This window comes from Dermacentor albipictus, chromosome 6 (assembly GCF_038994185.2).
Source record: "Dermacentor albipictus isolate Rhodes 1998 colony chromosome 6, USDA_Dalb.pri_finalv2, whole genome shotgun sequence".
Lineage (NCBI taxonomy): Eukaryota > Metazoa > Arthropoda > Arachnida > Ixodida > Ixodidae > Dermacentor > Dermacentor albipictus.
In genome coordinates, this window is record NC_091826.1 from 16,922,483 (window position 1) to 16,994,355 (window position 71,873).

Here is a 71,873-nt window from a genome sequence, read left to right on the forward strand (position 1 = left end):
GGGATCGAGTGTTGCTATACGGTCATTTGTTGATTCACAGGCTTTCGTCTCGGGTAGCGGCGATGTGCCATCCAGCAATTCTAGCGGAGGTCAGTAGATTGGGAGAGGTTTTTTTTGCACTTGATCGTTGCACTGCTCTCTGCGCATGTGCCACATTGTAATAAAGACGGAAGCGTCAGGTCTGTGGTGGAAGGGAGGAGAGCGGTTAGACAGCGTTTCGTGTCCCGTCAGCCTAACCTAACCTATCCCGACACCCGGTGAGATGCGTACTAAAGCAAATAATAAAAAGCAAATAAACACACACACACAAAATCCGACAGCAGGAATACAGCCCGGTCCTCCTGGGTGACTGCTATACATATCCTAACCACTAGACCATGCTGGAGACAAGTTCTACCATTTCGCAGACCCCTCAAATAGGATAACAGCGCCTGAATACAACGCAGTGCATGCGCAGAGAGCAGTTGGGGCAAGACCAAGTACAAGAAACCCTCCCCAATGGATTAGGCCCCTAGATCGCAATCACAGGCTGACATCTTGCCCTCTGTGCAGTATTCTGAAGATGCTAAAACAAAAAAGTGAAGGCACCTCAGTAGAAAACGTTTAAAAAAATGTTTTATTAGCAATAGTAAGCTGACCCGGGTAGTTGGAGAAGTACGGGAGAGGTCTTTGCCCTGCAGTGGGCGTAACCAGGCTGATGATGAGTAAGCTGCAAAAGCGAAGTATTGTTCAAATTTAACCATATTTTCGAAATCTGAATTCGTAGCCAAGGCATCATGCAACTTTGAGTGTTGCCAACGATCAACAGATGATAACTCGATCCAGATCGTTGGACCATGTCATAGAGTTTCCTACAATGACGGTGTAGCAGCTACCATTGTTGATGGCGATGAAGACATCCGATCCGGTCAGCCCCGATCGAGATCAGAAGCGTATATGTCTCCCGTGCCACCTGTCTCAGAAAGCGCATAACATTAGCGAGTCTTCTCTCTTGGAGGCCAGTTCAATTTATACACTTCTCATCTCCCACCGTGATAGAGTTTCATGCAATAAATATGGTGACTCTGACGAAAAGTTATTGTTGTCAGCTGGACTATTTGCTTTCCAACAACCGACAAGCCGCGACATGGCACTTTTCAACATGCACATGTCACGCGGAGCTGGTACGGCACATTTAAGGTGGTGCAGTTGCCAGTCTTTCACTTTGGTGTCACCTCTGGCATGCGAGGAGTCTGCGCACAGTAGCAGAGACTGCAGACATGCGTAGGTTGACCAAGTATGCGACCATGACACATCTACTTATGCTTGTGGAATGAATGCACACTCATGAGCGAATAGACTTGCCTACGATTGCAGGAGACAAATCAACCAATCGAGCACAATGTAACATTTCTATTTTGTGTGAGCAAGGTAGGCATGCATAGCGCAGCAAACAGGATGCCAAAACAGGGTGAGGCAGCAATACAGGCAGTGTAAAAAAATTTATTTTCTCCGCTTATAAAAACTCGTCTTGCACAATCTGAAATAGAACCAGAGTCTAGAGTGGAGCAAGCTCACAAGTCAGGCGTGCAAGATTCCCTCTTGGAGCAATAAATACAATCCCGCACCAGTACGAGATTTTTGACTGGTCATCTGAGCGAGACAGTCTTTTTTTTTTTTTATTTCCCCATGACCAGAAAAAGGGCACCGCAGAGTCATGAACTATTTTTTTCTCTGCAATGTGCCATCTTGAGCAGACCGCAGTCTATGCACTGCGAGACAGTGGTGTACACTGACTTGCATATTTCAGCAAACAGCTTTAAGAAACTGCTTTTATGTTTGTCAACTTCTCTCTCAGCACCCAAATCTTGCATCAAGATTGCACTTTGATGTTCACTTGTATACAAGGCACGTTCCATAATGTAACAGTTACACTCGGATGCAATGCATCAGTGATCCGTGAGGCGCTCTGCCCCACGTCATCAACAGAATAATAAGGGCAGAATAAAATTGAGCGCAAAGAACCCTCACATTAAACGGTTCCAGGTTTGTTATAAATTAAAGCCGCTGCTGCCTGCTAATTGAGCATACGATTGCCATATGCGTCCGAGAATCGCAATGAATATTGTGCAAACATTATTTTCATATCATAATACTGACCCTTTGCCAAAGACACACTGCTGCTGTTGGCCCCGCTGTTCGACAGATGAAAGAAAAGGGAATAAAATTAAAAGATGTTATTACAAACCATGACCATTTTCACAGTACTGCCCACTGCATAAGTTGTTTTGTGGATGGACAGCTTCAATTTGCTGGGTCAAAGACCAGTTTCCCAGAAGGAAATGGGTTTCTTCATTTCTACTATCGAATGATCCAAGCTGGTACCACTACTAAATATGCGACTGCACAAGAAGGACTTCAAAATGCACTTTCAATGCAAGGTCTGAATGGTAATGAGCAACTGGCAAGCACAATAAAATTCCTTAATGCTATCGGCCAAAAGCTACGGGCTATATTGTAATGTCAAGTGTTATATGGAGGCTCTTTTATTTCAAGGCTACTGTACAGCACAGAGAGCAACACAAATGCACACCGAGATCTCAACAGTATTTTTTTATAAGGTATGCTGGGCCCAAGCGTCAAATTTTTTTGCCCCCATCTAGCGTACCTCAATCCACAAGTGGACAGTGCTCAAATATGAACATGACATATACAATTTCTCATGGCAGCTTTGTACACGAATCTCCATTAGTAAATATGAAAAGGAAATCCAAATTTGCAACTAAAGTTGACAATTGTTCTTGTGTCTGCTAGTAATGAAAAAAAGTTAATTCCGTGAGCACATTTATTTACCAGAATAGCTCCACAAAAAATAGCAAGCGAGGTTCTGTCTCCTGAAACTGACAGTCCCACTCTATGAACACAGATTAGGTGTTCCTATTCATATTGACACAAAGTGCACACTTACTTGCAGCACATTTTAAGAACACTGTAGCACTGGGAAAAAAATATGTCTAAGTATTTAAAAATATAAATCTAATCGCAGCTTGATAGTATGCGAAGGTCCAAGGAGATACCCACTGCAGTTGCCTGCAAATTACCACCGGTGTGAAAAGATTATGGGTCACGGAATCCGAGAGAGTTCAAGATATCGAAACCCTTGTCACGAAGCCTGATAGTGCAATTTCGTGCCCGAAAAACAGAGTACACGATTCTCTAGCATCATAGTGCTGTACAGCTTCACTTCTGCAGGCACAAACACATTGCTAGAAAACTTAGTTTCTTTTATGGGGAACCCACACTTCTCGAACTTTTGACACTCGCTATACCTCTCAGTTCCAGGCTGTACCCCAGAAGGCAACTGCAACAAAACTTTTGCTTTGCTTAGATTGGTTGTGAATGAGTAGTACATACTATTGGAGCAGTCCTGCCTAAGCTACAGGGCTGGTAATTGTGCAATTTTCCCATTAGCAGGCTTTCAATAGCACCTAAGCAGGCATGTGCACGGCAAATAGTATCATGCCAACCCGAGATCAACAATCAAGATTTTCAGTGCACCACAGGTGCATCTTAATCTCAGAGCCCGCACTACTTGTCGATGTTCTGTGTTCTGCATTACTTATGGCGTATAATGTCAGCTTCTTTTTTTCAGTTTCGGTGTCAGAAATGTATGTTTGCTGGCTTTTGATGAAGCATCCACTCATAGTTCAAATAAGTTATTGCATGGACGCTGCTTTATATCTACATTATCTGAAAATATGCTTTTTATACATGGTTCAGAATTTCACTACAATTAGCCTTGAAACTGTGAGGAAACTCGCATCACTTTTTTATGTGGCTGCGGCTCCCCCATTCCAACCACTTCTGCGACAACTCATGCAATGCGCTTTTCGTGGCCAAGAGTTCAAGCATGGCCCTCTGTCCTGCATTGCCTGCACTCTCCAGGGCCAAACTACATGGTGCTCCACAAACACCAAGCAAGCCAAGCCGAGGGGCAGTCCCAACACAGCTACAAAGTAAGGCTCACAACGCTTTAAATCCGAGTGGAACACGGTAAGAGAAAGCATGTCAATGGAAGAAGCAAGTAGGTAGGTAGGGGGGGAAGGGGGGGATGGAGATGGTTCAAGTCCAAATGGTTCCAATGAGCAGCGCCATAAACGCGACGGTTGCATGGGGAAATATCGACAGACAGAGTACGCAGGCAGTGCGAGAAAAGCAGCTCCTGCTGCTTTAGCAATGTGAACACAGAAATATTGCCTGCCAAAGGCAGAGCCGGGCACATATTTCCCAAAGCCACCAGACCTTTGGCAGTGGTAGTCAGCCCATTGACGGAATAAAGGAATGACATGATCACACAACAGGGGTGACAAATACTTCCAGCTCGAGGAAAAACTGCTGCTGTCATTTCTAAGCCATCGTGGAAAAGATGGGACGCACATGGTCTTTATTGACACCTGTCAACTTCCCTGCCCAAACACACTCACTTTTACGACTTGAAGCTTGTTTCTTTCCGTGCATCTTGTAACTTTGTCATTTTTCAAGTTACTCGTGCAGAGTTGCACAGAACATTCTGCACATTTCATTTTTATACACTTTCCACAGAATAGATATAGTGGTGCTGCCACCAGCAGCAACAATACGTAAGCTGCCTTTACACGTGTGACTTCACAGCCCTTCACAGGTTGTCCAATATTTCTAGAGACAAATTTTACTACCAAAGTGTAATAACATGTTAGTGACATGCTGAACAGTGGTTTTATTGCCACGAAGGGTATGTATATAGACAAGCCAGTGACTGCACTTCCCATCATTTTCGTGATGGCTGGAGAAGCCCACAAGGACACTAGCGCCGCACTTCTTCCTAGCGCAAGTTTCAGAAACCCTGTGCATTGTAGTGCTACTAATTACAGTTAGAATACTGTGGCTGTCTTTTTTTCTTCTTTTTACTGCTCAGGTTTCTTCGGCTGATCGCGACAGGGAATTAAAACTGTGGCAGCAACACTTGGCTGAAGAATATTACAGCGTGCCACTCGGGGAAAATAAAAACTGGATGTGTCATGTGCTAAGAGAACAGTCCATTAAAGGCCAACTGCAACAAAATTTCACTTTGGCTATACTGGATATAAATGAGTAGTACATACTGTTTAAGCAATTTTGACAAAGGTGCAGGGCTGGTAATTGACAAATTCTAAATTGCACCTAAGCAGATGATGTGTGCATCTGGTGTTCAGCCTATATGATACAAATCCCAGACCGGGACCGCCAGAATTTTCAATGCGCCAAGGCACTGCCCAATATAAAAGTCATGCCAAGGAGCTACGCTGATGCTCAACATTCAGCTCATGATGCTCAAGTTCAGCTCATTTCTGAGTGAAAGCGGCAACATTGTTTTCTAGAATGAAGCTGTATATGGCTAGTTTCTAGTGGATCGATGTCCGTAGACCAAAAACGATGGTCCGATCCTGAAGGTGGTGCAATATCGGGCCAATCCGCTGCGAACGTGAAGCAGGCTTCAAGCACCCCGCCAACTTGCAGAAGTAAGTTTAATATCTTGGGTCCGAATACAACCTGAATCAGATATTAAGCTGATAAGAACAGGTACTAGACTTCGACCCATTTTGGCCACGTCTACATTCGCACCGCCCTCTCCTTTCCTTCTGCTCTCCGGTGGTGGCAGTCCCATCGAAACGTAAATGCCCGCCTAGTTTCCTCCAGCTCCTCAGGGCAGCAGTCCCATCATCCACATGAATGTACATAAAATCATGGTAAAAGAGTCTGTACCAATCTTCCAAATTCTGTGTCGCCTTTGTGTCGTATGCTAAAAAGCTTTGCAGGTCATCCACCTTCACAGAGTGGAATGGCTCGCGATGCTTTTTTTTAAAACTTCAGTATCAGAAACATGTATTTTTGCAAGCTTTTTGTGATGCAACTATGACATTTCAAGTGTATAAATTTGCATGGTGGATAGCCTCCCTATCTTAGCCTAAGCTCTTTATGCAGTTAGAAATTTTGTTGAAGTTGGCCTTTAAACATAAAAGTCCTCAATACGAACTCCGTTCTTTTCACATTATGGCAAATGTAAATAACAATGTGTGCAATTATGTTCCATAAATATCTGCATCAACAGAGCCCAAAGGTTGCACAGCATAGTCAACCTGCATCACTTTGCAGACAAGTTGTCAATAAAACTAAAACAATGCTCATGGATGCACTACCTCCAAAGATTTTGTTCGCTGACTGACATGTCATCTATACAAAGAAAACTGATGCAAGAAAAATGAGATGCACAAGCTGATTTCCTAAGTCAGCCTCACTGAAAGATCTATTACGTCACAACACAGCCCACACTTGTGTAACTTATAACTTTACAATTTAGCTCATCCCACAAAGAACCCATTTTTCGTTCGCAGACCTCGGCAACAATTTCTATTCAGCATCAGGCATGTATGACAGAGGCTGTAGGGGAAAAGAACACAAGAAACAGTTTGGAGAAATGTACAGAGTAGCAAAGTCTGCAAACTTGGTGCTACGACCAGGAGTCGTGATGTTTGTCCCTTCTGTCAAGGCAATCCTGGCATTCACACTTTCCTCCTCAACCCAGACAGTATGAGGCAGGGCCGACTTGGGATCAGCTGGAAAACACCATGGATTCGCTCACACTAGCCGCACACATAGAGAAAAAGCAGCACCAGTTGGTTGGGGAAGCTGTCAGATACATGGAACAGAGCCTGGCCACGCGCACACACCACCAATGTTGGTTTGAACTTGGAACACTTTTTCAGAAGGTCTTTTTCAATGGCTTGCGTTGGCAGCACAACTACATGAGCACTCCTTCTATGACCAGTGTTGTCTACACCACACTCCATGGCTGTCACAGAACTGCTCAGAATTGCTCTGATGCAGGTTTAGTGCTTGCACAGGGAAGTTGGATGCTACGCCCACACTGCAGCAGGACAGCGCAAATTAAGAACTGCAGCTACTAACTAGGACAACCAGTGCACCTGAAATTTGACAGGCAAGGCAGATGTCCTTGCAAGTTGACGTGCGAATGTGGCTGGCAATGGACGTGCTCCAACGGTGCAGCACTGTACACTGATCCGGCTGGAGAGGATCTGACACGGAATGCTTGACTTCACTCTCAAGAGCCTTGGAAACCAGGAAAGCAGCGTCTGTGGCACCAAAACTGAGGACTGACGAGTGGGCAGGAGAACACAATAGTGGTGCAAAGGTGGCTGGCAAGTTCAAACCATTACGTCAGCTGCACCTGTGAAAAAAAAAAAAAGAATATAATGATGCTTTCAATGTTCGCAAAGACCTTTCAGTACAACAAGCTTACTCACAGTGAGTAACCTTGTAATGCTTGCATTGCTTCATAATGCTTATAGAATGCTTCATTAGAGCTTACAACCAACTTGTAACCGACATGAAAACATTTGAATTGAATTGAAATTTGGGGTTTTATATGCCAAGACCACAAATTATGAGGCATACCATGGCGGGGGACTCGGCATTAATTTTGGCAACCGGGAGTTCTTTAATGCACACCTAAATATAGATACGCGAGCATATTTACATTTTGCCCCTATCGAAAGAATTGAACCCGTGACCTCGAGTTCAGCATTGCAGTGCCATAGCCACTGCACTACCATGGCATGCAAAATGAAAACACATTCATTACACGCTGATAGCTATATTTGAGACTCACTTTGTCGTATCTGTGTTCGTTATATAAAGAGCCGAAAGTTGAAAAGTGAGTGGTGTTTACTGAAGACACGTTGCAGCAACTTTCCTGCTACACTACTGAGGCTCAGTGGTCATGACATTTCACAGCTGAGCAGCGTGATCATGTGATCAAGTCCTGGCCGCAGCAGTCGTATTCCAAAGGGTTAGGCTACAAACCCACTCTCATGTAGTGCACACTGAAGAATGCTGGGTGGCAATATAACTTATTCGGAGTTCTACACTGTGCTGTTCTTCACAGCCGAGTGCCATGGCTTTAGGAAGAAAAAATGCTACTAGTCACAGTCAAACCACATTATAACAAAACAACTTGTAATCAGCTAATGGATAGAACAAAGTAAAGGAATCCCCTTGAAGTTCCCATAGAAATTCACATACATTTTCATTTACAAAGCAGCAAGAATTTTATACAAATGAGTACAATGAATTCTAAGTTAAAAATGAAGATTTACGAATAATTTAACCATGGTTATGCCAAAATTCGGCAGTGTACGACAGTGCTTGCAATTCTGCAATACAGCCTCTGAGACATGCCTCCCCAAAAAATGCTTTAAAGGTCAACAGCAATTAAACTTTATTTTGCTTGTAAATGTGATTTTAATTAGCAGCCCTTAAAGGGGCACTAAAGAGCATCACCAATGCAGTTTAGATTTAGTATTATTGAAGAACTCTACTTTCGTTGTTTCCACAGTAACAGGCTGATTGCCATATTTACACAACTTCACCGCTCCCCCAAATCTAATGTGTACTCAATTCTTGCGGGTTTAAAAGCAAGAAAATAAATATGCGCCGGAATGCGATACACCTGAATGTAAAATGCATCCAACTTATACGAAAAAAATATGGCAAGTCACCACGTTCGCGATCAGAAAAAAAAATGAGATGTGCACTTAACTTTCACTGAAGAAGAAATTTTGTTTTTAAATAAGCTTTCCTAATGAACGTAGCACGTCGTCATTGCCACTTGTGCTTCATTGGCCACAGATACCAAGCACAGAAGGCAGTATTCTTGAGCTATCACTTTTAAAGATACTACTATTACTTTTACAATATTTCATATGACTCTGTGTCGGAGTAGTTGAAATGTATGGCACTTGACATTGCTGGAACTATGGGCAGATAGCAAGCTTGACATTGCACCAGAACTGCTGGTGGCAATGTATGCCCTCGTATCCGGCGCAGAGCCGCTTGAAATCTCATGAAAGGGATATCTTTGAAAGTGATAGTAGTCGAGCACTAAGTGAACCCACAGAAATCCAAGAAATAATGCTCTGCTGCCGTCTCGTTATGATGATGACAGTGCCTCTAACAGCTTTGACGGACATTGCCAACGCCACGAACGCAGTTTTGGTTGCATATCCAATTATAGTGTGCAAACAATTTTCAGACCCACTTTGTCAGAAACGTAATATTCATGGAAATATAACAGAAAATGAAAGTCAAAGTTCAATTTTCCCAGCCTTAAGGCTGTACATTGGTGTAAAATCACAGATTCCAAAGTACTCGAGACATTAAGACTAGTTGGTAACAAGTATTATTAAACATGGTACAGTATTATGGTGCAATTTTAGACAGGACATGGGGATACAAAGAACATCAAACGTGCCCTGCGTATCTTGCTGTGTACGTCTAAAACTGAACTGTATTACCATGTCCTCATGCTAACATCCTCATGATGTTGAAGTTAAATAAAGAATTGAATTGAATGTTTCATAACTTCAAAGGATTTTGTGCATTTGGGCCATTGTGGTTCAGCGAAAGTTACAGAAACTTCCGAAGTTCAGTCTGGCTCTTTTATATAATAAAGCCCTATTGCAAACAAAGGAACTAATAATAAAGAATATTGGTAGCTGCAGTGCTGTACTTCTTTATGCAGAAATAAAAGCACCAAACGCCAGCATGATAAAGGGAAAAGTAGCGTTGGAGATTCGTTACTAGTCATGCAGCATGCAAAGCACTCCTGTTGGCTGACACAAGTTTGAATCGCTGACGCACTTGTTTCAAACACATTTTGGCAGCAGCAAGCTACGCACTTTGCGTGTTCCAAGGCCGAGATTTCAAGATTTGCCTTGTTGTCTCGTGATAAGGGAATCTGTTTTCTTTGCAGCAGCAAAGCTACGTCGTATTTCGACGAGTACAAAGGTAGAAAAAAGCTTTCAATTGTCATTGGGCACCAAAGATAACGAAAGGTGTAAAATGCAGAAAAGAAAAAGAATGGAAAAGAATGCCATGGAAAAGAATGCTATTGACCTTGCTGACGCAGCAAGACCGGGTCGCATGTGATCGCTGGCTACTGGTAACGTTGCAAGGTGTCTGAAAATTGCTGACAAGTTTGCAAAAGGTTTACTTTTTTTCTTGCGAGGTGCGACAGTGGAGGCGCGGGGTTGAAGATGGGGGGTGGAGGAGTGGGGTTGGAGGTGGTCTTGCTCCACCGGGGAGATTAGGCAGTGGTTAGATTGTTCGCATCATCTGCCACAGCTCAAAAAGCGGCTCACAACATTAGCAATTTAGCATGTTGTAAGCCATTGGACTTGGGCCGGGACGTTTGAAAATTCGTATCATCCCAAAATTTGTATCAGGCGGAACCGTATCGCAGATATCATACTGTATGTATTTCTTGTTGAGATATTTAAGCTGATTTTGCTATAGTGCATCACAATTTATATTCCATCTTTTCATTTTGTGACACAAATATATACTATGCTGCTGCTACTGCTCGAGTGAACAAAATATTGTGGACAGGGACCTAGTCAGTTACAGACAAGCACTTTCAGTCCATGGTTTTCTGTGGGTTTTTTTTCCTTTGTTGTATATTAGTGTTTTCCAAATTGGTATAAAACAGATATTTGTAATGAAAAGGGCTAATGAAACAGAAATAAACTTCATGACGTCACAGTGAGCTGGTGTGGGAACTTGCAGGCCACCCTTGTTTCATTATTAAGGTCTTTTCTGGCCTTCCAGGCCTCCTCTCACAACCACAGTAGCTTTTTCGGTATTGTACAAGTGTAACTTACTTACACAGCTAAACTTGCTTTTCTCTTTAATGTCCCAGCAAGCCACACAGCTGTGTGCATTTCACTGACCTAAGGCCTAACGTGCTTCTGCGTGTCCATCCGAGTGTGCCCCATCAGTTGATGAAGAGGCGTCGGACAGCCGCTTAGGCTGGAATTCAGTGATGATGACCGTGACATTGTTGACTGTGACGGCACGCTGTTGGCCTGAAGACCGGTCCACGTTCTTGAGGCGGGGCCTGGTGTTGCCACGGGAGCTCTCGCTGGAGCCCCCACCGGGGCCCCCACTTCCTCGCCGGCTGCTCGAGCCCCTGCGGCCGCTGCTCGGGCCGAGTTGCTGAGCCACCAGCTGCGCGTTCAGGCGCGGCTTCCTGCAGGGCATGCGGATGGGAGATGACACACAGCATCAGCGCTGGCAAGACTCCTGTGGACAAAGCTGTTAGGTCATGGCCTAAACACTCCATTTTCAGCAAAAATGCGCTGTATGATGCGCTGTATGATGACGACTTGCTCAGTTTTGTTTTTGTTTGTATTTTTCTATATGTCTTACTTATTCTTTTTAAATCTATTATAGATTTAGATTACCTTGTGCTGTGGCAAGCCAGTGGTCAGAATATAAAGAAGCGTCAGCCTCCAAATCTTTAAAGCGGTATCAGATGCCAAGATTGTGCTTTGCCTAGAAAAGCAGCTTTGAATGCGCCCAGATGGCTCATTAATAAACTCTTCGATATACTTTAGAAGCAGTGACAAAGTGGAGGTGTTTACATCTTCCTTGGTACAAAATTGTGGTGAGGCACTGAAATTTGTCCAAGTCACCTGATGAATTTCACCATGGCAATTTACTGGCTGGTTAGGTAACTAGACTCCAAGAAGGCAAAGTTACTGAGGCGACTAAAAACCCCCTTAGACTTAGCAACTTTCTTGCCAAGTTACCAACACTGAATGGCATGATCAACTATGCAACAGATTTAGAGGGTATACACACACACACACACACACACACACACACACACACACACACACACACACGCACACACAAATAAATAAATAAAATAAAAATAAACTTGACTGCCATTTCAAGTTTATTGAAATGGCTGCCATAAATTCACTGCCATTTGTGGCAACTCTTTGCACAGAAAATATAGTGTGAAATGTCTTGCAGTGAGGCTACGACCACTGGATAAGAATATACTTGCATACTTCACATTTCTTCTAGCAGATAGTGCAGATATCTAGTGCATATGAGGCTCGTTATTTTTTCATAAATTTCCAGGATATTGACTGATTTTAGTATGCTTTGAAAGTTGAGTAATCCTCCGGAAAGAAGCAGAAAGACAAAGTTGCTCATAAAGTACAAGTTTCTCACATGAGATAATCAAAACATGTTATCACATTTCTTTTGACTGCCTCATGCTTCTATTATGCATTTCGTCCCTTTCTAGCATGCTGTACACAACCTGTTTTTGCCAGTGATGTCCAGGAGTGGCAAAGAAAATACCATGGACATTAAGCTACGTGCACAAAGAAGTCTTTGCTTATACAATGTGGCTCCCTTTCACTTCAGTGTGCTGTGTAATGCTACACCCAACTACTTTGCTGGCAGCACTACCATGTTGGATGGTATGTTCTAAGTTTTGTCAGCAATTAGGAAGGAATAGTTTTAACTTCCTCATAAAGATTGTAGCCAATAAATGCATGTGCTCTGAGCCAATGAACCGGTTCTTTTTATGAAAAGCATAATATGACTGACTGCAGACTACACAGATTTAATTACTCTGTAATTACGATGACTCACTAGAAAATGCAGCTGTCATCCCACAACCTTGAATTTTTGGTCGTTGGAGTCTGCAGCACTTTCAAATAAATTTACTTTAACCTCTTCACTACCAATGTCCACATTGGTGGACACTTTTTTTAAGTTGTGAGGCATTAAAATTGCACGCTTTTCTCACCTTGGGCCATAGTTTACTTAGCTTTCAAAGGAAAACGCGAAATCTTGGCTGAGGCAGCTGTTAAAAAAAAAACACAGCTGCCAGCATTCTCACAAATCTTCCTGTTTGCTACCACTGTCCACATGAGTAGACACATTTTTTAACGCCACGTACTCCTCAGCGAAAAGTTTCAAGGCATTTATCTCACGCAAGTTTATCAGCCTGCATCATGGTCTACCTTTCCAAAGGAGGATGTCGTATGTCGACTGAGGTGGCTGTTAAAAATGATGGCTGCGAACAGCTCACAAGATGTTTTCACAACTTGTATTCCACATTTGTAGACTTTTTGGCTTCAAAATGCTTCTTGTGTGACCAATTTATTTGCACTGAGCTCCTGAAATAGTGTAAAATAAACTTTTAGAAACAATTACTCATTTGCTTGCTTACATTTCTTACGGTACTGAAGGGGATGAACTTTGACACATTCAATTACAGCCCATAATTTGAGACTGAAGGGCCATGTTTTTCTGGGGGGTTCACACCACGTCATCGCACTGTGTTCAGCTCATTAATACCCAATACCTCCATGTGTAGTTATTGAAAGACATTATTTGTTTGCCCTCTGCAATGCTTGAGCGCAGCCTTGTTTTCCTCCTGTCATTCTTAGCAGTCAATCAGATTATCAGCTGACAGAACAGTGATACGTGGAAAAGGAAGACCCCCTCCCCCCAACAAGAATCGACAGGAAGGGGTGACAAGCTGCCCCAACACACCTGGTAGACGTTCCTTTGCGTACGTCGCACATGAGGCACTTGAAAGCCTCAGCTGTATTGCGGTACGTACAAACGCTGCAGTCCCAGACTTGTTCCTCCTTGGATGACGGCGCCTGCCGCTTCGGACGTCTGCGAAAGTAATGCAATGGGTCAAAACCCTAGCTGCGTTTGCGGAGTTAACTTTATTTGCATTTCTTTTATGCAGTGGCCAGATGTGTAAGAAACAGGGAAGGAAAAGAGTAATATGGGAAGAAAAAAAGGAAAGCCTGCCCAGCATTCAAAAGTAGCAATTACTGTACACACATGCTAAAGTGATGTCACCATTCCCCTTCGTGGATTTCTGACGTCGAGATTTTCCTTTTTCATCATAATCGAGCCATGTTTCATCAGCGATTCCTTAAACCTCTGACCCACACCACACATTTTGTCAACATTAGCTGCCCTACCATATGCATGCTGGCATTGCTGCAACAGTCTTTAAGTTGGTAGGAGTAGGACATCGTTCCCAAGACATAGTTTAAAGGTTGGCTACTGGTTTGACAAGCGGCACAGCATTTACTTTGCTTAGTTAGCTGATGACTGTTGAGCTGAAGTCTCGATTCTCAACTATACCAGGAAGCACAGAGTTTACTCTCTCTATGCCAGATTGTGGAGACCTAGCAAAAGCACCAATGAATCCTGGTTAATGCCACTATAAGAATCTCTCGTTTATACTATTCACGTGACAGTTTAATGTGTCCTCTGCTCCTTTTAGTGGATATTCAAGGGAAGTACATTATATTAAGAAAATTGAGATAAATAGTGTCTCCACAGTCACGATAAATCTACAACAACATATACAAGGTGGTTGCTTGCTGGGCTAGTTGGTTCACTGCAATTTATGTAACATCACGAAAAATAAGGAAGGGACGACGATAGAGATTGAGTGAAAAGAGCGCTGACTTCCAACTGTTTATTCTACCAATGATGCTAGGCATATGTACACATGCAAAGCGCCAGCAGGAAAGAGGGAAAAAAGGGGGAGAAAGGAATGTATGTGTACATATGCCTAGCATCGTCAGTAGAATAAACACTAGGAAGTCCGCGCTCTTTTCACTCTATCTCTATTTTCATCCCTTCCTTGTTTTTCGTGCTGTTACATAATTTCTATACAGGGCGTTTCTTCTAGACAATAGAAATATTTTACGAAAAGGCTAAACGCGCAGCGAACGTGGTGTTTTTTGTTTGCAGAGGAGTCCCGATGCGAGGTCGACATACTTTTCTGCTAATGATGTGAGCATCAGAAGGCTAATTAACAGATTTATTAATTAACTTTTTATTAGTACCTTCAGGTCAGTTGCTTAAATGGCAAATTCGAAGGTGGTCACATTTTAATGCACACTTCGAATCTTGAAAGTCCCATCTAATTGGAGGTATTTAGCATTAAATTTCAACATTAAATCCAGGCAACATCGAAACTGAGTGCCACAGGAGCGCAGGAAAGGTGACTCTTCTATCATGTCAGACCAAAACACCCTGTGACAACAAGCGCAAGTAAGTTTGAAACTGAACGTATCGGCCAGTTGCAGCAGCTACTGATACGGCACGCTTTGCCTGGCAAACATGCATGGCTGCGAGTTGGGACAGGAATTGCCACGGCATGCTATCATTCAAACTTTGCCCCACACTTCTTTACAGGGCACTGCCGTCTGATATGCAGCAGGACGCACTTGGTCTCAATATTATTGCCTCAACTAAGCTTTGGAATTTGATGATGAATATCTCAAATATGGTGCAATTTTCCAGATTAAAAATTTAAAAAAATGGGTGTGCATGAAAATTTCACTGCCCCCAAATTTGCTATTTAGACAACTGCCCCAAGAGCACTAATAAAAAATGCAAATGAAAAGGCACTAATAAAAAGTTAATTAATGAATTGCTGATTAGTCTTCTGAAGCTCATAGCATTATCAGCAAAGCATGTCCACCTTGCCTAGGAACTCCTCTACAAAAATGCCATGTTTGCTGCACTCATTAGCAGCTTTCCTAAAAAATCTGTATTGTCTAAAAAGGAACACCCTGTACACAAAACACAGTGATGGAAACATGCTAGCAGGACACAATCAGTGCTTTGTTTCAAATGTAACAGCAAGAGCTTATCAAGTCATGCCAGACAGGTGTTCTCCATGTGTTGTGCATGCTGGTATGCCATTAACGTGACCAACTGCTTTCCATTATGCATTAACAAGCACCATTCCTGAAATGTCAACTGCTTTTGCACTCTGTACATGTTCGTAAGCGAGTGCCTCAATTAGTAGTGGCTGCGTATTCCCACTGGTGCACATTCTGCATTGCTTCTTTTCAGACAACTGCAACAGCGAAAGTGATTTCTTGTTAGTAGACCCGAAGAAAGAACATGGCAAATTTGCTTCTTGTGCACAGTAAGCAAGCCATACATGCTAGATGGTCCATGTTCCATTTGGGTGTCTGAAGTTGATGTTACCCATGTTGGTTGCAAAATTAACTTTCAATTAATAATTCCCTAAGTGACTACTAGTAACAAGATGGGAAACCACGGGGCTTGATTCTTTTGTTAATTACAACCATTTAAAACCCACAAGCAATGAAGCCAAGGAAAGACTAATTTGCTCTGGTTGAAATTGAGATGTAGAAAATAAGCAGGAAAAGGGAAAATGAAATTGGATGAAGAGATAATGTGTCACCAGAGGCAGCTGAACCAACAATCCAAACCACTGAAACCATCTTGGGATAGATGGTGTCTCCACGGTCACAAATACCCAAGATGGTGGCTGGATTGAGGGCCGTAGCATGAGTAGTAGCATAATATGGAGTTTGTAGGTTTAGCTCCCACCAGCGACAATTTATCTTTTTGTCCACTTGCATTTTCTCTTTTCCTCAGCATTTTCTTCATTTCAATTTAAACTACAGCTAATTCCCAATATGCTTTGTTGGGCTTCATTGCCTGTTGGCCTCATATGGCCGTGATTAGAAAATTGAGCCCCTCGGTTTGCCTTCTCGTTCGTTCATACCGAGGGTCTAGAATCTGACAACCTTAATATCATCAGTTGCATATGAGGGTTTATTAGTCATGTGTCTGCCCCTAAAGTTCAAATGCTACACGACACCATCAGGCAAAAAAATATGTCCCACACCCACCCACCATAGCCCTGAGTGGCACTGGCTAACACTCCCAGGGCTCGACCTAGTACACATAAATATCCAAGATATTGGCTGGTCTGATGGTAATCACCGTAGCACAAGTGTTAGTACAATGCATGCGTAATGAGGAGGTTGTGCGTATGGCTCCCACAAGTTATATATTCATCCACCTTCATTTTCTCTTCCCTCATTATTTCCTACATTTCCCTTCCAACCACAACTAATTACTCCTATGTCTTTCTTGGCTTCATATGGTCATTGCTAGTAACAAGGTAATGTGGCAGCCTTTAAGATGCTAAGTATGTCACGAGACATGTTACCGTGCGCAAATCTTGTTGTCATGGGTATTCAATATTGCTGTTCTGACATTCCAACAGGATTCTCAAGAAGGCTACTTGGCTCATACTTCTTATAATTGAGAGAAAAATGAGAAAACATTTTTTGAATGAAGATGACACATTCCTCTACATTACAATGCTATATGAGTCAATCAGATTTCTGAGCAATCGAGCATGAGAGTATAAAAGCATGCGCACCAGGCGCACACGATGTCCACGGTCGTCCACTCTTAGAGGAAACGTGAGCAAGCGGCTGCTGGACGAATTGCTTGCACATGTGCATTGAGAGCCAATAGTGGGGCCCTATGGTGTGTCGGCTGATACAGTGCCGGGACGTGCGAAGTCTTGCCTTACGATGGCAACGTAAATTTGCTTAGACTACGGTGCAGTGTGCCCGAATGAAAGTCTTTGTTTCCACCGTACGTAAAGCACCAAGTCTTATCGCCTGTCACAAAACACCTACTTTTTAACGCGTTGTGCATTTGTGAAGGACTTCATGGCATTTTTCGTGACTGTGTTTTATAGCACATCAAAAGTCAGAGGAGCTGAGACACATATTACAATGTTAACTTTTCGTACAATGTTTTCATGTCATCTTTTCCTTGTATGTCTGATCTCTCTCGCCATTTTTCTTGGTTTAGTATACTCTCCCTCATCAGGCAATTTATTTATTGTAAAATCGTGAACTGTAAATGCGCATTACTTCGCTGCTACATCAATGCAACTGTCTCGTGCTAATAAATGGACGGCCAAGTTGTGTTCAGCGAAAAAATGACCTAACGTGAAAATACAAGTTGATGTTAACACAGACTACATGTGTCACGGACCAGCCTCAGAAAAATCTTCATCAAGTGCATTGCTTTTTTCCATTCAGCACATAGCGCTAATGATTGAACTGAGTAGATTGGACTGAGTAAGGCCGAGTTCATAGGGTAAATTGAGACGAGTAGCACATAGGCCCACCTATCATGCATACGGCATGCTGTCAAATAGTGCAACAACTAACCCCTTTATAAAAAAAAAATTATCTCGGAGTACTTGTTTCAAGCAGCTTGTTATGCCGCATGCCATAAAACACTCGATGCTTTACAAACGTTTACACAAAAGACGTGCATTTGGACATTGTGATGCAAGCAAAGCTACAGCGGCAGCATAAGGTGAGGCTTTGTGCACGCTGGAAGAGTAGCAGATGACACACCATAGGCGCCGCCTCTGGCTCTTAAAGCACCTGTGCAAGTATTTCTCCAAGTTTCACATGCAGCGCACCACAGAGCATGAGCATGCTCTCATGTGTTTCCTCCAAGAGTGGACGACCCCGTACGGCTTTCTGCATTTTTAACTATACCACATGAGCATCAACTGCACACTCATTCAGTGACTTACAATGGCGATAATGCACTAGACTGATGCTTGCATTCTCCTGTGCAAACGTTGCATGCTACTCTGTTTCCTTCAGGAAGACGAATTTCTTACCAAAGCAGAAGTTTCGTATGTTACTATATGTGATGACACTCGCACTGAAGGATGCTTTGTGTGTACTAACACCAGTCTCACAAATTATCGCTGCTGTAAGGCGTTGATATAGCATCTGGTCAATGATCATATGATATAGTTAAAAAAGCGAGAGGCTCCATTACAAGCAATTCAACAGTGAAGAAAAACGAAAAAGTAAGCGCTTCATTTATCATCACTACAAAGAATAAAATTATCTGCACAACATGACTGGCCGAAATAACTTCTTTCATTCCCTGTCTGTCCCTTATGTCTGAGATATTTCTGAGCTGTGAATGCCATCGAAATGAAACGTTACCAACTTGCCACAGCTTCAACAGTTTCTACACATACACAGAACATTACTGCTTTTTGTCATCATTCCTGCAAATATTCAGTTAAAACAAATCAGCTGGTAGATCAACATTGGGCCACATCACTTATGTGCTGGCCAAGTTGCCCATTCAAGTTTAGAAAACTTGTACCAAAAAAGCAAAGTATTAGTGCAAAATAGGACTGTAGAAAAACTGTGTTGTTTCCCAACCGCGAATTTGCAACACCGCTTTACAGACACATACAATTCTTTCCAGAGCACTTGAGAGGTGTGCTACAAAGCAAGAGAACTCAATACTTTTGCAAGACACTATGCTTGTGAAAGACAGCGATGGCAGGGATAAAGGTGCCACATACAATTTAACCACATGCCATGAACCCAATTAACTGGTGTGGTATTACTTATAATAAACAACCGGGAAAATGAAAGCAGGTGAAAAATTAAAAACTTGGTATTTTGGCACTCAGACAGGTGCCCTGTTCGCAACAAGTTTGCTGTACCATGTGTTCACTGTGAACAAAGCTCCTGTGCAGGTGCATAAACGTTGCTTTCAGATATGTTTTGCATCTTTAGTGCCTGTACAATTTTTTCCCAACAAAACAAGATTTCATCAGACTCAACTTCACATCATTACTGTTTCCTACACAACTCGGTCCTTGGGACAAAGCTGGACATATGTACAAAAAGGCTTCAACATTGACAAAGGCTGAACCTTCATGACACCAAACAAACCAGAAGGATGTTTCAGAGGGCACGATTATAAACCAATGTTTACAATGCACAAGGAAAGCTTTATTGGCAGTAACTGCACTGCAAACACACTGATTATATGATCATAGAATGAAAGAACATCAGTTAAGCTGCAACATAAGCATTTAACAGCTCGTGTAATGCGCCACGAGAGGTGCAGATATACCTCACATGATAGTTTTGCTCTTTTCTGCAACTAAAGTTGAACCAAATTCGGCCTTATAAAGCGTCCTTGCCATTAGCGAGTTGCAGCATTAAAGTCACGAACAAGTTAGTTCGTGTTTCTTAACCTGTTCTATTGTAGCCGTGTGACGCGAGGGACCAACTCGACTGATTGTAACAGCCCGCGCCTATCTGGCGGGGTACACTGATGATTCTGTCAATTCTAGTACGCCTGCAGCAGTCTTGAAGCTGTAGAAATCTATGTCACCACTTTTCTAGTCGCATTTAACGGAAACCAGCAATACGTCGTCACATGATAAACGCTGACGAGTGGCTTGGAAACCACAGCGGTGTGCCACACATACGTTCTTTATGTGCGTCCGCATCATTTGCGAGTGATTTGTTTCGCTAACACAACACGTAAGGAAAACGCCGACGCGGCTGAAAACGACGACCACAGAGTCAATACGCGAGCGCGCAGAAAATCTGGCAGTTTCCTGGCGGCCAGTGACTTATGCGCCGCTCCTCCCAGATAACGTAGTAGCGGGCAAATCAACAGCTACAGTTGAAAGGCAAGGTTGACTTATACCAGGAACGATCCCGCCGTTTTCCAAAAGGGTATACGTCGGTGTACAAAAGAGATGAAAACAAACACAAAGACGAGGAAAGGGCGTATATCAGACTTATGACATGAGGATACTTGAGCCTTGCGCGCAAACAGGCTTTTCTTTTTTTTCTTTCTCGTGTGAGGGTAAGGATGGCCTCCAATCTAGCCGCCGCGCCACAGGCAGCTACCTCGTACTTTGCTACGTCAGACACGACTTGCGCGGATGTAACTGGTCGAGTTTCGGTGACTGAATACTCACCGATTGGGACTCTTCTTTGAGTCCATGGCCTAGAAGCAGTACGAGCGGTGAGCCGCGCTTCTTTGCATTGCAGGGCAGTGCTGGTAGCTACGGAGATATTGATACGCTAGCGGCAGCGAGCGTAGTACCGACCTCCAATTTTGCATGGCTGTCGACGGGGGCGGGGACAAATTTACGACACGGCGAGTTTCTTGGGCTGTCCACAAACGGCGCCGCACGGTCCCACTGGCACTAGGCGCACCAGGCGCACAATCCCCAGGACGCGGCGTCGCAGTCATGAAACAACGCTCAAGATGGCTGGCCTTTTAGTCACGTGACCATGTTTTGATCTCTTTAGGCTTAGCGTTGTCACCGCAAATGTTAGCCGTTCTCTGCTGCTAGCGCTAGTGAATTGACACGAAAAGCAATACGCCGCTTACAGCCCCACAGCTGCTCAAAACCACTATAATTAACGCAAATATAGTAGCCTAGTAATGTGCAAAGCTGTGGATAAAATGCCACGCAAATTGTAAAATCTGCCAGAAAAGCGCGAGATTTGAATGCTATCGCGCTCACTCCGTTTTGGTTAAATTTGTGCTTTTCGCAATCTTTGCTACGACAACTAAATACTTTGAACTAAACGTCATAGCAGTAGGACCTTATAAATATGCCGGCAGATCCCACGCCGTGTGGGAATCGATGTTATGTAAAGGAGCGTGATAGCATCAGGATGTAGGCGGCAGTTTCATGATCTACATGACACGCATGTTATGAAATTCATGTCATGACCGATCATTTATGTTCGTCATACACTCTTCTCATGTGCTTCTCATGATATGCCAATTTTGGTTCACTTATAAGTACATACCATGTGAGCACTAAGACCGACTACACTAAGAAGTAGGCGGCTAGATAGATAGATAGATAGATAGATAGATAGATAGATAGATAGATAGATAGATAGATAGATAGATAGATAGATAGATAGATAGATAGATAGATAGATAGATAGATAGATAGATAGATAGATAGATAGATAGATAGATAGATAGATAGATAGATAGATAGATAGATAGATAGATACTGTCAACAAAGTGGCAAATGCTTCGCATTTAAAACGAGAAGCAGACAAACAACGTCCCCGAAGCCCGCATTGGACATACGCAAGACACAGCATATACGGAAAAAGCTTCAATTTCGTTATTAGTGTTGCCGTGTTAGGTAATTAAGTATCATCATATACACGGAAAGAGCTTCAACTTCAGTGTAATTGAAGCTCTTTTCCGTATATATGAGAGGTCTGCCTGGCGCTTGTTCAATGCGAACTTGAGGTGCGTTATTTTCAAAAATAAAACTCAGTTGTTAGTCCAGCCACATGGTCGCTTTGTCTATGTCTGCTTCTCCCCCCCCCCCCCCCCCCCTATTTAAGTTTGCTGGCAGTGTCCTAGTACAACGTACCGAATCATTGTACCAACTATAGCCCAGCAAGACACGTCTCTTACGATCGAATAATGAAGCCTGTGACTTACTCACATAATTCATCTTGCATACAAAATTTGTATTAACATTATACATGATTATTATAAGCAGGGGCCGGCTGTCTTAGTATTATAAGTGCATAACACGTTTATGTATATGTACATGCAATTGAAAACTCCTAGCTATAGCTACGCTGGGAGTACAGCATAAAAAGCGATATGGTGATAATCTAAACTCGCAAATCGTATGTGGTACACAAACTATGCATTATTTGCATAGATCTTTGCGTACTCGCTACAGTATATCCTAGCTGGTTATGCGCGGCTCCGCTGCTGAGCTTGATCTAGCTCGCGAGTTCGACCCTGGCCTCGGCGACCGCATTCCGGTGAGGACGCGTACGCGGAATGCGAAATTAAACGCTCGTGTACGTAGATTTAGGTGCGCATTAAAGAACCCCAGACAGTCAACGTTAATCCAGGCTAGTTTTTGCTATATTAGGCTCTCCACTACGTCTGGCGTGCCTTATATATTGTATAAAAACCCTGAATTTAATGAATGAAATTCAATATTGCAAATAATATTGCTGCATTATCTTCGCGTTCGCCGAACAATTAATCTCATCGGTCAGTGAGCGGTCCGGTCGATAGTTCATTAAGTTGCATCGTAAATGCCTGATCCTATACATCCCGCAGTGATTATATATATCACTAAGATTCTTCGACGCTAGCCGATAGCTCAAATTAGTCTAATTAGTACACTCTAGCTGGAGTATACGACCAGAGGAAGAAATAAAACTTGTTTTAAAGAAAATAATATCGAAATGAATTATGATAGCCGGAGGCGCGCAGCATACGTGCATACGCACTGGCAATTATTAGCGGAACAAGTTTAGTAAGTGCATTAGGACGAAATACGTATGTAAACGGCGCAGGGAAATTCACCCGCAGATCGCAGAATAGCTTAGAATATCGTTGATCTTTCTCGTCGTCATTTAGCATATGTCACGCATCAAATTTAACATCTGTTTCAATGAGCGCCTGCTGCGGCCGCGCGAATTTTGCTTCAACAGCGAATAAAGCAAGGAAAAAAATATAATAAACAAATAAAAATAAAAAACGGGGCAGTTCTGTAGTGAACCTTCCAAAGGAAATGACAAACAGGGTAAAAAACCCCTTCGCCCAAATTAAGGCTGTATAAAATCTTTTCGGATCAAATATACTCCGTACCCCAAAGCGATTTGTAAATTATGGCCTCCTTTGGTAAGCAAAACCGAAACTTGCTTCGCAGTGCCAACGTCAGGAAAAACACCCACTAATGCGACCAATGGTAGCGCAGCGCTACCCTCTCCGCAGCGGAGCCTCGTTAAATCGCCCCGCTACGTGCGATAGGTACGCAGCAAGCAGGCCAGCGAGCGTATAATTGTAAACAAGTCCCGCCAAGCGAAGTTTGAGAAAGCGTGCGCCGGTGGATCGGGCACCTTGAGTTGGGAGTTTGCTTCGAGGCATGTGAGCCGCTCGGCCCTTGATTCATGCTGCGAGGTCCGCAGCTGCTTCGGCGCTTGCTGCGGCCGCAGCCGCTGCTGCGACCGCGGCAACGGCGCGGGTGGTGTAGTGGTTCAGCACCATCAGGAAACCCAGCGCCAGCGTCCAAAGGTCGCGGCGATTTGCTCTCTCTTCGGCCTTCGGAGCTGGTGGACTTCTTGCGTTGCCGAGGCATCCAGCGCTGCTACGCCGTGTGCGACGATGGGGGCACTGTGCGCGTGTCGCACCCCGAACTCCAAGACCTGGCCGACTGGCTCAACTCGGGTTCCGAGCAGCAGTTCCGCTCCCACGAGGCCATCCTCATGCAGCTGGGTCTACGCACGGGGTGCCTGATGACGGCCTTCCTCTGGCGCACCGACCGGGGACAGGCCGTGCGACCCAGCTTACGTTTCACGTTGATTCGGGGCTCACTTTAATTCACGGTTGTGCTGAAGTTTACAATGCATGGTGTAGGCCATGCGCAGTCCGAATTCCCCCCAATATTTGCTGTGTTTATGTTTGTACTCGTAGGATTGCTCCCCATCCGCTGCGGAAGCACGCAGTGTTGGTGCGAGCCCAAGCATAGACGCCTAATGCCGTAGCATTGCATTGCCGTTTAATATGCCCGGTAGTTTTTGCTATATTGCCTTTCGGGCTAGCGAAAATCGTGCTGTTTAAACGTATTCTTTTGAGCCTGTACGACTAATTTCATATGGGGAGCAAGATGGGCTCATTCTGCTAGTTTAGCATGACAGCCTGGTTGAAGTTTGCCTGAAGCACATTAATACACATAATTGTAGCTGCCAGCCTAGCTTCCTTATGCTGTCCTATTCATCTTTGTGTCTCGCCTCGTTAACTGTTGTAGCTTTGTGTATACATCACCGAATCACCGCAGCCTTTGCAATGCAAGTGCTTGGTTCACCATTTTTAGCCTTGACAGAAATGCAGATAAACTGGCATGAATGCTGCACACCGTTTCAGATGTGTTTGAGATGTTTGTCATCACATGTAACACTGTTTATTCTGACCTTAATCACAGATTATAACATTGCACAAATAAAAAGAAAATTGTGTGCCATGAACAAAATTAGCCAAGTAGCTCTATAGTAGTTTTAGCAATTGTCTTTGCAATGCAATATAATTAATCTCTTCGCCCTCTTCAAGTTTGTTTTTGTCCTTCCTCATGCGGGAGAGGATACGAGCCTTCAGAGAACTGTACAGAATCTTGACTGCTTGCTTTTTTAAATGTGTAAGCATTTCTATACCTACTTAATGAGAAAACCCATTTGTCCGTCATGTAAGATTGCTAAAAATAAATTACTATATAAAACAATACATTTAAAAAGAAAAGCCTTGGCGTTGGTCAATGAGCAGTCGACGAGTTCATAAAAATGATGAGGGATTATATGGGTCTTGTCACGGTTGGTAATGGTTCAACACAGATGGATAGGGTGCTAAAGAGTGATAAGGGCTTATAATGGTTGGAGCAAGCTTAATACAGTGAATAAGCACCGGTAATGTGCGATAAGGGTAAGATCAAGTCCAGTATGATTGATAAGGGCCGGTAAGGGTTGGACCATGCCACTTAAGATTGATAAGCCTTGGATTGATTGCGATAAGGTTGATACCAACTGATAAGTGTTGATAAAACTTGAACCAAGATATAAGGTTGAAAACAACCAATAAGATGTGATAAGGGTTGGCTCTAGTCCTATAAGGGTTTATACTAGCCAGATCAAGTTTCATAACAATGATAATGACACTAGGCTGCATGGAGATGAGCAAGTGGCGCAATGCTTATGCATATTCCCGGGAGAGTTTCTGCAGGAATTTTTCTGCTTGCTTGTCACTAATCTTACTCTGGAACAGAAATGGTATGAAAGTGTTTATAAATATTCCTCATATTGAAAATAAATTTATATGCAATTCAAGTATTGTCCAGTATTCAAGTGGGAGTATTACGATCATAAGGCATTAAGCTTGCCACTTAGGGGTTTTACGGTAGCATAATATAATCGGGACGACATACAGAAATGCAAGTCACTCTCTGTGCCAATACAAAGGTGGTCTCCATAAAATATCGAATGATAGGTTACTATTGCATGCTTTGTGGTTTCAGTATGGAGGCATTCGGCTACAATCGTATTCAAGTGTGGAGCAGCTTTTGCGGGACGGCCTACGTCAGTCGACCCTCTTGGGCATCAAGGCAGCTCTGGCTGGCGTCTGGTGCGTGTTTCCTTTTTTTATTTCTTTAAATTTTATTATTCTTCCCCAAGCTTGCGTCTCTATGTATCTATGTCTGCGCCTAACCTTTTTCGTGCCAATTTGGGTCACTGGATAGTTCATGGTCAGATGGGTAGAGCATCAGGTTGCTGTGCTGAATGGACCAGCTTGAAAACCAACCGTTGCACCATCTTGAGTGACTGGGTATGTGACACTCTTCAATGACCCTCTTTCACACCAACCTGTGCCACTGGGTACGTCCTGCACTTCAGTGGACCTCCTTTATGGTGACTTAGGTCACCCGGTATATGTTGCCTTTCATAATAATCATTATATTAAACGAATCATCAACCATTGCCCACCAAACATAACATAGATTGCTAATAATATTGATGTTGGTAGTCCTTGCTAAAGGATAAATGCACCACCAATCTTTTTATATCTTACCACAGTTTATTGCCTTGTACAAGTAGGTAAGCCAAGTAAATTTGCCTAGGTAAATGTGAGAGAAAAAAAAAAAGAATATTGGCTGCTTAATTAGAGGAGGAATGTTTAAAGGGACACTAAAGGCAAATATTAAGTCGAACTAGATTGAAAGATTACGCTTCTGTAAGCAAGAAAATGACGAAAATAGAGAATTAGAGTGGTGCCATTTGTTGTCTGCTGTGGTACCTCTTATGTGTGGCGTCAGCACCTCTGATTCACAGAGAGCCAGCCGCTACCTGCCACTGGTAACTGCATCGCTTTTTCTCTGTTTACTAGCCGCAGTGACCGTAACTGGTAACCTGAACCCAAACAGAGCCACAGAGTGACTCACACAACCTGAACACCTACATCCACTAAGCAGTACACTTCTTATATAGAGCTAAATAAAGAGTCTACAAAAGACATAACGGCATAGAGGGGAGGGAGGGTGGTCACCTGGATTAGTCAAGCCCTCTGCCGTAGAGCGAGCAGTTCAAATTGAGAAACAGCAGCAGGACTTTCGACAGCAATTTCTTAGGCCAAAAATTTATATATCGGCATACAGAAAACTATGATAGACTTCTAGATGAATACTCCATCAGATCTAGCTCGACTTAACACTTTCCTTTAGTGTCCATTTAATTAAAGCTCAGCTTTATGTTGGATAGTGGCGAATGCAAGAATATGGTGTGAATTCATGGAAGATTTGCATGTATGGTAAAAGATGTAAATGAGATGAACTAAGTGTGCACGAGTTTGAGAAGGCTAAGATTGCATTTTTTTTGCTCACCACAATGGTATTCGTTTATTAACATTGTGCACTGCAATCCATGTTTTCAACAATGCCATTCTCTTGTTGGCCTTAAGGCTAAAATGTCTTGTTGCCATGGTCCTATGTGTTTCTTGATAGATTGCTACAGTGGCCTGAAAGCAGTTGTGAAAGAACTACCACTGCCTGTGATATTTAATGCACCATACTTGATTTCAATGAGGTCCATGGTCATCAGTGTGGGACATACTTCAATTTGATTTGGGAAGTATTGCACATAAATATTGTCATGTTTTCATCAGGCAGTTCTTAAAAAATTAATAATAATAAATAAAAGGTGGGCACTTGAAGTGGGGAAACAGTTAAACTAGGCACCTTGATGGTACATAGTGTGTATGTTGCAGTCTTTGAAGGATGCTCAGAGGGGCACAAAATTTGTGTTGCACAGCTGAGGTCGCCATGTTTCAATGGAAAAATGCTCATGTACTCAGATTTAATTGCATGATAAAGCACCAGAGGTGGTAGAAATTAGGAGCAATTAGGAGAACAGTGATTAGTTGTCATCATCTAGTGTCATCCTGTGTTGGGGTGTCATGAGTTGCTAGTAGCGCTGCCTGAAGCTGCCTGTGTTGACTTGAGTGCATCCTCTGCAGGCTGGGTGGCGGCAAAGGCATCATTCCACAGCCAGAGAACAAGCAGCATGTGCAACCGGAATTTCGGCAGGCACTCTTCTTTGATTACGGCGACTTTCTCTCATCTCTCAATGGCTGCTATGGTTAGCGCTCTATGCCTTGCTTTTGCATGTGTTGCATGCCGCCAGTGACAATGGTAGTCATTTACGTTCAACTGCAACATAGGAAATTGACTGACATTAAAGGACGCATGTACACATACAAAAAAAAAAGTAATAAAAGATCACCAAAGCAGAGCCTCGGTGGTACCTGTGCTAGAACCAGTAAAGAGACTCAACCCAAGGAGTTGTAGTAAAGACAGCAGTTTTCTTCTAGTGTTGCATCTTTTTGCTGGTCGTTCTTTACTGCTTTGCTGTTGCAACAAACTTGCTTTAATGGCTCTTTGCTGTAGCTTCTCACTGTGATTGACTGATTGACCACCTTGTTGCTATGGTGAACTTGTATTTTGCTGTTTCATCAAAAAAACTAGAAATGTTTCTTGAGTTCCAAACACACTTGCACCTTCTGGGTGTTTCTTTCTCGTTGAGTGATAGTCCAGTACACTGGTCTATGTTAGATGCCATGGCACAGGTGTCCATGTTGATCGTGCGAAAGCTTTTTGCAGTTTGCAAAAGCTTTTGCAAAAGCTTTTTGAGCAGTTTACTACAAACTGCAGCAAGAGAGGAGGCTTTTCTTTTTGGCTTGAATGAAGTGGATATCGCCTGACTGGGAACATTTCCCCCTGTTGATGTTGAAATGATGCCTTGTGTGGGTACATGTGTATGTGCAGTGGCAGGCCTGGACGTCGGTGTGAATAGCCAGGACATGGCCAATGTTCATGTGCGCACACACTGGGCTGTCAATGTGCCAGGAGACATGGGTGGATCTGCTAATGCAGCCCCGCTGCTTGCTCGAGGTGGGAAATAGTTGATGTTGAGTTAGTAGTTGTTGGAAGTCTTGTGTACATTATAAAATGAAAAATGCATCGTTATTGAATACGCAATCAGCTTCCCGAAGCTACCCTTAAAGGGGCTTCGAATACTTTTCAAGCCACCCTACTTTGCATACGGGTTGCGTAGATTGACAGTTAGGGACCTAAGCGCAACAAGAATGGCAGATAGGGGTGTGCAGTGTAAAGTTTTTCAGCCGAGATTTTTCAAAATACACAAAAAAAAGAATGCACGCCCTCAACTCAAGTTTTTCGTAGTCTGTTGTCCCCATTTCTCTCACCCACTGATGTAACCACTAGCTGCCAATGGCAAGAGCTCGAAGTGCCTATGCAGTGGAAGTTTGCACTTGATAGTTGCCGATAGGAACAGCAGCACAAAATGTGCCGGCTTCCCATATGTGCCTGGCGTCAGCGGAGCTCTTAGCCGTGTATTCTCAAGATACGATCGTAGAATAGCACACATGCCATCCAACAAGCTGAGAAATCAGCTTGTTAACGTAAAGGATCGGCTTGAAAGCAAGAATTACCCCGGTCTCATCTACAAGGTACCATGCACAGAGTGCAGCTGCAGTTACTTCGTCGAAACTGGCAAATGCACGAGAACATCAAAAGAGCACCAAAGGAACATCTACAACAAGAAAAAAGCCTCGAATGCACTAGCCGAACATGCCGATAATCACAGTCACCGCATCTATTGGGAAAACACTGCTATAATAGCTAAGAAAAAGAATCCGATGACGCAACTCTTGTTAGAATCTTCATTTATTCAAATCGGACAACAGTATCAACAAGACTGATGGAAATCTGCCTGCCAACTACACCCGTTCTCTGCGTCACAATTTGGCACAAAAACGACTTGCGGCTTTTGCCCGCTTTTTGTGTAATCAAGGAACCCATACAGGTCCCGAAACATCTGTGTTATTTTCCCCTTGACCTGGTCAGTGACCGCAATTTCTTCATCATTACACTGAATACAGCATACTAATACTAATACAGCATACAGCACACTGAATACAGCATACAGCATACTAAATGAGACAGCCAGAGCAAAACCTGTCAGCGATGCAATCTTAGAGGCCATGGTTGGACAAAATATTGTTAACAGAAAGCAGTGAAGCAAATATTGTGAAGGACTAAAACACGAGGTGGAGAAGAATAAGAAGAGTGCTTTTGTATTCCTTTTGCGACTTTGAGGAGGCTGCTGTAATTTCTGTTGTTTGTTTGCAGGTGTTGTGTGTGCTCTGGAGGCCATGTTGGAGCACAGCCAGTTGGGCAGCCTGCGAGGCAAGAGAGTTTGTGTCCAGGGCGCTGGAAGCATCGGCAAGTTTTTGTCTGTGGACGGCATGTCATTTCCGTTTGATCAGTTTATCGTGTAATGTACACGTGCAGTTGGCTGCAGTGACATGTGATTGGTGCTGCTTGTAGTAATTTTCACATAATGTATCACTGCATTACTTTGATATCTGTTACCATGTTGAGAATGTAGCAACTTCTAACATATATGTGCTAATCATGGCATGAACAGCCTAAAGATCCCATTGGCACTGTAGCCAGTCACTTGCACTATTTAAAAGAAAATTGTCACACACATGAATGTAGCGCAACGCTATAAAGGAAACCCATGCAGGTCTCTCGAAAAAAGTTTTGCAGCGGAACCCATAAGGGTTTCTTTTATAACTTCGTGCTACATTTGGATGGGTAACGATTTTTCCTTCTATGAATTTCATGAACCTTTCTCCACCTTGCGGAATTCCGCAGAACTGATTTGAGGCTTGCATTATTAAGCTTATTTTTTCGGAGGCGTCATCTTGCTTAGATTTTAGCACAGCACATATTTCTGAGCAGGTCTATACGAGAGGTGAAAACATGGCCTTTGCATTGGAACCTGTAACTGTGAGGGCTTGAGTTGCATCTGCCTACAGGACTTCCAGTCATTGATTTGTGTGTATAATACTTATGGATTGCTGCCTGTGCTCATTGTTCCCCTCCATGCTCCTTTTTCTCCCTTCCTTTTCCTTAGACAAGAAGAGCAGGCTGGGAATGTGCACGAGCTTCAAGTTGAACTTTCTGCTTTTCCTCAAATAAAAATTTCGTCTTCGTTGGCCATTGTGCAGCCAATAAGTGTACTGATTCTTGTTTTGTTGACCTGGGGCTTCAACCTGCATTCAAGGCCTGACAGTTTCTTGTTGCCTCTGTTATGCAGGACGGGAGGTGGCACTCAGCTTGGCTGACCATGGTCTAGCACAGCTGCATGTCACGGATGCCAACCAGAAGCGCTGTGACGACATTGCCGACCTGCTTGCCCCACGGGTCAGTCCAGTCAACTGTGGCATCAAGCTGTTATTTCGAGGATATCACCGTGTCCTTTTCTTGCAATGCAGATATATTGGTGAGAAAATGAGAAAACTCTAATGGCCCCCACTACGTGGCCAGCTGCAGTTGGGTGTAGTACGTGAATGGGAGTCTCTCACACCTTTTTCCCTCCTATACATCGTTTCATACATATCAGGCAATGCTACAAAGCTAAAGAGACTTGTCTCACTGCTTGCATTCACTTCAAGAAAAGGTGTATCATATATAAAAGATATAGGTGTGCATCATGTAATTATATATAAAATTCGCTCATGCTTTTGTGTTGCATAATATGGCGTAGTCATTACATAGAAGGCAAAACAAAAAATTAAGTGGAACCTCCTTGAACAGCAACTGTCCGAGGTATGTGTAGCATTGTACGGCAGCCGGTGTGGTGCAGAAGGTGTTATGCATGGTAATAATGTGTGTCATGGTTATGCTGATGTAGTGTGCGTTATTCATCTACATGTGCATGTAGAGTATGAGCAGAGAGATGCACATAGTATTTACATTGCCAAACATATACATTCGGCATCATGCTGACCACCACATAATGCTACGCATATTGTCACCTGGCAGTGACGGTGAAGAAAGCGAAACTGTGAATGGCGACACTAGCGTTTTATTGGGTGAACTTGTGCCCACAAAAGCAAGTTACACTCAAAGCACAGCAATAGCGGCGAACACGGTCAGTGGCCATCCAAATCTGATCAGTGGATCAAGCGCGTCGGCTTTTATACATCAGTCACCGAAGGTTGCAGTGTAATTGCTGGTACCTGCGGGTCTTCCAGAAAGTTTTACACCATTCGCGTTGCACATACATGCAATCAGATTACACGAGGTTTGGTGACAACAGACAGCGGATGGAACCATCAATAACATTCTAGAAACTTCCGATACATGCAGGCGCGTCCTGCACTGAGCGACAATATGCTAGACGATGAAACTCGGTCACCCGATTAATAAGTACACGTGTCGATATCTTCAACAGTTCCCGTTCAAGGAGGTTTTGCTTAATTTGTTCGCGCAATGCCCATCTGTAGTCACCACATTAATGCTGTCATAGGCAATGTAGGAGGATGGCTGTGCATGCATGCATAATTAATGCATGAGTGGTGCATCCTCTCATTTTAGGTCCCCTTTAGTCACCTTCCATTGTCACTGGTCGGATACCAGAGCATCCCATACAGTTTGCTATCTCCCTTTGAGTATAGGCTGGGATATTTCTGGCCTAGGTTTAATGCCTCCTTTCTATGTATGGGGAATGGCAAAAGCGGACAGGCTTGCAGACTGTTTTGTGTGGGTGTGCCTATTGTTATTGGGACATTAGGTCATTTGTCAGTGTTCTCTGGATGGCAGCTATCGACCGTGGACACAATGGGCTTTAGCTTTGCATTCTCACACTGTATTGGGAAAGGGGTTTTCTGGCTTCGTACAGAATTTTTCAATTGGCTCGCCATATAATGTTATGCAGTAAAAGATATTCTGTCAAATACTTTCCAGATTAATGGCCAGTCCACTGCGAAATGCGCAGAGTGATACATTCCTGCGACTGCGCTACTTGCATAGCTTCTGCAGCATTGCCTGTCAAGTATGAAACTGAGTGCAACTGTTTTCAGCTTGTTTGTTTCTTGCTTCATTTTCCTTGTCCTATATGTCAGATGTGCATGTCCTACCTTCTCTCTGTACACAGCTGGGCAGCCGGCTGCATGTGTCACGTGTTCCCCATGGTGATAGGAGCCTGCTGGCTGAGCCGTGTGACATCTTTGTGCCCTGCGCCATGTCCCATGTATGTAAACCATGTCCTCATTTTAACACATTTTTGAAGTGGTAATGTGTACCGTAGTCTGTGCTGTGAAGCAATGTTAGAGAGCTTTTGCTTGTCTGTAAACATATTAGCATTTATGGAACACAGGGCTGTCGGAGAGGTGTACAGCAGCGTCAATGCTGATGGCGATATCTTGTGACACCAAGTTTAACCAGAGGGCACACAAAACTAATACAGCAGCAACTTATCATATTCTACTTAACTCCTGGTGTAAAGTGCTGGTCATGACATAATCATTAAAGTGCAGTCCTCTTATGAAGTGATTTACCATATTCTACTTAACTGCTAGTGTAAAGCATTGGTAAACTGTAATCATTAACATGCAGTCTTTTTATGATATCCCTTTAAGAAGAACACTTCTGCAATGATAAAATATTTTATATGCATTGTAGTTCGGTAAAGTGTTGCTAAGTGTCGTTAACAGCATTGCTACTGGCATTCACAGTACTGGTTACCCTGTAAGCTGTAAAGAAGTTTACAGACAAGTTAAAACTCCATATTGTCAAGATTATGCGTGCCATCTTATTGTTAGCAAATTCAGTGGCTTTGTGGTTAGAGCATCAAATCGGAGTGAATTTCCTTTCTATAGCACCTAGTACTTAAGAAGTTCCTAGTATGTGAGTGGTACTAGAAGTACTAGCACAGCAGTCGTGTTTCAGATCCTGACTCCGGACACCATCCCAACCATGGAGGCCAAGATTGTGTGCGGTCCGGTGAATGAGCAGCGACTCTCGGACTCGGACTGTGACCTCTTGAATGAGCATGGTGTCCTGTATGTGCCGGAGTACATCTTCAATCGCATGGTGCGCAGCCTGGGCTTGCTCACTCACTCTTCTGTGCATTCCTTCACTGGCAACATAACTTGTGCTTGACTTTTTGTGACTTCTCACAATACTGCATCAAGTTTTTTTAAGGCTTGATGCAGTGCTGCTTTAAGTACTGCTTTTTAAGAGAATGTGCCTGAAATTCAGCAAGCCAGCTTTGCAGCAGAGCATAATGATCCAGATGTAGCGGCAGTGTGACTTGTGAAAAAGCGCTCACAAAATTTTGTTGGTGCGGCTTGTTAATGGAAGGATATCTCCAAGTTGCAAATACTAGTCTTCTTACTTGATTCATAAATGGTAGCGTATTGCTACTACAAAGTAACTGCACTACATCCCCTGCATGAGGCAACATGCTTCCATGCTTACCGCAGAAAATTTGTATGCTTGGAGGGGTGTGATCGATCTGATGAACAAATTAACCATGAAACAGCTCACTTTTAGTCAAGTATCCTTTATATTCGGGCATCGTTCCCTTGTATGTACTGTTTACTCTGGAACATTGTCCTATATCTACAGATAATACCATTTTAATTTTGCTCAAACCAATGCGTTGCATTGTTTTACAACCTCACTGCCAAATCAGCAAAATCCTTTTATTTTGATCACTGGAAAACTGCCAATTCCTTTCGTATGATTCACAAATAGTGAAATCACTCACTTCAAATTGATTCAGAGTTTCTCAGCGAAGGCCGAATCGGTGAGGCCGTTAGTGCTATGTCCAGCTGTACTGATCTGTCACTCAGAAATGGGAGCATATCATAATGGTTGAGCTCTGTTGTGAACTTCCATGCTGTTGCTGGAATTAAGACTGTCCTGTCAACGTGAAGCTGATACTGTCCTGGTGTGCAACTTTCTGAAGAGGGTAGTCACATAGCTTCTTTTCGCATACTCATTGGCTGCTATCTTCAGTATGTAAACATCTGAACCTGAATGAAAGTGCATGCACTAAAAAAAAGAAAGACGATTATGATACTTCCTAATGCGAAATTTGAGTGCAGCTCTATATGTGTTTTCATTTCGCATGCCAATATTTTGTATTATGGTCATATAGGTACATTGTTTATATCAGGAATAGAACTCTGTGAGTAGCGTAGCTGGCATGGGCAATGTCTTGTGCGGCACATTGCAAACGGAGTGAAGTGTGGCACATCTGGCTCGATAATCGGGAGATCACGAGAGGCAGCATGTGTGTGACACATAGGCGCGATTCACAGCAGCCGCCGCAGGCAGACCTCCGTTTATGCAGCACTTTGTTTACGTACAGACGACATGCACTACTCTGGCACCGTATCTTAGACATTGTTGCGGCACAGCTCGTCTTGTGCGGCACTACGTTTCTCTTCGCACGCTTTTGTTCCACCAACAGTGAGAGTGGCCCTTTGTCACGGGGAAATCATGCCACCAGTTTCAGCGGCGACAACACCCAAGGGAGCGTCACATTAAGCCTTACTCGTAGCTGCCTGCCATCGCCTCTTGCAGGGGCAGTGATCCCCATCACAAACACTAGTACCATGGACTAATCTCGGCAGCTGATGCCGTGGACGAGCGTAGCCCTCCCCACCTTACACCACCATAGCCCCTCTTCGGAAGTGCAGATGAGATTGCCCACATGGCTGCTGATGCTGTGGCCACCTGCAACAAGGGGCATGCGCAGGCCGTCTCCCCTCTGCTCCCTCTCCACTTTCACTGGAGCCTCCTCCTCCACCTTCCTCCTCATTCACTCTTTTTTTCATCTCGCGCTGCACTCCGCGTTCATTTTCATCTTCTGCTTGCTCGTTCACTCGGCTGTGAGGTACAACAGCGCCGAGGCACGCCAACGCTCAACGCAGGAATGGGCATTTCAGAGCTGCGCCCTAAAAAATGTGCATGCCATAGTTTCATAAAAATGCCATCAGAGGGCAGCACAGTTTGAAGAAAATGGATGTTGAAATCAAAATTAACAAAAATTCATCTAGCACATTGCCACTCGATCGTACTTATCTGCAAATATAGGACAATATTCAGAAATAAACACAGAACTTCATAGCATATATTGCTGTCTTGTTTCAAAGAAAACACATATGGTCTATCTAGCTGTGTGTGGCCATCATAAGAATGCTAAGTAGTGCATGTAAGTTAGTTGGCTTGGCTGGCAACACATTTGTGGCTTCTAATCTGCCCTCACATTTTGAATTATCCTTTCATTCATATCAATTTCGTTTTCTCTTCGAAATATGTTTCTCTGCTGTTACTGTCTCTGAAACTCTGAAAACAGTTCAAAGGCAGCATTAAACATTGTTAGACTTGCAACAAAGACAAGAGCTTCTTGAAGCCGAATTTCCTTTTCTTTTCTTTGAAACTGTGTGGTGCATATGTATTAACTGTGTAAAGGAGAAGAGCTTAGCACTATTCATCTTTCTAATGAACTGGCCACAAGACGAATTTAAAACACACATTCTGTAAAATAGCGGGCCTCTTGCTGGTCATTGACGCACAGTATACACATTTGTGGCATATTTTAAGTTCCTGTGCATAAATTTTCATTGGAGCTTGCAAAAGTGATGTCTGTTAAGTGTTACTGGTATGTAATGTTTCTGAGCATTATTGTGTGGACCCCTATTTAGATGTACCAAGTAATTTACAGTGAAAGTCTCACAATTCATAGTGCCTTATGTTATGTTTGACCCATGTGTAAATGTCCCCAAATTCATGCAGCCCAGAACTTTGTCTAGCACTGCAGCTCTTCAGCAGCATAGAGTGCGTTGCTGTGAATATGGAGTGCATTTAAATAGAGCAACAGTAAAACATTGGAGCTATTCGTTTTGCTAAAATTCTTCAAGGTTGCTTTTCTAGAAGTTTTCACTGTGATATTTTTTTCAGAGGTTGTAATTATAGTAGGCTATGCATGAGAAAGATATAGTATGTTGCACTCAATTCCGCAAGGTTGCTTTTCAAGAGGTTCTCTCTGCAATCTTCTTTTTCCAGAGGTTGTAATCAGGGGTTCTAGGCTACACATTGGAAAATACAGTGCGTTGAAATTAGTACTTGTGAGAGAGAGTGCTGCTGGCAAGTACTCGTGGCACCCTCGTCTTTTCTTTTTTTTTTTTTTTCAGGCGGTGGTGAGCTCTGCATACGAGATGTATGGACGCATGCAGAATGACCCCGAAATGGAGAAACACTTTGGTTGCGAGTGGGAACATTCGGTGAGGCAGCCGAACAATATGTTGTTATTGGTATTGAGTGTTGAACCAGCCCAATGCTCAGATTACAACACTTTCTTGCCAACTTCTCGAAACGCTCGCTCAACTCCTTGCTTGCTACAGCAAATAAGTAATTTGTGGATTTATTTCAGGAAATGCTCTATTCAACATACAGGATTTCTATAACAAATTCCAGCATTTTAGCTGACCTTCTGAATGAATGCATTGTTGAAACATTTTGCCTTTAATCTCATTTTATTAGTCGCTGTCCATGCCCTAGTTATGCTTTTAGGTTGCAGGACTTGGAAGTTGATGCTCAAAAGTGTGTTTTCTGGAAGTCTTGCAACTCTTGTTCAAGGATAGACAGAGCAATAAGGTGGATTTCTTGAATTGCCAGAAGCTATCCTGTTTAGCAAAATACAAGGATAGAATTTTTCTCGAATTCTGCCCTTTAAAGGTAGCAAAAGAAACTTGCATAATGTTAGAACCAAATGCGATTAAACAAAAATGTACACCACATTCGAAATAAGCACGTGACATATATTACTTACACGTTTTCAGCACCGTGACTTAAAGAAGGGCATTAAAATATTAGTTTGAAGACCTAACTCTTCCATAAGTCAAAACAAGAAGACATATCTTTCAGACAACTACCACTGTTTTGCATTGAGTAATTCCCTCTTTTTTTTTGGTGCGCAGATTGGGTCCTTGGTGCGCCGTGTCCTGAGTGAATCTGCAGACCGTGGGTGCAGCACTGTAGCCGTGGCCGACGAACTGGCCGAGCGCTGGTCGCGTGAGCCACACCCGCTGTGGCCTGGGCGAGCGAGGGCACTGCTCGCCGCCTTGTTGGCGCACGGATGGCATCGGGGTCGAGACTTCTGGCGGCAGAGGCACAACTTTCCTAACACACACGGCTATGCGTGATGATGAAGATCAAGCATCACTTAACAGATGAAATAGTATACAATAAAGGCACTCGTTTGGTGCATATTAAGTCCCGCGTATGCTGTACCATGTATCGATGCAACATACTGTGTTTATTTACAGTACCTCAAGAACCCTACAGGCGAGGTTTTACGAGGGGTGGGTGAGAGCACCAGTGATGTCAACTAAAAGTGACTTGGCGACTGTTCTGAAGCGAGTAGGGCTGGCATAAATAATGGCACTTGTGAGCAGATTGTTCCATTTGATAGCTGTCTTGATAAATAAGTATGCAGAAGCCATCAAAGATGATTGTCACAGTAGGCGAACAGTTTTATGATTTGCAGAATCATCTGTAAAAGTTGTCAGCACAATGTTTCTTCCTGTTCTTCTACGGTCGTGGCATGCACATGTTGTTTCAGTCTTGTATCGACACTGCAGTGTTTCATCTCATTCCTCAAAAGTCACAACGGTCTCCCATCGCATCAGTGTTTCAACTTCTGTTCCTTTGACAGTTATTGCAGCAGCACGCTGGGCCACCACTGTGTTGACCCACAAGATTCATGAACGTACGGCATAAAGTCAGTGCCTCTCCGACCAACAAGCAAAGTCTGGAGACATTCTCCGGCATACATGCCAACTTGTTGACTTCACAATTCATAAAAATCTTGCGGGAGAAAGGGCGGGGGGGGGGGGGGGGGAGGTAGCACACATTTCTTTTGAAAGCTTGCCCTGAGCATATGCCTTTTGTAGGGAACCTTCAGCACACAAGCAGCAGCAGTGAACTTGGAACAGCAGAGATTGACAAGCAACGCAATGTCCTTAGATTACAGTGACTTTTCCAGTGACTTTGCTGTTGCTGATTTCGCCTGCTTCAGGAGCTTGTCTGTACAAACTTGCTTGAAGCGAGCACACCTACTGCGTCCATCGGAAGGCTTCCAACAGGAGGTTTGGAGATCGACGAGTGAAACATTTTTAAAATTTGTAAAATCTTAAAACTGTCCCAAATTTGGAATTATAAAAATTTTGAAAATGTGGCAGGCACACACTAGTGTTTGCTCTGCCTCCATGGTAGCCCTCTCTCCTCCTCCTCCTAACTACCATTTCCTCATTCAGTTGGGAAAGAAACTCTGTCCACTGACCATGAAAATGGAGGAAGAGTAAAAAAGAACTATATGCTTTAAAAAGGATCGATTGTGCGGTGCAGGTGCATGCATGGCCACAAGCACAGAAAGCTGGACTAGTTGGTATGGTTTTATGCGTAATTGTGCCGTAGATGACACAAGACGGGAAGGTAGACAGCACTTGTGTTCACTATAATATGTTACCGTAACACAACAAACAGTACTGTATAAGTTCAGTGATATGTTCCCAGCTCCTGCAATTTCCTCAGGCCCATTTCATGGGATGCATTTAGACCAGTTCAGTCAACAATCTCACACCAGGTTGCCTGTCCCTAGGCGCTTATCGACAGTGCCAGGCATGCAACTTGGTGCCTAGCTCATGCTGTCCTATACTGCTCTGCAAGAGGCACAACTACAGTTGAGCCCACTTATAGCAGTATTTAAATGCCGAGAAAATCCCATTGTTGCCACTGATAGTTGTTATAAACTGGGTTGCACGAAAAAAGCAAAGGGGACAAACATCCAAGCATACTCATTAGACAGAAATAAGTACAGTTGAACCCCCCTTACAGCATTACCCCCCGTTTTAATCATACTAATAAAACCGCTCATTACTATGTTCAGGAAAACACGGGGAATACGGGAGATGGAAATTCAAGACGAGCAAAATGAGAGCAAGGTGAAAGCAGGAACCAACGCTTTGACAAGTGGACTGGTCTTCCTCAAGGCGACCTATGCTTTCCTCACAGCGGTATATGTAGGTGGGGTTCTTCTAAAGGGGAGAGGGTGTAAGGCGAGAGGGTGCGGCAATGAGGGAAGGTGTGTTAGCGTGTCGAATTGAGAGTAAAGGAATGCTGTGCACAAGGTCAGGGCCCCCGGTCTGTCATCGCATGCGTGTTAGCCGGCATGTCAACGGCGTCTGACACGCCAGCCGTTTATGGCTAGGTTTCCGTGGACTTTTTTGTGCGTGTCAACAAATTCGCCTGTGCAAAAACTCTGCTCCCTAATTTGATGCAAAATCGCTTCATTCTATGCGAAAGCTTATACATCTCGTCATTTGGATATGCATTTTCGGTACATTAATTATTAATAGGCACCATTTTCAAGATTAGTAGACTCTCAGGTAGATAATTTTTTAAAATTTTGCTTGCTTACAAGGGTATGAGCCATTGTCTCACATGACGGACAAATTTCTTGTGTAGGCACACAAATGCTTATGCATTTAATCAGGGTGTCTACCAAGTTGATGTTTTCAAATTCCCTCAGCAGTTGGAAAGTCAACCTCAACTGTCGCGACATACTCTCAGCCCGTGCACAATGCCTCAGTGTCGCGTTTCACTGCTTTAAAGAGCTTATTTTGGTTTGGATGAGGGTCACCTGCATCTCGGCCTCAGCCAACACTTTGCTTTTTGAGCTTAAGCTCTTTCAAAGAAGAGGCTGCGCAGTTCCGGTCCCGATCATTCCTCAATGCGACAGTCCTTTCTGTTCTCATCCTCGTTATGCCACGCATTCGCTTCATGGGCCATTCGAAGCATCCTCTTGGTCAATGTACAGTCAATGTTCGAATTTTTGGGTTCCCTAGGGGCCGCAAAAACATCCGAAAAAATGAATGAATGCCTTTTACTGCCCCTAAGGGCTCAAATTGCCACAGGCACATCCAAAAAAGCTCTGAAGGCCTACCATTACACTTTTTAAGGATAACGGTGCTCGTACTGCGACAGGCACTGGATCGCATAATATTGCTGTGATGAGGTGAAGCTGCCTTTTGGAAACTTGCATTATGCAATGCGCCATGCTTTCGAAGCCAATCGCGAGGATTGCAGAGGTGGAATCGGTGCCATTGCTGACAGCGGCGAATTTTCAATAAAGAACACAGCACCGAAGGGAAGAACCTTAATAGTGAACGTCGCAGCAGTTAGGCCTCGCGTTGCCATGGTGGAAGCTACGGCTGCTAGCGAATTTGCGTGTGAAGTGCCGGTTCGAGGCGGCGAGATAATCAAAACGGCGGTGTTGGGTTTGATTAATGCCATTTCGGACCTGCGGTCGCGGAAAAAATCTGGAAACACAGATGGTGAAGGATTTTTACGTTCGAAATTCAGACGTTTTTATGCATTGACTCCATGGGAACTAGGTGGTGCCGCGAAGCCGACCGCATAATAGGCTGTGGCGACGAGCGACCACGTAGACCGTCAAAGTATTGGGCTCTCGCAGGAGAGGAAAAACCAACACTCCGTCGCTTAGCGTAGCATTCTTTTTAATGATCTTCGGAACGCTAGCCCGCGCCGGAACGCGCCAGCCGCTCGAGCCTCGTGTAGACGCGAGCGTCCGCGTCAACTCTCGTGCGACGCCGATGCTGCTGCCGCTACAGAGGGCTCCCCCCCTAGAGAGGAGGAAAGTTCGACGAACGATGGAAAGTCCACGTGACGCGGCGTGTCTTCGCGTTGGTCGTGGGTGTCACGTGCGCAGGCGGCGACGAAGGATGCAGCAGGGTCGCGTCGCATACAGGTGGAGCTGATGGCGCGGGTGCTTCGATGTAGGCGGGTTTGAGACGTTCCAGGGCAATTGTGTCTGATCGGCCGTTGACATTGACAACAAACGTCGTCGGACGACGCTCTAGAACACAATATATGGCCCGGAGTAGTGTGGTTGTAGAGGCTTCCGCACGGCACAGTTACGCACGAAAACGTGGGTAGCAGAGCTGAGTGCGGGAGAAACGTACGGGGACCTTGCTTCTTGTGAACGTGTAGGCACGGGGTGCATCTGGCTGAAGAAAGCTTGCAGTTCGGCTACGTAGTCGGCAGGGGATGGCATAGGTGTTTGGGGGGTGGCGACAAAGAAATCGCACGGAAGGCGTAGGTGGGTGCCGTAGACTAGCTCAGCACAGGAGCAACCTAGGTCGCTCTTGAGTGCGGCTCTGATGCCAAGTAAGACGAGAGGCAAATGCAGGACCCACTTCTCCGGCGATTCATGTGCCATAAGGGAGGCCTTGAGATGCCGGTGAAAACGTTCAACTAGTCCGTTGGACTGCGGGTGGTAAGCAGTTGTGCGAAAACGTGTCGTTCCGAGTAGTTTGAGTAGCTCGTTGAAGAGCGCTGAGTCAAACTGTCGACCGCGATCTGTGATTATTGTAGATGGGCAGCCGAACCTTGCTATCCACGTAGACACGAACGCTGCTGCAACAGTGGGCGCTGAGATATCAGATATAGGTGTAGCTTCTGGCCACCGTGTGTAACGGTCGATGCATGTCAGTATGTAGCAGTATCCTTTCGAAGGTGGAAGAGGGCCGACGAGGTCCAGGTGTACGGTGTCAAAACGAGCATCCGGTGGAAGAAAAGACTTGGCAGGCGGAATGGGGTGACGCTGGATCTTCGAACGTTGACACGACAAACAGCAGCGAACCCAATCGCGAACTTGCGCGTTTAGCCGAGGCCAAACGAAACGACTGGAAAGAAGCTTCTGTGTCGCGCGTATGCCAGGGTGCGACAGGTTGTGCACGGTTTCGAATAGACGTCTGCGAAGGGATGCCGGAATGTATGGTCTGGGTGTGTCGTTAGAAGTGTCGCAGACGATGGACGTACCATCTGGGGTCACAACGACGTCTTCCAATTGCAGGGATGTTGGCGAATTCCGGAGTGTACGAAGTTCAGTGTCGTAACGCTGTTGACTGGCGAGTAAGTCGGCCTCGATGATGAAAGGTTCCGATGTCAGCGTAGAAACGACATTGACACGACTGAGGACGTCGGCTGGAACGTTTTCGGTGCCCTTGATGTGGCGGAACGTTGTTGTAAACTCGGAGATGTAGGCAAGGTGTCGAATCTCGCGGGGCGAGTAACAGGACGCCGAACGATTCGTTGCGTACACAAGGGGCTTGTGGTCCGTCAAGACAGTGAATGCACGGCCTTCGAGGAAATGGCGAAAATGCTTGATAGCCAGGTAAACAGCGAGTAATTCACGGCCGAAAACGCTGTAGCGGGACTGCGCAGGCTTCAGTTTCTTGGAGAAAAAAGCGAGTGGATGCCACTCATTGTCGATGAATTGCTGCAGAACGGCACCAACGGCGGTGTTTGAAGCGTCGGTCATGATGGCAGTGGGTGCGTCTGGCTTTGGGTGTCTAAGCAGCGTGGCGTCGGCGAGGGCAGACTTGACTTTTGCGAAAGCGTCTGCGGCCTCTTCAGTCCACTGAAGCACTTGTTTGCGCTTGTTTACCAGGAGAGCGTCTAGCGGAGCCATAAGTCGTGCGCACTCGGGTATGAATCGGCGGTAGAAATTGACGAATCCGAGAAATTGGCGAAGCTTGGTGAGTGTGGTCGGTCGGGGAAAGTTTTCGATGACGCGAATCTTGGACGGCAGAGGTCGAATGCCGTTAGCGTCGACGATATGACCGAGGAACTCGAGTTCGGTTTGACCGAATTCACTCTTGGCGGCGTTGATGACAATTCCTTTACTGGCAAGGCGTGAAAACAACAACCGCAAGTGGTGAAGATGTTCTTCGGCCGAAGAGCTTGCCACGAGGAGGTCGTCAATGTATGCAAAAACGAAAGGCAAACCTCGGGTGACGGAATCGATGAAGCGCTGAAAAGATTGGCCCGCGTTCCGTAAACCGAAAGGCATGCGGAGAAATTCGAAAAGACCGAAGGGTGTGGTGATGGCGGTCTTGGGAATGTCTTCTTCAGCGACCGGTAGTTGATGGTAGGCGCGAACGAGATCGATCTTAGAAAAGATCGTCGCACCGTGTAACGCTACCGTGAAGTCCTGAATGTTCGGTAGAGGGTAGCGATCAGGAACTGTGACGTTGTTTAGTGCCCGGTAATCGCCGCAGGGGCGCCAGTCGCCCGTCTTCTTAGGCACCATGTGAAGTGGTGATGCCCAGTTACTGGAAGAAGGGCGGATGATGCCAAGTTGCAGCATGTGTTCGAACTCCGCGCGAGCGATCTTGAGTTTCTCCGGGGACAAACGCCGGGGTCGGAAGTAGACCGGTGGGCCGGAGGTGACGATGTGATGGCACACGTCATGTTGCACCGGTTGCGTCCAGTCCGGTAGGCGCGTCAAAGTGGGAAACTCGCATAGGAGCGCGGCGAAAGGTTCGTCCAACATGGCAGAAATAGGCGCTATGGGCGATGTGCCTGATGATGGGACGCCGGGAACGGATAGCTGGGTCACGGAGTCGATGAGACGGCGTCGTTGGATGTCCACAAGGAGTCCGTAGTTATGCAAGAAGTCTGCTCCAATGACTGCATGACGGACGTCTGCAACCAGGAAAATCCAGCGGAACGCTCGTCGAAGGCCAAGGTTTAGCATGACGGAGCGTGACGAGAATACTGGAATCCTGGTGCCATATGACGGCTTGCAAAAACGAGACAGGTGTCGCTTTTCGGTCGGAGTGCTGGGCGGGTAGAATGCTGACGTCAGCACCTGTGTCGACTAAAAATCGTTGTCCCGTAACTCTGTCCGTCACGTAGAAAAGGCGACTTGTGTGCTGGGCCGGACCACTCGTCGCCGTTAGAGGTCGGCCGGCCTGTTTCCCTGCCATGCGCAGGGACGCCGACAGTGACGAGCGTCGTTTCCAAAACGGCGGTGGTAGTAGCAAACGCCAGGCGCTGTAGTTGAGGTTTCACTTTGGGTGCCCGTGCGTCTTGATCTGCTGGAACTACGGCTGCGTGGGCGACGAGACGCGCGGCGATGCTCCGCTTCACAGATGATGCGTTCCAGGCGCTCACACAAGGAGTCGAGCGGCGATTGCACTGCAGAAGAGCAGGGAAGAGTTTGCAGGGCGGTTGTATTGTCACCCGGAGACGGTGACGTGGCTGCGATGGTTGGGGTGGCTACTTCCATGACTTTGTCGGCCAAAGCGGCAAGTCCGGTAAGGTCCATGGTAGAGGCTGTCGCCAGGACCATCTGCACGTTAGCCGGGAGTCGTTGCAAAAACAGTTCGCGCAACAGCGTGTCGTCGATGGATCTCGCGTTGTTTCCGAGCAGCTGGCTCATTCGGCGAAGAAGTTGACTAGGGCGTCGGTCGCCGAGTTCTTCAGCGGACAGAAGCTGCTGGATGCGAGAACGCTGTGAAGCTGCTGTGCGCTGTAGCAGTGCTGCCTTGAGATCGTCATAGGCGACGGCAGACAATGGGGAGTTCAACAAATCTGCTACCTCGTCAATGGCGGCGGGCGAGAGCGCTGCGACGGCGTAATGGAACTTCGAGGCTTGAGAGCGGATACCAGCGACTTGAAATTGCGCTTCGGCCTGAAGAAACCACGCCGAAGGATGCTGGTCCCAATACTGTGGGAGGTGGACAGCGATGGCGGAACAGGAGGGCTCACCGCGTTCCTCGGAAGGGTTCTGGCCTTGAGCTCTCGTAGCGTCGGTCTGGTCCATGGTCGTCTCTACCACAGGAGCGTATGGCAGTATCACGTCCGGGTCACCAAACTGTGGCGACGAGCGACCACGTAGACCGTCAAAGTATCGGGCTCTCGCAGGAGAGGAAAAACCAACACTCCGTCGCTTAGCGTAGCATTCTTTTTAATGATCTTCGGAACGCTAGCCCGCGCCGGAACGCGCCAGCCGCTCGAGCCTCGTGTAGACGTGAGCGTCTGCGTCAACTCTCGTGCGACGCCGATGCTGCTGCCGCTACAAGGCCATGTCCCAAAAATTGGGCATCTGGAAAATCCGTCGTTGACTGTGCACTGGCAACTCCTCCAGCCGACGACACGGCTTCAAAGACAATTCGTTACGATTCCTATCTCTTAGTCGAGCCAGCATTAGGCCGACTTTCGTTCCCTTTCAATAAAATGGCAGCTAATTTCCCCCCGACAGAAAAACAAGTTTCCCATTTTGCCAGTTGGTAGGCATGCGACACGAGATTGTGTGTGTGTACCTATCGTCACGATGACCACTGATCAGGACAATAAATGTGTTCGTATCTTTGTTCAAAATTCTTTGTCACCTCCGTGTCGTGTGCTAAACAACTTTGCTGGTCATCCACCTGGACTGGATAATATTTTTTTTCATGGATTTTTCAATTCTACTTTCAGTGCACGCACCCAGTAGCCAGATTTAATTGTTATAACTAATAATTTACCGTGGAAGCGTTGTAGTAAAAGGTTTATTTCACTATAGGGCACACAAAGTTGACTGTGCATTCACTGCTCATTGTTATATCCGATGTATTGTTAAAAGCAATAGCAGGTTTGACTGTATTTGTCAGGATGTCTACCTTGCTACAAACCACATGGCTGACACAGTTGGTTTTGCCTGAAACAGAAGCATTGTTGCAGTGCCAGTTCTTTTATCCATGACTGCACAAACTCACTTGGTAGTTTTGACGGCAAGCAACTATGCACTTAAATAATGTTTCAGCTACGAGAACATCGCTTTCCAAAGCGGTATCAGGCATGTAGGTGTTGAAAGCTCACCGGTAAGATGGCGTAGCTAATAGTACTATATTCTAGTTGAGATTTAGGGGAATCAAGTGCAGTTTGGTGGGTCATGCAATGCACAAAGTGCATATAATCAGTGGTCTATTCAAGCCACGAAATGGGTTCCAAGTGAAAAGAAACATGGTTGAGGATAAGAGGGGAATAAGTGGTGCGACAAGATTAGGAAATTTGCATGCAAAAATGGAGTCTGCCGAAGCAAGGTGTTTAACGGGAGATTCCCGAGGGAGGTCTTCCGTCTTTCAGTAAAGTGATGGTCATAAAGAAGCAACATTAAAGGGATACTGAAGATATATATTACCTTTCAATAATACCAATAAAGCCACTCTTACTACAAGAAGAGGCTTGGTAGACCACGAAAAGTGGAATGATAGAAAACGGGTGGCAGCGCCACACTTAAAGTTCCAGGATCAGCTTGCCGTGTTGTTGCAAATTTTGATGATATCTGCTTGGGCCTAGTTAATTTTTATCGGTAAAGACCATGGAAGACAGAAAGCTTAGGAGAGGCCCTGGCGAGCTCCGTTGTGTTTGAGAAAGTGTGGCAGGGGTTTTTTTTGCAAAGGAACACTGGGACTGGTGGTCCAAATAGCAGCATTTTCATAGCAACTGCATCTCGCTTGCCTGGTCAACTGATGATACATATGGGGTGTTCATGATTGTTGCCAGCCGTTAACACATCTGTGCATGCAGGGTCAACCGTGCATTCGCAGAACCTTTCCTTTGATGCTCTGTCTTCCAATCATCTTAACATGAGCTTGGTTGTACAGCACACCAGAGCGGCGGAGGAAGACGATTGGGCAGAGACTAGGGGAACCAACAGAAAAAAAAAAAAGGAGAGAATGAGGAGCATGGCATACCAATGCAGCAAAGCGTCTACATCCAGCTTCAAAAAACTTATGCCACGGCTTTTCTATTAAAGCGAAGCTTTTTTACAGAGTTTGAGGCACTTTTTTGTACCTTTCTGGCCTCTAATGGCGAATACATTTAGCGGGATGGTGGCGCCATCTAGGAACGGTGCAGTGAAGTAGTAGTTTACTGTTACAAGCACAGACTTTCGTAGAATAATTACTAGAGGGAAAACTGTGGCACTAGTGCTGATTGGAGCTGCAAGCAGGGCGATTCAGCCAGCCTGGGAATGTTGGTATTAGTACATGGATTTGCCATTTTCAGCAAAGTAAGGCGTTATAAATAATTAAATAAACAGTAAAATTGGCTGACAGCAAGATTCGAACACACAACCTCTAGCACACAAGCCTCAGATTGAAACCATTACGCCACGGATGCATGCATAGACAAGCAGAATAGAACCCACTTTTTTGCATACAAACCAGCGTGTCACGACCCTTGGCGAGTTTCAATCTGCAGTTGCAGTAGGAGAAATCGACGCATCAGAAATGGCACAAGTGCGACATGAGACTATGGACACCACTGAAAATTTAAACAAATCACTTGTGTATGATGTACTTCATGTAAATATGCATATACACTATCCAGCTCTTGTATGATTAAATAAAATCATTCCTTTGTATAACTTGCTGCTCTTTGAACCAATAGACAGATTTAGTTGGGCGTCCGCAACAGCTCTGCGTACGCAGGAAACCTACGGAGGCGACAGTGCGCGTCTGCAGTACGCAGGAGCACGCATGGTCTCTTGCTTGTGCCTGCAGTTTTTCAAAAGCTGCGTAGCGTTCGCTCCGGGCTGCATGGCCGTTGCGGGACGTTCTCATGTGTCCACAAGAGCGCATTTTCCTATTGCTTTTTCGATATGACTCCGGCTTGTGGTTTGACTTCGTAGCGGCTGATATTGGCTACACAGTTTCAAGAAGCTGGCATATGGCAGCACTGAGTAGCACACTACTGGCTCCTTCACTTGTAAGTGAGCAATCCGCCTTTTCAACTACATATGCACGACCTCATGTGCTGCATATCTCTAATACTGTCTAATATTTATTAGTGGCATGCAAATACGAAATACTAGTAGATTTCGAGTGGAATCAAGAAAGAAAAAAAGCAGAATATCAAATATAAAAGAATTTTAACAAAATGGAATGCTTACAAATTTTTGGCAAAAAGATATGGTGCTGCATGTGCCTGGGAGTCTCCTAGTATTGCACAATTGAATGCATCAAACTATCTATAACATAAGTAGACAGAACTCAAGATATGCAATACACTCTACTCTTATTCAAGAAAAAAGCAAATCAGTATGGCAGCACTGATTACAGCTCAGTTCTAGCATATGAAGGACTGGAAGATTCTTTTTTTTTATATCAAGAGAATGTCTCTTCAACAGAATGAAGTGTTCTATTTTTTTCCTTTGAAACCAATTAATTAGTGATGTTTTGTTGTACTGAATACCAATGAGGTTATCAAGTTTAACAGCGGACTTGTGTTTTGTGGCAACCTTATTTATTGCATAGAAAGTTTTGCTTCCCAGTTTTTCTTCAAGACACAAAGGGCTATCTCAAATTTACGGCAGGTGGGTTATTGCAAGGCCAATGTGCATGACAGATGAAAGGACCACGCATCCCGCGACTCAATCACCTCTCCGCGCCGTCTGCTCTGTTTCCTTGTTAAATTCGGCATGATTTATCACCTGTCAGATTCTGAATTCTACAGAATCACAATAACAGGGTCACAATAAGTCAGCGCAACCACATTTCAATGAGCGTGAAATGCAAAAATGCTCGTGCAGTTATATTTAGATACCGTACATGTTAAAAAACCCCAGGTGGTCAAAATTAATCTGCAGCCCCCCATTATGGGGTGTCTTGCAATCAGATTGTGGTTTCGATATGCAAAAACCCCAGAATATAATTTTTTTTATGCTGCCTCCTTTATAGGAAAGATAGCTTTACAATTGTGAAAAGGGTTCATTGACCTAAATATGCAAATTCTTTTAATTTGTCAACATCCACAGACTATGTACAGAGGAACAGTAATGGCTAAGCAGGAAGTCAAGGTGGTGGTGGTGCTACTTCTGCTGTAGCGCCCTTGTTGGCTGGTCGTACTCCCAGCACCTTGACGTAGTTTGCCGGCACCAGGCCCACTTGGCGACCGTCGTCCAAGCTGGCCAGCAGCCAGCCACGCACTCGAGGCTGTAGCTCTGCGGTGTGCAGAAAATAAGCATTACAGTCATAAAACCAATCTTAGCTATCAAAGTGTGACTGTAAGAACTTTTGTAAGGCTGAAGACTGTTTCTGCAAGGCAAGATAAAAGCACACAGTATCGATGGGTCATCAATTCTGAGCTGTCTCTTCATACACTCGCCGGCATTTTTTTATTTTAACAACTTTGAAAGAGAATTTTATACTTGCCATTGCTTTGTTGCTGCTCAAGTTTAGCAACAAAATTGCACACTTTGGTCAGCATTGCTCTACAACAGATTTGACATCGTTGCTTGCCAAGGTCGTCATCAGGGGACAAAATTGTTTTAAAAAGGCTGGCATCATAAACACGCAACTTGCTGTTCGAGAGGTGAGCAGCAGCTGCTGCTGAGATGCAGACTGGTTTTAGCATCATTTGACAGCTTATGCGGACTAAAAATACAAAATCACGTAGAAAAACTTGAGTGACAGCAAAGCATTGCTAAATGCATAGGCTTTTACATGTAAAACTTCGAGTCACTATACAGCAAACTCCTATAAGGAGACGACTATAATCCATAGACTGATCCTTACTCAAAGGGAGTGTTGGGTCTGACACCCTGTTTAGAGTAATGTGAGGAACTTATGTTTTGCAATCTTTACTGGAACATGAGTAACAGAAGCTTACCTAAAATGCAAATCAAATGAAATTAACAAATGTGGACTTCATATTTGAAATGAACACATAAAATTACACACACAGTAATCCCTTGTTATAACGAAATTGCTTTGCTCAAAATATCGCTTTATTTGAAATTTCTTCCGGTCCCGACCGAAACGCATGCATTTTAAGCCACATTACTTAAGGCGCACAAAGAGGGTGCCTCACTTAGAGCGAAGTGGTGAACGACCCTAGCTTTGTTGCACTTTTGACGGTGCAGATGGTCCGATAACTTGCCCCAAATATGCTGGCGAGTCAGGCTGTCAACATCACAGGTCAACGCAAGCTGGTGTTTCCTCGGCGATTTTCTCGAGCCGGTCATGCTCGATTTGCGCCATCAGACTTTAGACAAACGCTATAAATGCGTGGTAGGGTCAGTTCATGAACACCGACACTCGAATCGTAGAATAGCACAGTGTCGTCGACAATGGTGCACCAAAAAACTCTTGTTTTGCAAACTTCATGACTGCACACCTCAGGAAAAAATTGCCCAGTGATCATGCAAAGCGCCTACTGCAAAACTATTCAGTTTTCATGATTGCGCTGCATACCCACAATGAGGAGATAATCAGTTTTTGAGCGCAACAAACACAACCTCAGACTCGAGCCACGACATTTGCGACACTTTCTAGCGCGATACTCTTGTCGTCTTCCGTGACCTCCGCATCCCCCTATAAAAGTGGCCACTGCCTTTCTCTCCTCATTCGCTCTCCAGTCTGCTAACCATCTGGACGCCAGTCTTTTTTTTTTTTTTTATTGCGATGAAGGCTTGCCCTTAAGGCATAATTGTTGGAGCGTATATGTGTATTATATATGTGCTGTGAGGCCTGTGTTGTGTATGAATTGAAGCAGTGTTTTGTGAAATTTGTTATCATGTATCCAGCGGTCATAGCTGGTTGTCACACTGTAGCGGAGGCCGGCTTGCAGTAGGTGACGCGAGCGTTCCGATTGTAAGCCCGTACATGTCCATATTAGGTGGTATGCATCTGATTCCACCACAGGAACGGAGCAGTATGGACACGTAGCACCCAGTGGTAAATGCGACCAGTTCCACCTTGAGACAACAGCCGGTGTAAGGGCCACCCCGGCCCGAAGCCTCCTAAGCACAACTTCCTCCGCCCTAGTAAGGTGAAGGGGGAGGGAGCAGACACACGGTGGGATAAGAGCGCGTGTGTCCTGCCGGAGAACATTTTTACGGGCTCGCAGCGAGTTACGGGGTTGGGGTGGGAGGGGAATAGGTGGAGGATCAGGATTAGGAGGGCAGTGTGCCTGCTGGTCAGCAGCAATGTTGTGAGGGTTCGCTGAATGGCCTTGAATCCAGTGTACCTTGACGCAAGTAGCTGTCTTACTATTCATAGTGTGTATTCTCTCGCAGATTTCCATCGCCTTATCGACCTTCTTGAGTTCCTGAATAGCCGCTAAAGAATCCGTGAAGATGTCTAGTTGCTTGATGGTAGGCAGCTTAGATGTCGCATCTTGCATAGCGTCGTGGATGGCTTGAAGTTCCATTACTAGAGCGCTGGCTTCCGTAGATAAATAGCGCTGGTGGCCGCTGATGAAATTATGCGTTGTACTCAGGAATGATGTCCTTCCGCCGTCTGGGAGAATGGCAGCATCCGTATAGACTTTGCAGGTGTTAACGCATGATGCATCGACGATGTTGTGTTCGTCAATAGTACCTGTTGCATCGCTGCGTCGTAACTTCGTTGGCTTATTAGTTGTGATGCTGGTGAATTCCCAGGGAGGCATTGGACAGGGCTGATTGTCAATCCGAGAGCCGCGGTGAAAATGAGCATGCAGCGCAGCGACAGCCGGAATAAGTTGCTTTTTTATTTCACGTGCTTTTTCACGTTGCAAAATTAGCTCTGCAATTGTGTTGAGCTGGGCATGTTCCTGTAGGGCTGGTATCGGAGTGATGCGGGGCAGTGCTGTGATTGTGCGCATAGCATCGCGATTAATCGTCTCCAACTGTGCTAGCTGTGCCAACGTCAGCCGTTGAAATTGTGCTTGATATAAAATTCGTGGCTGCAAGACTGCACGCACCAACCGTCGAGCTACGTCAGTACGAGCTCCAGCTGCTTTTGCTGCAATGCGACGAATAAGGTGAAGTGTTTTTGTCGAACTCTGTCTGGTTTTACGGAGCCAGTGTGCACCACTGCCGGATTGGTGAATATCGAGACCCAGTATGCGGACCTCGGAAGCCTCAGGGATTGTCACTGCGCCGAGTCTAAATGTAAAGGGGTGCTGCGTGATTCTTGTGCGTCCTTTCTTGTTGGCCACCACAACATAGCATGATTTTTGGGCGGAAATGTCCAATCCTGCTTTCCGAGCGTAGTTGTTCAGCACATCAAGGGCTTCTTGAAGCTGTTGAGTTTGTCTAGATATATCTTTATGCACGGACCACAAAGTGACGTCATCTGCATAGATTAAGAACCTCACATCTGGAATCCGATGTAGTTGCCAGGCTAGAGGTATTAGAGCAACGTTGAAGAGAAGAGGAGCCAGAACCGAACCTTGTGGGACTCCTCTGTTCGATGTGAAGTATCCTTCTTGCCTTCCATCTACTCTAATCGCAAATGTGCGATTCTGAAGGAATGAGTAGATGAATCTTATCACCCGCGGTGCGCCCGCGTGACTGTGTGGAGAAACCTGTAAAACATCGTCTGATAAGATAGAAAGTCCATCTTCAGTTCCCAAGTAAGAACGGAATCCAATTTGAGCAGGATGATATTTATCGTGGCGTTCAAGCCACCAGGAAACTCGTGTGGCCAGCATCTTTTCAGCGAGTTTGCAGACAGTTGAGGTTAGTGAAATTGGGCGTAAAGATTGCAGGCTATTTGGACACTTTCCTGGTTTCGGAATCGCGACAACAATTGAGTGCTTCCAATCAGGTGGAACGTTTCCAGTCTCCCATACTTTATTAATAGCCTGAAGAAGTGCGTCGAGAGCTGCTCCTTCCATGTTCTTGAAAACCTCATAAGGAATACCATCGGGACCAGGTGTTGTTCGTTTCTTCGAAGTTTCAATCGCCGCTATTAGTTCGGCCATGGTGAAAGGGCTGGATATATCGGATATGGAAGTTGTGTCACACTCATCAATTTCGGGGCAGTTTATAGGTGACGCTTGATCGTATTTCGGGAAAAACGCTCTAGCAGCGTGTTCTGCAAATTGATGCGGCGAACTCTGCATCGCTAACCTAACGCTCGCTGCAGGGTCAGGTTGCTTATGACCGCGTTCCATTGACCGGAACGTGCGCCAAAGTGCTCTGTTTCCAATGCCCGATCCAAGATTCTCGCACCACTCATACCATCGTCTTCGAGAAAGTTGCTTTTCGTGCTGACGCGCCTTCGCCGCTATATGGTTAGCACGTGCACGGCTACCTGGTGCATCGGGATTTCTCGACGCATACAATTCTGCCTGACGTCGCTTTGCCCAAAGTTGCAAAAGGGTGAGGTCCGGTTGAGGTTGTTCCTCGTCAACTGTGGTTACAGTGGTGTTCCTCCGTAGCAGTTCTTTCAAAGCGGGAAGAATTTCTGAGGGCTCTGAGGGTACTTTATCAGTCGATGATTCCCGAAACTTATCCCAATGCGTGACTGTTACTCGTCGTCGAATTTTCTTTATGCACGTTCTGTGCAAACCAATTATTATTGGCATATGATCACTGCCCCATGTATCTGGTTCCACCCGCCACTGCGGCATTCCAGGACCCAACCACCACGTGAGGTCTGGGGCGTTTGTTCTAGATACTGCGGGTACAGTACAGGTAGCCACAGCATGATGGTTCAGCAGTGTAAAAGTGGCATCGCTCATGATGTTTTTAACTTGGTATCCTCTTCGGGAGTTGTACTTGTACCCCCATTCTGTATGTGGGGCATTGAAGTCTCCACCCACGAGAATAGGAATTCCCGGGTACGTAGACCGGAGATGGGCTATCCACCCCAAGTTCAAATGTGTGCGCTGCGGTCTGGCGTAGAATGACACTAGAATGACAGGAGTCTTCACTGGTCGTGTCAGGACCCCGACAACTTCTTGATTACCACTACACCATGGCTCCAGGTCAATCACTGTGTGAGCAATTTGCGATGATATATAAACTGCAGCTTTTCCGGGAGCTGAAGCCATTGTAGTAGCACGTCTATCTCTAATAGATGGGTTATGGTACCCATTAAAATTGGTTAGGGAGCATAGCTTATTATGCTCTTGAATAAGCAGTGCCCACACATGTAGCTTATTGTATTGAAGCTTGGTTTTAATTTCTCCTAACTTGGAGTTTAGGCCCCGACAATTCCACTGAAGAATTCCATCCTGTGACAGCTGCTGCAGAGAATTAGCCATGATGCAGGCAATTCTGAATGAGTAACGTTAGCTGAGCAAGTTGATCTAAAACTGCTGTCCAAACAGCTTGGTTGACCTGTGGTGCCGGACGGGATCCAGGCGTAACGGTGGCATTAGCAGTGGTTGAAGCGTCGCGTGTCGGTCCTATTTTCTGACGACGCAGAATTACCAATTCTTTATGTTTGCGTAGTCGCTCAATCTCTCTGGCCAGTGCGTCTATCCGAGCGTCAATGTCATCATGGTCATCATCTGACTGATGCAGAGGTTCCGGTAATTTCTGTTTCTTTGTCTGCGACTGCTTGCCACGTTTAAGAACAGAAGAATACAGTTGTGTTTCTGGGGCTTTTTCTTCTTCTGCCAGGAGCATCTCTGGCTCTTCTGCGAGAACCTCATAACGATTGTGTGTTGTTACTATAGTCGTTTTTGGTATAGCCTTTCGTATCCGGATTGTGGCCTTCTGTTTAGTCGGACAATTTGTGCTTGTCAAATCGTGCTCATCAGATTTACATAAGCCACATCGATATCGTGGTTGGCCTTCTGGTGTGAGCTTTTCTGGATCAATAGTACGCTGTGGGCAAAATGCCTGCATGTGTCCACGTTGAAAGCAGCGGTAGCAGAATATTGCTCGAGGGAGGTATGGTTTAGGTCGCAATATGCAACCATAGTAATAAAACCGTTCTGGGATACATTGAGGGCCCTGTACCGTCACTAAGCATGTACGGCTTTTGCCCATGAATCTAGCTGCGAGCACCCTGTGTGTCGTGGAGGTCAATTCACGACATATTATCTCAGGGGTGTCTTCTGGGTCAATGCCATAGACAACACACCTCTGTATATTAGGGCCCGATGCAAAGTAGCACTGCACAGGCAGGTGTTGATCTTCTGACAGCGGGATAGATGTTAAAGTGCACATTTTCTGCACATCACTGAGAGATGCCAAGTGCACAGTGATCGAGTTGGTAGATTTATATGCTGCGAACCCTTTGTATCCGGTGGTTTCAAGAGATTGGTCGATGACCCTTTGGACATATTTTGTGGCTACTGAAGTTATGTCGTAGCATGAAAGGGGCCGTATGTGAACTCGATATGATTGAGAAGGGGTGGGCGTTGGGTAAGACTGAGAGGGAGCGGGCGTAGGGGAGGCCGTGGAGGAATAGTCTGGGGTGGCCCTTACCTTTTTTGCCGGTTGCTCCGATGCGATGGCGTCTTGTTGAAGCACGTTGATAGGAGGACCTCGCTTGGCTGCATTCGTCGAACCGCCAGAGGGCTGCACGTCCATAGGGTCACCAGTGTCCGTCGGCACGACTGCGGATAGGTTCACATTCACATCACGAAGAGGACTGTTCTTCGGTGTTTCATCTTGGGTATTTGAGCTATCGTATGCACACTTCGGCTGCATGGTTGGCATGGATGTTGTCACGCGCAGCAGTCCGGTGGAAGGTACAGATGAGGAGCTCACATCTGGCACAAACACTTCTTCTTCGTCGGGCGAGCGCGGCGGCTCGGCCGCACTAAGCCTAAGCGCCAGCCGTGCTTGTTTTGAGTCTATCAGACGAGCAGGATCAGTAGGACAAGGCAAAGAAGAGTCCTCACCAGAGTCCACAGGTCCCCATAGGCTTCTGATGAGCTTCGTATCCGGATAAGGGCGAGATTTTCTTTGCTGCCGAGCAATTTCCAAGGAACACAAGGAAACCACGTCTGCGTGGAAACGTCGTCTTCCTCTCGACGCCAGTCACTAGTCACTCCTCTCACTCGCCTTCATGCAAACTCCTCGTCTGCTTGCTGCCAGTTTCGACACTGCTGCTCCTCCAAAGCAGCCCTCTTCCAGTCTGCCTTGCCGAGCACAATCTTTTACCAACGGGTGCCCTTCTGCGGTTCCTGCTTCTTGGTATCCACAACTCCGATCGCCTTTCCTCCACTACACATGAAGTCGATGTCAAGCCTGCCATTGCAACCATTGCCATCACAAGCATGCACTGATGAGCAAAGCAAGATTCCCCGATGACATTTTGAAGCTTCTGCCTTCTGCGTTGCCCGCCACATTCAGTCACTTTGGCGCCAACGGTGCATGCGTTTAGATTCGTGCTGGAGGCCATGTGATTGTGTGCTATTCGGAGTGCTTCGTTAGGTGTGTCTCGCACGTGGTTTTACGGTCTCCAGTGATAAATGGCTCCGTCAATCTGTGGGTGAAAGTGTCCAACTTTGGAGCAGAAAGTTCTGCTGATAAGAGAAGTGGAAAAAGGTGGCCAGCAGAAAACTGACATCGCAAAGGAATTTGGCATACCGCTGTCTACTTTATTTTACTTTATTAACTGTATTAAAAAACAAAGAAGTGTTGCGTTGAATGGCTTTGAAAAGAGCTTCTCAGCAAAGAGAAAGAGGAATTGCTATTCAATATACCCCGAAGTGGAAGGTTCACTTCTACAGTGGCTGAAGAATGCCAGGAGTGCAAATCTCCTTGTACATGGACTTGCACTCACTGCAAAAGCCAAGGCTCTCGCCCTCCAAATGGGTCATAAAGATTTCACGTGCAGCAATGGCTGGCTTGAGCGGTTCAAGAAACGACACGGCGTGACCTTGAAGTTGATCGTTGCAGAAAGTGCAGCCGTGAACTGGGACACTGTATACATATGGCGCCACACATGCCAACATCAGCTCCAAGCTCTACTTGAAAAGTATGACGACAAAGACATTTACAACCTAGATGAGGCTGCAAGCTGCAAGATGCAAGCTGCAAGATGAGGCTACAAGCTGCTACAGAATTGCACATTCACTGCCCCTGGTGGATCCTTATCCAGAGGAACACAGAGCAAAGAGCGTGTCACGGTGCTGTTTGGTGCCTATGCAATAGGCAAGGACAAGCTTCCCTTGTTGATAGTGGAAAAGGCAGAGAAACCACGGTGCTTCCAAAATGCAACTATTCCCAAGGCATGCATCTACAGAAGTAACAAACGAGCATGGATGACTGCTGTTATTTTTTAAGAGTATGTGCGCCGTCTGGACAGACCATTCGACACAAACAATCGGCAAGTGCTTTTCATAATTGACAATTGCCCGAGCCATGGGAAGATCGACAATCTCAAGACGATCACTGTGGAATTTTTGCCTGCAAACACAACTGTGGTACTGCAACTGATGGATTAGGGCATCATTGAGACCACCCGGAAGCTGTACCGCAAGGCTCTCTTGCAGCACATGCTCGCGGCATACGACAGCAGCAAGAGGTAAAACATTGATTGCTTGGTGTGATCCATTTGCTTAACTTGTCATGGAAAGAACTCGCACCTTCGAAGGTCACCAACTGCTTTGTGCATGCCGGCTTTTCCCGAGCCGTCGTCAGCGGCCCTGACGATGACCAGCCTGATGATGACCAGACTTGCAGTGATCTGTACGAGGCTGTTCATAAAATTGCTGGCCAAGAGGTAGAAGGCGAGTACTGTTACGACTTTGCACCGCTGCGCCACGATTACGACTTTGTGGTCCCGTAGCGCTCGTCACCCGTTTCGTGACAGAGCGTTGGTAGCGAAGACTCCGAGCCAGGCGTCGATGAGAATAACGAAAGGGATTTTATACATTATATACAGGTCATTGTACAGGACAAGATCGGATCGGCACTGGGGCCGAGAGCTCACACAAACGCGACTGTTCCCGCACGGCGACGTCCGGCGAAAACGCGTGACACATCTCACCCCAGTCGGGAGCGACACTGTCTCCCGGTGGGTCGGCGGATCCGGTTTTTCAGGCCGCGCGTCGCTGCTTTTATAATCCCCGAGGAACCATTGTCACTCAAACGGCCCAATACAAAGTCAGCACTTGGTGGTCGTCCGAGAGGTCCAACCAGCGACCGCGCTGGCCACCCAGTTCAAAGTTCGCGCGCGCGGTGACCCCCAGGAAAAGGGAGGTGCGGCGCCGGGCTGTCTGGCACTCGCTGACACGTCTGAACACGTTGCCTGCCGATGCTTCTCCCGCAGGACACCGCTGCCTGACAGCTCAGCATCTTGACTTTTCAAGGGAGAATTTGGGCGCTCGCAGGATAAATTCTGCATCTTGCAGATTCGGAATCCGGGCTTGTGGTAATGGCACAACAGTACCAAGACATTCGCATTGGCTGATGCTGCAGTTCCCATGGTCGCCCTGGCGACGGATGCAAAGTTACTAATTGGCACTGTTGGTGGCCCTGACAAGGATGAAGAGCTGGTGGATGAAGAGCCACGTGAAGTGCCAACTATGATGCAGATGCGGGAGTACCTACGCCTGCGGCGAAATAAGGCAGAATGCATGGGTGGCGACCATGGCCTCATGCAATGCTTGGTCAAATTAGAGCAGGGGTTGCTCACGCCCGGTAAGAACTTGAAACAGCCAAAGGTCACTACTTTTCTTGCACCTGAATAAAGTTCTGTTTCACTAATACACTGTATGTTGACTTCCTCGCAGTTGTGGTGTAATTAAAGCTCGACTGCTTTTAGCTCTTCTTGAGTGGTCGCTTATATCGAATTACCGCTTATAACAAAGTTTTTCACCGTCCTGCTGACTTCGTTATAACGAGGGATTATTGTATCTGCAAGCTTTCACTATCAAAACTAAGATGAAATATTAAAAAAAGCTTCTATGGTTGGAGACCCAATGTCTCCCTCTAGATCTGTGGTTATTTCCTGAAGGAATTAATGAAATGCAATAATAAATGGATGGCAAATGAAATGATACACAAAGGACACGCAACCCTTGAGTTAAACACATAATGCAACATACAGAATTGAAGCATCTCGTAGAGACCAGTGTCTTGCAGGAAAGTTAGAAAAGTGCTGGTGCAGCATGGGGCTCCCAGGCGGCACTACATTGGTGGACAACTTTCTGTGGCACTGAAATGAGAGCTACGGAGGCCAAGCATGCACAAGTAACAAAGCTCCTGAAAAAAGTTTCAAATTATTATCACCGTTATCTTTAGCTGTGGAGAGAGAAAAACACCTTTGCTACAACAAAATAAGACAAAATACATCACGAAGTGTTAAATTTGACTTATTATTCTGCTTGTCTCTTCTGCGTTTGTGTAAATGCAAAAGCATCACATGTGGATGCGATGCTGCTTCAGTATCTGTTCCAGAAACAAAACTGCTTTCAAACGTTGCCGGAATACTTGGTGCACTAAAACATGTAAAGAAGGCTTCTCCTATAGCTTTCCCTTCATTGCCACAGAAAGTTGTCCATAAGTGCATACCACGGTTCGAGTAGATGTCTTGCTTTCACTGCACACAATACTGACCTTTTGGTGCCAGGCGCATCTCCTGCCCGGCTTTGATTGCTATTTCACCAGGTGCTTCAGGCTGGAAATCGTAGAGTGCAACGGCCACATGGTGTTCCTCCTCCCCAGATGCCCACCGGGCCTCTGCAACGCACAACAGGGTGACACTCCATAACCACTTTATTGTCGGCTATGGCACGCCTCCTGAATACTGTGATGACAAAACAGCATGGCCTAAATGGCCCTTGTGACCAAATCGATGGCTTGTTTTCACTTTTGCAACCCGATGGCATTTTGCAGGTGTCCACAGTTGGGCTGGCTGGCTAGGGATCAATGTTATATTAACAGAGCAGATGGCAGGACGAATTGAAGTGGACAATGCCTTGACAAAAGAGCACTTCTGAGGTGGCTGCTGTATCGTCTGCATATTTCACAGCAATGTCATTTCACAAGTATAAAGTTGGGCTGATCAGCAGTTAGGGTGCAGAGATATACAAACAGCGCAGGCAACAGGAAAAAGTGATGTGGCCTACACAGGTGCTGATCAATCAGGATAAAAAAGCGCCATGCTACATTAAATGCACTCCTAAAAACAAATAAAGATAAAGGAAATTAGATTGAAAGCTAGAAGGTAGGTTGGCCAGCAAGAGAGAGAAACAAATAAAGGCAGGGAGGTTACCTAACCAGAAAGTATACTTTGCTATCCTTAGTTCGTGTTGAAGCCGAGAGGCTGCACAATGGTCAATTCGCTCGCTCCAGCTACAGCACTTCCTCACTCCAGCGTTTTGATAAGAGTTTTCGTGGTCACTGAGCGAGAAGTGTTCATGTTTGCTTGTACAGGTGTGATGCCGTGCTTGTTAAGTTAGTAAGTGAATGTGTAAAAGTTTATACGGTCCATAAAACTACTATCCTTACTTTTCATATAGCTGTGTACTAATTTGCTATCACAATTGATGCTTTCCCTTTCGAGCAAAACTGTGACTTTTTCTGTTTATTGCAACTTTAGTGTATTGGGAGTAAATCTTTGTTTTTCCAAATGAGAGAAAGTTGTATTTCTGTATGAAAGAATGAGGTGCGCGGTACTGTAAAGGACTTTTCTTTTTTTAGGTCACGGCAAACGGGTGCGCATTACAATCAGGGTGCGTTAGAATCAAGTAAATACGGTAATATCTCTGTGTTTAAACTCCTTGCCACTGCAAACTATGAAAAACACAACATAGCCTATTTTATTCGCATAGGGAAGCGCGACTGTTTTCTTGTGGGAAGATGACCCTCCTGTTGAGTTTCAAAGCTCCCTGCTCAGTCGCCATCTTGTACGGACAGCAAAGTAGCCTGAATCATTCTTGAATTCGATGCTACCTTCGGGAAGCTGTCTTCTTTGACAGCTTCATCAGAATTAAAGCGAGACTTAAGATGACTGCTATTCATTCAGCTGTCTACTTTGCAGTCTACGATGGGAATTTGAACACAGCCATAGTTTCCACCTCGCTACTAGCTAACAGCTGCGACATGTGCCATGACACAGCGAGGAGTCCCTTACATTTAGTTAAGGCCGCAAGGGCATCTTGTGAGGTTCGAGGCAGGGTGTATGGGTATTTTCGAGGAGCATACAAAGACGGAGACTATCAGTGCGAAATGCTGCAAAGACCACTGTTCACCGTAGTACAATCGGCATACGGCTGAAAAATTCTATTTTTACAGCGCTTGCACATCAGATTCCACTCACCCCTGTGAGCTGCTGCACTGAAGATCCTCCACAGGAGCCATGGTGCACCTACAACAAAACCGAAAAAAGCCACGATGGGCCAGCTGGAAGAGCCATCCGTTGGAGGTGGGCTTGTGGAAGGAATCGCTGATCCCGCTCTTGTTGCTTGGTTCCAGGCAGCCTCGGTCATGCCACTGCGCCCTGCATCAGCATGTGGCCATAGGTGTGAGCTGGGTAGGTTAGGCTTCAAAGGGATAGTTTTCCAGATGTTAGTTAACCTAATCAGTTAAAACCTGTCCAAGATCGCCACTTTGAAGGCACCTGCACAACTCTACTACAAATCTCAGCTGTTATACCTCCCCCTCCCCTCTCTCCCCAGCGTAGGGTAGCCAACCGGATTTTTTTTTCTCTGGTTAACCTCCCTGCCTTTCCCCTTTCCCCTTTCCTCTCTCTCTCTCTCTCAGCTGTTATAAAGGCTCCTCACCATGTGCATAGATCACATGGTGACAATAGTGACAAAGCCCATTAGGCCACAGCCATAGGCAACCTCAATGAAAGCTAACGTAGCACTTCTTCCGCTAGTTAACTGTTGCAAGGTTACCAGCCTTTTACTGTTTCATAAAATTTTACCCCAAAGCACACTTCAGAACGACCTGACACTGCTGCCGCTGCACGACATTTGTTCGAGGTTTAGCTGTTAGTGAAGCTAACTTCAAGAAGACCAAATACATGGTGGCGTTCCCTCTCTTGGACTCAGAGTAAGATGCAAAGGTGCACGACTCACCAGTTTGTCAAGACCACACAGGAATTGAAATCAAAGTTCCACAGCCACACTGAATGTGTTAATTAATAATTAACAAATTAAAGGGGGTCAAGCCTGCCAACACCAGGATATGATTACGAAGAATGCCGTAGCAAGTAAATCCAGACTAATACTGATGACCTAGGTTTCTTTAAGGTGCACCTAAATCAGACTATGTGAGTGTTTCTTGCATTTCATCCCCATCAAAATGTGCCCACTGGGGGTCAGGAATCAAACCCGCAACCTCGTGGTTGCTTCATGGCTATAGTGTTGCACTGCTAAGCACAAGGTTAGCAGCGCAGCACCATAGCCACGAAGCCACCACAGCGGGCAACAAATGTGGTAGGCTGACGATAATGTTTTTGCACAAGCGTAGCGCATAACAGATCGGTGCCCTTGCCTCGCAGCAGGTACCAGGCCCGGAGCAGCAGCCACCGAAGGGAGCGGACCAGGGCCAGTGCTGACAACGTGTGTGCTAGGTGTAGCTTCAGTCGGCCGAACTGGTCCGCAACACCAACTACAGCACGGAACGAGCTGTGCAGTGCCTGGTATGTCGACTCCAGCAGCAAGCTCACCGATGCAAATGCCTGTCAGGAGTTTTGGAAATCTGAGAATATTTCTTAATTAAAACAATGGCTAGACATTAACAGAACAGCTGCTGCACCCCAGTAAAGCTGTTACAGGTACACCAAAGGACACTTAAGTAGTTTAATACATTTCATCAAATCTCTTTTTAACGGCCAACATTTCTTACATATCGATGTACTTTGCACAATAGATTTCCATAAATATTATAATACGTTAACGTGCTTATGAAATTCCAAAGAAAAAAACCCAATATCTCGTCAACACAATTGATTACAAGTGCTACCTTGCATTGATGGTTAAGGCTTTCAGGTTCTCTTTCTGATAAATGTGCCAATTCATGCCACCTCAACATTTACACCACAACACAAATTATCATTGTTTTCAATGAAGCAAGCGTGATGACTAACAAGCCCAAATACAGGTTTAGTAAGAAGAACCAGTCATCCTGCCTCACCTGGACAACAGCCTCGACCGAGTGAAATGCACCTCGGGTGCTTTCTTCCGCTAGCTGTTGCAAGGGGCCACCTCCATACGAACCACCTGCTCCATACATGCCACCTGTTCCATACAAGCCACCTGTTCCATACAAGCCACTGGTCCCATAAAGGCCGCTGGTCCCATAAAGGCCGTTATTGTATCCATAGGCACCGGCTCCATAGCCATAGCGAGTACCATATCTGTTCAAGCAAAACATACAAAAAAAGGAAATAAGAAATTAATCACAAGGCCAAACAACTTGAAGCTGCACAAAAGTTTGAGAGACATGGTAGTCCAGGGCTCCAGAATAACTTTTGACTGTCTGGTGTTCTTTAAATGGACACTGAAGGGGAGGAAAGCAGCTTGAGCTTTATTAGTAAATTACGTTTCTAGAATACCAAGAAATCCGCTCTTGCAACAGGTGGCTTGGTAGGCCAGAAAAGGTGCAGAAATGAATTACAGGTGGCTATGCCGACTTGAAGTTGCAACACCAGCTCAATGCAACATCACAGGCATCTGTGACGTCACGTTGACATACCAACATGACAGTTTTGGTGTGGGGAGAAAAAAAAGAAAACCCACTGTTACAGTTATTTTTCTCTTCCAATAATCAACCTCTTACTTCAAAATTAGCATAAAATTAGGTTTGAAAGAATACTTTATCATTTTAAACAGCTTCAGTGTTTCTCTTTACTGTCTCTAACATAAACCCTGTGGGAGTCTCACAAGTGCTCTAGCATCAAAGGAATGAAAACACAGTAGTGCGAACAATCACAAGGGCATTTGTTGCACCTTACTTACACGAATGCCTGTTAGCCGAATGGACACATTGCAAAAAAGCTGCTGCGCAGGCACGAGCGCACCCCATGCGGTTGGAAAGCTAGCAGATGGCTCCCCACCTGGCTGGACATTCCGGCATGCTCCTGTGCCCATGTTTCTGGCATGCCAGCACACTACGTCACGTATGGATGTATGAACTATTATGGCAAGATGATGTCTATTTTTTTTTTTCTGTCCAAGTAGCAGTACCCACTAAAGAGAGTGTCATGGGCTAACATCATAACGTGATCGAATGCAGACTAAGTATGGCAGCGAAACATGCACTCAAGGATTTGCAGCGACCAATTTATAACAGGTATACGTTGTGAACTTTGGCCTGTAGCTAGTCCTTTGTATCAATATTTGCCCTTCTTCAATTTTAGGCCGGCCTTCAAACTCTTCTAGCCACCCTGACTATGTGACAACTGTTTTCACATGCACCCGTATTTCCAGAGAGGCTGCAGTGCAGCAGCACAGTCGTAGGACAAAGGGGCACGTAACAGCATGTAAATGATAGCGAAGTAGGATTTTGGCAGGGAATGCGCATGCTGACATCGGCTAGTGGTTTAAGAACGTGCTCTTGCACTCGGTTTATATGCTCATAGCTCTCGAGATCTGAATGTGGGCATGCACTGCCAGCATCTCACTGGCTTAAACAATGTGCACGGCGGTTTCGGCAAGTAGTTTCAGAGCGAGCTCTGACGAGACGCCGGCAGAGCAAGCCCACGTGTAGAGACCTTTAGCTTACACCAAGCAAACAGCACACTCTTTGCTCAGTGAAAGCTAAAGCTCTCTGGATGTGGGCTTGCTCTGCCACTGTCTCGCCAGCTTAAACTGTGTGTGTGTGCGCCAGCTGACATGCGTGTTTATTGCGATGAAATGAAAATCAAGAGTGATATTATTGCGATAGAAATTTTATGGTCATTCCAGGGACATTTTCGTCGTCGCAGTGATGTTCTCTATAAAGTCTAAGGGTGATAACTGCGTCGCCGCGCGTCGTATGCTGTATGTGCGAGTGAAAGCACGCGAGAAACTGACGATCGCGGTTCAATCTGCCGCGCGCGAACGAAGAAAGCGGAGAGCAAACGCCTTGTTTTCTGCGCGAAAGACCGTCGGGGAATGGGAGGGAAAGCGCGCGGCGTTGCGCTCTGGCAGCAACTGTGCATTTTTCCCACTGCTCTTGCGTTGAAGCGATAGACCGCACGAAGATCGCTTGCCGCTGCTGCCGCGCTTGCTCACACCAGCGTTTTGACAGCGAGTGTCCGCTCATCGAGTGTGATGTGTTCATGATAGCTCGTGCGCACTTACACCACGCTTGTTAATTCAGTTAGTAAGCGAATGTGTCCAAGTTTACACGGTTGATAAAACTCTACTATCCTTACTTCATATAGCTGCGCACTAATTTGCTATAGCAATCGATGCTTCGCCTTGTGAGCGAAACTGCGATTTTTTTGCTAACGATTATTTTTTTAATCATGTCATACCGTGTCGCACGTCATTACTCATTCGATAGCACATAGACTGGCTACTTGATGCGATGAATTATATGACAAATGCAATCTGTTGGAAAATATGGCGCAAAGAGCGCGATCACTCTATGCTGCCACTCAAAGTGCGAGATAAGCGAGCGATATGAAGCAAATGCTAGCCGAAGGAACGCAGCCTGCTTCAACAGCTGGCGATGCAACAGGTTACATGTGTTAGCATCTATCCAAGCCATGTAAGAGTTCGCGCAGCATTATATGCGCATTGTAATGGAGGTGGCTCAGCTTCTACAACATTGCAAGAAGAGAAAAGCAAGAGTGAATCTACTGACATTAAATCCAATGTGCCTGCTGCAAGCTGCCGGAACAAGACCGACTTGTGGGTCACTGGCACTAAGGTTGAGCACGACGTTCTTCACGTAATCCTCTTTAAATGCCCAACCACGATGGGCCTGACGGACAGTCGCGTTTGTTGAGTGCAGATAGCTCCACACGTGGTCGCTGGCGATCGAGCATCGTGAGAAGTCACAAGTTCATCCTGTGCCCATAAAAGAAAATGGAATACAGCCTTTCTCCATCATTTTGACACGACGTACGACGGCTAAACAAACAGCTTAGGCTGAATTACACGTGATCAAACTGGATGGCACAGGTAGCAACAAGGCGACAACGGGGAACATTTCCCAGAGCTCAGAACGATTCATCGGACCTACGGCAAGGCGCCCTCACTTTTTTGCAAAGTGTCCATTGTTATCCACAGAACTAGAGGAGGCGCTGACAGAACATGCGTACAGTAACTCTAATGCCGATGGGCGCGCGACAATTTGATGAAGTACAACTCACCGCGACCGTACGCGATCGGCTAGCGAGCGAATACATTCGCCCCATGCTGGGTCACCAACGCATGGATAGGCGCACGCGTAGAACATACGCGCAGCTTGCCGAATCCTAGCCAAAGAGGCACAGCCTTCTCCCTTTTGAGCCCAAGTAACCCCGCCGTTGGATGGGTGGATGTATGATTGAGGCTCAACCCTTTGAATCGTGCGGCGGCGGCAAGTGCCACCTAGCCTTGAATGGTACTATATGCATGCATACCTGAAACTCGGTTTCATACCGCAACCGTTAGGTGGCGTTAGGCGCAACACTCTGCTGAGCATGGTGGTAGCTGCCATCACCCTGTTTCAAAGGGGATGCTCCTACCTTCCACCCATCCATGCATCTCGCTATCTCTCGTACTGCTCTCTGGCTCTCTGCTCTCTCGTAAAGCTACGCGGCGAAGCCGAATTACAGGAGCCACGCGGGGAAAACAACATCAGGGGACGCGTGAGACCCGCGCATCCCCACAGCCCAAAGCACGGCATGTGAGCATTTCTTGCGTTCTCTCCCAATCGGAATGCAGCCGGGAATCGAGCCTGTGACCTTGCGCCAAGCAGTACAAGGCTACCGTGGCGAGCTACCAAGCTAAAACACAGGAGACACAAAGAACTGGGATGACCAGGCCAATGCATGTGACATGGTTCTGAAAGCATTATAAACTTGTTGCACTGAAACAGATTTCAATTTAGCCAAAACTTTCACTACACCAAAATATTGTAAATTTTTGTATTCACAAAATGGGTCTTTTCGAACCGAGCCTACACTACCGTTTGTTCTTATAGGTATTGTAATTTTTTTCTGGCAGTCACAACCAGCTAAAAGCTAGCTTCTCCACTTGGTCATTAACATACACTTTCATCTTCAAATTAAAAAAGTATGAGCAGGCTAAAACAATTTTCCTGCTTCGTGCAATAAGGCCAGGATACAATTGTCAAATGATGATTTTATACATTACAAAGCCAATAAAACAAACTAGTTAACTAACAAGCTAAATGCATTCAAAGCTGCTGCAGGTAAACATTTATGTGTGAATGCTATTTTGCTTTTGCAATTGCAACCCGTCATCTCCATTTTCTAGCACCGTCTCCACAGAGAAATCAAACAGAATCAACGAATCAAGAAATGAGTTCATGAACTACACAAATTGGTAAATAAACGCAGCAGCGAAACACTCACGGGGAGATGGCCGATCCATAGCCATAGCCATATCCAGAGCCACCATGCAGTGGCTGTTGGCTCGGCCTTGGTGGTACAGTTGGTGGTACAGTTGGTGGTTGGTGGGTCACGTGAGGCTGGCCGACGGGGCCATTCGGCAGCCCGCTGTTACTTGCAAGGCTGTCGTCCCTGCAACAAATACAGGCAGTGTGCTAGTCTCCCTCTCTATTTCTTTTTTTATTTCTGTGCTTTTACTCACATAGTGCAGTATAAACAAGCTCAATCATCCACTCTTCAATAGAAAACACAATGATCGCCATACTGATAAGAGCTACATCCCCTTCAGGTGCCAATTGAAGGCCACCACAACAATGTTTTGTACAGCGTAAAAAACCAAGTTTCAGACAGCGTGGAATAAGAGCACCCTTCATGCAATAACCTTACATTTGAAATATGAGTGGATGTATTACTAAAACATAGCAAAAGCAGGAGTTTCTAATATCGAAACTGGGAAACAAAATGTTGCCATTGTCACTCAGAGCTGATATATGACCCAGAATGTGCAGCTCCTTGGCATGACCCTTGAGACTGTGCTGGAAAAATTTCGGAGGCAATGTGCTGTGATCTACATCATATCCACTAACCAATAGGTGCACGCGTCGTGTTTTTAGGTTCTAGTTAAAGGCTGTTGATAGGAAAGTTAGATAATTACCAAACCTGCAGGTTTTCAAAGATTGCTTTAAGCATACACTACTCATTTATAAACAATTTAGCCAAAGTAAAAATTTGGTGCAGTCGGCCATTAAAGGTATATTTTCGACTATTCATTTCTTGCTTCAAATGAAAGTACTAGACCTCTAAACTTAAGAAAAAAATAGCGACAGTCCTTAGAGCACCATTAATAATTTAACATAATAGATTTTTTACAGTCAGTTCAGGTTTCCTTTCTAGGAGAATACTGTGTTGTGATGTGACGTGTGTTGTTACGCCACGTGTCATTCTATGATTATGTGGTAGCAGGGCACTACGATGATTTGACACTTGCTCTGGCTCGCCCCGTCATCAGTTATGCTGCTACATCGGCCCTCATAATGAGCAGCAGCATACGAGGCGACCGAGTGCCAAACATTGCAATGTCCAGCTCTCACATGACCCCATACTAGGCTGTTACGTCACGACACAGTATCCTCGTAGAAAATGAAATCAAAACTGGCTGTGGAAATGCTATTACACTAAATTGTTTACAGCCCTCCCAAGCTTGTCACTATTTTTTCTAGGATTTATAGGTCTAGAAGCATCATTTACTGCAAAAATAAGAATTGTCAAAAAAACATGGAGGAGACTTAAGCTTTGCCTTTAAAAGTGGAATGCAACAGCGTTATCAGGCCCCGCTGACACCGACACTGGATATTGTGCAACACGGGGCCCGATGGAAACAATGATGGGCTGAACCCGGCAACAGTGCAGGGCAGAGCAATGGCTCATACCTCCGTTACAGTGAACTAGAACGGGCAGTGCAGTGCACGGAGGCAGCGACGCATAGGGGCACCTGACACCACTGGCGGCAAAAGGAGTGGCGGCACTGCAATCGCTCGTTCTTGCATGCGGTGCCTGTTGTGTGGCTTGAAAGTGCTTAGGTGGCGTTTCGCCGGCTTTCTCTAAATGTCTGCTGCTTTTAAATTCGTGAACATTTCAGCTCGTGTGAACAGCAAGGAGGTAGCCAGCTGTTATTGTGTGATATTTGTTTGCGCAGATCTTAAATTCCAGGGCCCCGCTTAATGTGCTGTTGAAAGGTGTGTCAAGGAGAGAACAATCGTACAGTGTAACTGTTTAATTTAAACTTACTTTTGTTGTTACAGGGACTAGGAGTTTTTGGAGCAAAGCAAGCAGTGGGACATTCGTAATGCAGGTCGTTTGTTTTTGTGCCCATTCTGATACCAATTAATGCTGTCATTGCTATCCAGATACCCTTCTTTGGCACCATACCGATTCTTGTGTGTGCCCCCATACTCTGTGATGCCTGTATAGTGAGCACCTAGTTATAGATTACACAGACAATGGAATAGTGCCCCATTTGTGAAATGCAGTACCCATATCGCTACTGACAAGAATTGTGTCCTATGGATATCTTATCGACATCCACTGCTAGGACATTGATATCCTAGGGAAGTGTCAAATATGTCCAGCGAACGCCCCTCCCATGACCATTTGACCGCACTTTCTGTGTCCTGTGGACATCCATTGAGTGTACGCGAGGGACATTATGTGGACATGGCTGGGTACATTTTACGGACATATGCCAAGGCCTGTTGCATAGTGTTCGCCATAATGCTAATTACAGCCGCAGCACACGCTGTCTGATAGATGCAATGGCAGAGCACCCATGCATCAAGAACAGATAACTTGTGGGCACACGTTATGCGTGCACGCACATGTGCGGAAGTGCAGCCTACTCCTCGTTCTTCTAGGCCTTGCGCCAAGTGGTGCAATTGCCTTATTGAACTACTTGAAGTTTTCAAAGTAAAGTGCATCAGAAATTTTGTAGTATGACGTAAACACGAGCTCCAGACGTGATAACTTTGGATTGTAATTTGAACATGTGAAAGAACATAATTCTGTTACAAGGAAACTAATGAGGCATAGCTTCAATTGGAGGACAAATATTCACACGCATGTCAAAAGAAAAGGTCCATGCAGAATAACTTTGGGAGATTCGTAATAGGATATCCAGGATGTCCTATATGTATCCGAAATGGTGCATGGACATCGGGCCATGATCCAGATGTCCTATGCATGTGTTTTCACTGGGTCGTTAAACTGCTCGCCAAAGCACGTTCTCCATAAATACAACAATTAGCTGCTTTTCCGTTGTAGCGAGGCTACTGTTTGGCTTCCGGCATCATTGTTGTGCAAGTCCTCTCCTTCTGCTCACCCATGTTTACTGTGCGGGCGCGGCATGTTTTCGACAGATGAATTTCAGTGACTTATTGAGAATAAGTGGCTTCTGTGAGTGTACGTGACTTCAATCCGTGCATGCCAGTTTTCTCTGCTGCTTTTCAATTCGTGAGCATTTCTATTCGTGTCAGAAGCAACAAGCCCGGCTGTTCGAAGTTATTCATTAGCGCGGTTTCTATTTTCATCTAAGGCGTTACCTATAATGTGCTGTTGAAAGGTGTGCCAAGGAGAGGACAATGCAAAGTAACAGCTTGATTTACACTTACTTTCGATGTTGCGGGGATTAGTTATGTATAATTACCCTGCCACGCAGTCACTCGATTGTGATTATGTACGATCGGAATCTGCTCACTCGAGTTCGTATAGAAAGCTAAATAAACTTGATCCTGGTGGCTGAACAAACAGCAGCGGTCATGTTCTATTATGTTGAAAAGTTAATCCGCATGGGACTTGATTGCGATCGAAAGTGCCTGTGTTCTCGACAGCGTGGCTAGGTTCCAGCGACAATCAGAAAAGGTTTAGCATCTGTGGCATTAAAAACAGAAAAAAAAAAACCATTTCATTGTCTGAGTGTAATCGGAGAATACAGACCAAATAATAACCAATTTGCTTGGGGCAAAAACATGAACAAAAACTCCTGCACTTGTCAAGCATACAGGTACGTCGCAGTGTGTGCGAGCGTTTCGTCTGCTGCTTTTCGAGAGTGGTTGATCTCAGCGCCGCCGCTACTTGTGACGCTGCCGGAGCCACACGGAGTGTGCCGCCCGCGACACTGCCCCTTCTAGTACACTGTACCCCCGTGAGGCAGAAGGTGCAAGTAGTGACTCATCAATGGCTCATGCCCTCGTAAGCAAGAAAAAAGGGGTTTGTGTTCGAGTTTCTGCTTAACAAAATTGTGTTTTCTCTTATGTTCAAATTACAATCCGACGCTATCATATGTGTAGGTTGTGTGCATGTCAGACTTTACAAATTTTCTTACACATTTTACTGTGGGAAATTCAATTAGTCCAGTAACATCTACGTGCCATGCAGAGGGCCAGTGTGGTGCGGGATGATTTTTTTCTTATTGACAACGCCACCGACACTGTATCTGTTGCAAAATATGTGAAAACTCCTTTAATTCTGTCTACTGAAAATTTTGGTTTCACTGCATGCCTTATATGTTTGATAACATAAATGTGTACGGCTGCTGGATGCATTAAGAAGTATGAATTCTTCAGAAAGTTGTTCAGAAAGTATGTGGATTCTACAGGAATATCACATAAGAGAACATCAACCATTACCTGTCTGGCAAACATTTAGAGCACCCATTCAGCCACTTGAAAAAATGCCTCATGTAAAACATTCTTATAAACAATGAAAGGATTGTCAGCCCACAACATGGTGAC

General features: G+C 45.3%; 3 protein-coding genes and 1 non-coding gene across 4 annotated transcripts in view; 1 reads left to right on the plus strand and 3 right to left on the minus strand.

The window, feature by feature from the left end:
• Positions 1-1,462: 1,462 nt before the first annotated feature.
• RYBP (ring and YY1 binding protein) lies at positions 1,463-20,892 on the minus strand. Its single transcript, XM_065447309.2, has 4 exons — positions 20,534-20,892; positions 13,435-13,563; positions 10,803-11,101; positions 1,463-7,243 (listed from the first exon to the last, which is right to left on the minus strand). The coding sequence occupies exons 1-3, from the start codon at positions 20,557-20,559 to the stop codon at positions 10,810-10,812; spliced, it is 447 nt and encodes a 148-aa protein (XP_065303381.2). The 5' UTR covers positions 20,560-20,892; the 3' UTR covers positions 1,463-7,243; positions 10,803-10,809.
• On the minus strand, positions 5,426-5,609 carry LOC135914481 (U2 spliceosomal RNA). Its single transcript, XR_010568314.2, has one exon. It is a non-coding gene; the product is annotated as a U2 spliceosomal RNA (small nuclear RNA).
• A 2,439-nt stretch (positions 20,893-23,331) lies between the features above and the next one.
• LOC135914450 (leucine dehydrogenase-like) lies at positions 23,332-37,765 on the plus strand. Its single transcript, XM_065447310.2, has 10 exons — positions 23,332-23,903; positions 25,631-25,737; positions 27,622-27,743; positions 28,430-28,555; positions 29,816-29,908; positions 30,792-30,898; positions 32,634-32,729; positions 33,428-33,571; positions 36,685-36,774; positions 37,471-37,765. Exons 1-10 carry the CDS (start codon positions 23,520-23,522, stop codon positions 37,693-37,695), a joined length of 1,494 nt encoding a protein of 497 aa, XP_065303382.2. The 5' UTR covers positions 23,332-23,519; the 3' UTR covers positions 37,696-37,765.
• An 11,360-nt stretch (positions 37,766-49,125) lies between these two features.
• Positions 49,126-71,873, minus strand: part of Pex13 (peroxin 13) — a 27,669-nt gene continuing 4,921 nt past the window's right edge. The window contains exons 2-7 of the mRNA XM_065447313.2: positions 67,552-67,719; positions 63,174-63,396; positions 62,532-62,718; positions 61,351-61,530; positions 59,646-59,768; positions 49,126-49,349 (exon numbers count right to left, since the gene is read on the minus strand). Of these exons, the coding sequence (XP_065303385.2) occupies positions 49,201-49,349; positions 59,646-59,768; positions 61,351-61,530; positions 62,532-62,718; positions 63,174-63,396; positions 67,552-67,719 (1,030 nt within the window). The 3' untranslated portion in view covers positions 49,126-49,200. The remainder of the gene's footprint in view (positions 49,350-59,645; positions 59,769-61,350; positions 61,531-62,531; positions 62,719-63,173; positions 63,397-67,551; positions 67,720-71,873) is intronic.

Coding starts and splice junctions, on each gene's coding strand:
- RYBP (XM_065447309.2), bottom strand. CDS start 20,559: ATGGACTCAAAGAAGAGTCCCAATCG. Junction 13,564..20,533: donor TCAAAGAAGAGTCCCAATCG/GTGAGTATTCAG, acceptor TTACTTTCGCAG/ACGTCCGAAGCGGCAGGCGC. Junction 11,102..13,434: donor CGCAAAGGAACGTCTACCAG/GTGTGTTGGGGC, acceptor CATGCCCTGCAG/GAAGCCGCGCCTGAACGCGC.
- LOC135914450 (XM_065447310.2), top strand. CDS start 23,520: ATGCTGCGAGGTCCGCAGCTGCTTCGGCGCTTGCTGCGGCCGCAGCCG. Junction 33,572..36,684: donor AGTACATCTTCAATCGCATG/GTGCGCAGCCTG, acceptor TTTTTTTTTCAG/GCGGTGGTGAGCTCTGCATA. Junction 36,775..37,470: donor GTTGCGAGTGGGAACATTCG/GTGAGGCAGCCG, acceptor TTTGGTGCGCAG/ATTGGGTCCTTGGTGCGCCG.